At 38.5% G+C, this 72,089-nt stretch overlaps 2 protein-coding genes across 4 annotated transcripts; one reads left to right on the forward strand and one right to left on the reverse strand.

Moving 5' to 3' along the window:
• Positions 1-12,997: 12,997 nt before the first annotated feature.
• On the reverse strand, positions 12,998-48,020 carry LOC149837762 (transmembrane 9 superfamily member 1). 3 transcript variants are annotated; one of them, XM_090006201.1, is made up of 12 exons: positions 47,665-48,020; positions 27,811-28,003; positions 27,557-27,661; positions 27,299-27,316; positions 27,106-27,200; positions 26,867-27,019; positions 25,381-25,515; positions 24,992-25,158; positions 15,131-15,225; positions 13,914-14,287; positions 13,551-13,824; positions 12,998-13,471 (listed from the first exon to the last, which is right to left on the reverse strand). In XM_090006201.1, exons 1-12 carry the CDS (start codon positions 47,761-47,763, stop codon positions 13,404-13,406), a joined length of 1,776 nt encoding a protein of 591 aa, XP_089862327.1. In that variant the 5' UTR covers positions 47,764-48,020; the 3' UTR covers positions 12,998-13,403. The 3 variants fall into 3 exon arrangements, with proteins under 3 accessions (XP_089862327.1, XP_089862329.1, XP_089862328.1); XM_090006203.1 differs by lacking the exon at positions 47,665-48,020 and adding an exon at positions 28,490-28,629; XM_090006202.1 differs by lacking the exon at positions 27,299-27,316.
• A 16,093-nt stretch (positions 48,021-64,113) lies between these two features.
• On the forward strand, positions 64,114-64,842 carry LOC149837763 (uncharacterized). The gene is made up of 2 exons (XM_090008118.1): positions 64,114-64,198; positions 64,403-64,842. Exons 1-2 carry the CDS (start codon positions 64,114-64,116, stop codon positions 64,840-64,842), a joined length of 525 nt encoding a protein of 174 aa, XP_089864244.1.
• The last annotated feature ends 7,247 nt before the right edge of the window (positions 64,843-72,089 follow it).

The following is a 72,089-nucleotide window of genomic DNA, read 5'->3' on the forward strand; positions in this document are numbered from 1 at the left end:
AGGTAATAAATATAAACCCTACATGGTTTGGATATTAGAGAAAATCCTAAGTGATGATAATTGAAAATGTTTCTCTTAAAAAGAAAATTTTTATTTTTATTTAAGTAAATTTATTTAAATAATGTGAATTAACAAAAGTAGAATATGAAAATATACATATTAATATGCTTAGTAAGTAAGAATTAGTTTATACTTAATGTCTTTACATTTTTAGATGATGTGTGGTTATATAAAACAAAAACGATTTTTATTAGAATTTTATGGTTATCTAATTATAGTTTAATAAAATAGATTTTTGTTATAAATTAAACTCATTTTATTAGTTTAGTAGGAGCCCATAGGTGGGCCGTCCCATCCTATGTGGCATCTTACTTCAAATTTTATTTTTGAAAATCTTTGTATGGTGATTTTCAAGTTTATTTAAAGCTTGAATAGTTAAAGTGGAGATCAAGGGCTTCAAATGACTTTCATTATAGTGATCAAGGGCTGGAATTAATTCCATCCCATTACCTAACTCAAAAGAGGTTATAAAACCCTCTCATAGCTCACGCCCCCCTCATTTGGGCTGGAAAAAAAATTGGAGCTTCTCTCTCCCCCAAAAACTCTCTTCTCTCTCTCCTCTCTTTCCCTTCTCTTTTTCCCTTTTTTTTAAGGTTTCTTTAGCTTCTTGAGTGCAAAATTTAGACCTCAAGGGGTGTATTGAGGTTATCCAAAGCCCTCACCTTGCTGAAAGGAGTTGATAGGATGGATCATGCAAAAAGATCCATCCAACCATCAAAAAACTTTTTCTTCAATAAAAGGTAGGGTTTCTATGCTTTTCTTGCAAGAACAGAGTTCTTGGCATAAATTTCTATGTTTTTTTATGAGTTTAGATCATGATCAAACCCTCCTAACTGTGGGTTTGACTCAGATCTAATGATCCATGGCAAAAACATGTTTTTCCTTAAAGAAAACTCTTTTTAAAATCGGGTTTTTCATAAAAATCGATTTCTCCAAAAATAGATTTATGAAAATAGTTAGTATTCGATTTATGCCATGATTTTTATGCAAATGATGGTTTGGGTTGTTAGAATATGTTATTGTAGACATACTGTAAAAATTTTAAGGCTTTCTATGGTCGAAATTTAGGGATATTGTGATTTGAGCAAAAAATTAGGTTTCTCGAAAAAGAATATGGTAAATTCATCAAGAAAATAAATTTTGTAGGCTGATTCATGCAAGATTTTATATTTTCTGATAGATTGTTATTTTTTTAACCATCTGTGAATTTTTTTTATTTTTCTGAATTTTATTTCATGTATTTGCTTAATTTCTTTCGATTTTTTCGAGATTCGGGTGACTCGGTTTGGCTCACCCGAATGCAAATCTCAGAAATTTCAGGTTTGTGACTTGACCTTCGTTCAGTAAAATGGTTGTTTCTCCCTTGTCTGGAAAAGTTTCTACAAACGGATTATTGTGTTGAAAAGCTAACACAATTTCTCATCTACTGTAGAAATTTGGGCTCGCTTTATGAACTGAGCACATCCCTGTGACAGCCGAAACAAATATTGATAGGTCTATAGTAAAACCTTTATAACTCCCTCATACGAAAAACTTTTTACAAACGGTTTGCGGCTATGGATAGCTAACAAAATTTCCTATATACTGTAAAAATTTCAGCTCTGTTTATGGAGCCAAAAAATTTATGTGAGCTCTGTACCAGTCGGGTAGAGTTAAGAAATCGATAAATTTAGGGCAAATTTATAGACCAAGGTTCAAAAGAAGCATAGTTTATATGTTTTTATGTGATTTCTTCATTGAATTAGTATGCAATATGTGAATAATTATGCAGGTTTGATCTTATGCAAATTTTATATGATTATGACAGGGATTGTTAATAAAAATCGACACAGTTAAGGTCAAGGGTCTAAGGGTCCAATGAATGCAAGTTTATGTTTTGATTTTGAAAATATGTGGGCTACATGCATGCTTACTTATAATGATGATATGATTGCTTTATTGATGAGGATGTTCATACACATGTTTCTTATTGTATTTGCCTTGTACATGTGTCATATGGTGTATAAAGTTCATATACATGTTTCTTATTGTATTTGCTCTGCACATGTGACATATGGTGTATAAAAATGAGTAAGATATTTTCACCTCGCATGTGCTCAAGTTTCTGTTACAAGTGTATTAAGAAAATCTTTTCAATGCTTTATAAAAATGCATCCACAATCATAAAGTAGTTAAGTTAATGTTGCATGAAAAGTAAGACTGAAATAAGTAATCATGTGACATTAAAACTCAAGATACTTGCTAGGAGAGTAGCAAGTGATACACAACTTTGTGGGGCAAGTCTGTTACGAGCACGGAAGGTTGCTCTTCCCCTCCCACGATTTTAGGAGGAAAACCTTTGCATTAGACTGCAGCGTAGAGGTTATAGTACTCATGAGAAAAAAAATTGATGCATCAGGTTGAAAGGTGTTGGGAATCTCTCTCGTATTAACGTCCCTCACCCCGTCTTAGTGAATGAACCTGGCCAGGCTAAAGTCACCCCTGTATGTAAAACACGTCATGTGTCATGGTCCTGATCTGAGAATGTTTGTCTGCGTCGTATCAGCAAGGCTAAGAAGTGATAACTTAAATGGTGTGTGCATTAATTTGGCATCGCATGCATCATCTAATTAAGAAAATATAATTAAAGATAAGAAAATATGCATGCATTGAAGGGCTTCTGCATATGGTAAGTCATGCATATTATCTGTTCATGCATTTTGTATTTTGAATGTATGGATTAATGTTTTCTGTTAAATGTGAAAATTCTAAACATTCATGATTAGTTGTATGATTGTTTAAGTTAAATTAAATGTTAAACCATGAAATCTCTATTGTAATCTTTGTCTTGTAATTTTGTCTTACAAGTTTAGAATATTTCACTCTAGTGAGACATGTTTTGTCTGACTCTATATGGTTTAATATTTTTCAAGTGAAGAGTAGGTACTTGCGTGCGAAGGCAGAAGGTTGCGATGGGGACTGAGCCTACCTTTCCTCTGCTTCATGGATTCTGAACTCTGATTTTATTTTAATTCAATTTAAGGACAAATATGATTAATTTTGGATACTGTGGAACTTTAATTTTATTTCATGCATGGTTAATTAGTTGTTAAATTTTAAATTCCATAATTATATGTATTGCAAGTGTTCATATGTAGTAGCATGTCAAGTTTTGTACCCAATGTGTTTTTCCGCCGTTAACTGCTGAAAGATTTAAATGTATTTCAAAAAACAAATCCAACATTTTTTCGGGTTATAAAAATTGGGGTGTTACAAACATGGTATCAAAGCATAAAGAAAGTATGGCTCAAAGCTTGTCTAACCGACCACCATCGTTGTAAATATGCTTCCATTTTTATTTGTTTTGATGGTTTGTTGTGAAAATTGTATGTCTGTAACTATTTCTGTTGATAAATGCAGCAAGAATTAGAACGTAGATCTGATAGGGTCACATGAATAAGAATTTGTGATTTATGCTAAATTTATAGGCAATCTGAATCCATGTGTGTGTTTGTAGATGCCGGACAACAGCCTTCAGGTTGGACTGCTCAGAGGGACTTCATTTTTTAAGCCCTCGCGAATCTGACGGCCTATTGTCAAAACCATGCCGGCAACGGGGGTAATGGTAATGGTGCAGGCCATCAGCATGATGGTCAGATAGCGGCACCAGCGGTCGCAACCAATGGAGTGTCATACAAGCGCTTCATGGAGTTGAGCCCTCTTGCTTTCACTGGTAAGGAGGATCCGGATGCGGCGGAGGAATTTGTCCGTGCCATAGGAGAGTTTTTTGAGATTCTCGAGGTTTCCGCTGAGAGGCAGGTTTCTTTTGCCACCTACCGACTCCAGGGTGACGCCAAGAGCTGGTGGGAGACAACCCGCAAAGTATGCTACACGCCTGAAGAACGGCGCGCCCTCACATGGGAGGAGTTTACAGTGGTGTTTCTGGATACCTACTTTCCCTAGTACACACGTGATCGCAAGATGCAAGAGTTTTTGGATCTTCGACAGAGGTCTATGAAGGTGGCAGAGTACACTACATGCTTCCGACACTTAGAGAAATATTGCTCGCATACTTATACCACTGACGAGGCGCGGGCTAAGAAGTATGTGCATGGGTTACGTGATGGTCTGAGGACGAGAGTGCTGACCAACCATCCTCAAAACCTCAACCAAGCCATCAAGATGGCCACAGTACTACAGGTGGGAAAAATTAGAACCTACTTTTTGGTTTTTCCAAAAACAATCTCGATAGATCGTAACGATGTCTTTGTGATGCAGAATGACTGGGAGTCTTCTAAGAAGACTCGGCCTAGTCGTTTTGACAAGTCGAAAAGCAGTGGGAATAAAGCCCCTCGACCTATTGCAGAGAGTCATAAGGCGCCACCTGCAAAGAAGGCCAAGGGACAACAGGGCGGCACACAAGTGCCACAGTCTTATGCAGTATGTAAGCACTGCAACAAAAGGCATCCTGGAGTCTGCTACAGAGTCTCAGGTGCATGTCTCAGATGTGGAAAACAGGGCTACTTCATCAAAGACTGCCCTATGAGGCCAGCTCAGGAGGGAGCTGCCTCTGTTCTTAGAGGACCACAGCAGCCTCAGCAGCAGTGACCCCAGCAGTCCCAGGTGCAAGGACAGAAGAAAGCTATTGGATGCGTGTATGCGACTTCTGCAGAGGAGTTGCAAAAAGATGCCAACGTCATTGAAGGTATAATCCCTATTGCAAAGTTTGATGCTAAAGTTCTTTTTGACACTGGTGCTACGCATTTCTTCGTATTTGTACGTTTTGCGAATTTGATTGGTGTCACGTCGACTTTTTGGGGATATATTCTGGAAGTTATCACACCTTCGAGTGGTAGTTCTATCGCTCGTACCTATTTATCCAGAGTAGAGGTTATGATTGCAGGGCAGAACCTCCCTACCAATCTTATCCTTTTGGATATGGTCGGTTATGATGTGATTCTTGGCATAGAATTGATGTATGAGCATTATGCTTGTATGCTTTGTCATGAGCGACGCATTCAATTTACCCACTCTGATCAGTCTGTACTTGAGTACAAGGCATGTAAAAAGGAGAGCAAAGGATGACTCATTTTAGCACTAAAGGCACATCGTTGTGTAGAAAAGGGGTGTGAGGCATTTTTGGCTAGTGTGTCTCTGTTAAACCCCAGCACTACACCACTGGAGGACTTGGACGTAGTTCGAGAGTTTTCAGACGTCTTCCCAGATGACCTGCCAGGCATACTGCCTACTAGAGAGGTGGATTTTGTGATAGAGTTGGTGCCTGGAATGGCCCCGATATCCAAAGCACCCTACTGTATGGCCCCAGCAGAGTTAGAGGAGCTAAAGAAGCAGCTGCAAGAATTGATAGACAAAGGCTTTATTCGCCCCAGTGTTTCGCCTTGGGGTGCTCTAATGTTGTTTGTCAAAAAGAAGGATGGGTCAATGCGTATGTGCATTAACTACAGGATGTTGAATCAGGTAACAATCAAAAACAAATATCTTCTTCCCATGATCGATGATTTGTTTGATCAACCTCGAGAGGCCAAGGTCTTCTCCAAGATTGATCTTCGATCAGGGTACCATCAACTGAAGATCAAAGAATCTGACGTGCAGAAGACAGCATTCAGGATGTGGTACGGCCATTACGAGTTTTTGGTGATGCACTTTGGGTTAACCAATGCCCCTGCGGCATTTATGGACCTGATGAATCGGATCTTTCGGCCTTACCTAGACCTTTTCGTGATCGTATTTATAGACGATATCCTAATTTACTCTGAGAGCGAGGAAGATCATAGGGAGCATATGAGGATTGTCCTCGAGACACTTCGACAACATCAACTATATGTTAAGTTCTCGAAGTGCGAGTTTTGGCTGAATCAAGTTATGATCTTGGGTCACGTAATCTCTAAAGATGGGGTGTTAGTCGACCCTACCAAGGTGGAAGCAGTCATGGATTGGAGACAGACTAAGAGCGTATCAGATATACGTAGTTTTTTCAGGCTTGCAGGCTATTTTCATCGTTTTATCCAGGATTTTTTGAAAAGTGCTTCACCTATGACGAAGCTACTTTGCAAAGGAATTAAGTTTGTCTGGACTCAACAATGCGAAGAAAGCTTCCAGGAGCTGAAGAAGAGGCTTGCTACAGCCCCTATACTCACATTGTCTTCTGGGCAAGGAGGCTTTGTGATTTATAGTGATGCATCAGGTACTAGTTTGGGATGCGTTTTGATGCAGCACGGCAAGGTGATCGCCTATGCATCACGTCAGGTAAAAGTGCATGAGCGAAACTACCCCACTCACGACTTGGAGCTTGCTGCAGTAGTTTTTGCACTGAAGGTATGGTGGCATTATTTGTACGGTGAGCAGTTTAAGGTCTTCTCGGATCATAAGAGCCTCAAATATATCTTATCACAGAAGGATTTGAACATGAGGCAGAGACGATGTTAGAATTTATGAAAGATTATGATTTCTCCATTTCTTATCATCCAGGCAAAGTCAATGTAGTGGTTGATGCTTTGAGTAGAAAGGCTGGAAGCCTTGCAAGTTTTATCAGCAGTGAGTGGAGATTACTCGAAGACCTGATAGACTGGAAGCCTTTTGAAGCAGAATTGGGTCAGATTCAGATCACTAGCACAACAGTACGGACAAAACTCATGGACCGAATCATCGCCCAGCAGAAGGATGACCCTGAATTCAATAAGATGATTGCAGTGTGCAAGCAAGATCAGTCAACATTGCACTTAGAGAAGGATGGAAGCATCTGGTATGGCCAGAGGCTCTGGGTGCCCGCAGAGCCCCAGTTGAGGAAAGAGTTATTGGATGAGGCACATCGTACCAGATTCACTATACATCCCGGGAGCACCAAGATGTATAAGGGTCTTCAGAGGAATTACCGGTGGCCCGGCATGAAGAGAGATGTCGCTGAGTATGTGTCAAGATGCTTAATCTGCCAACAGGTCAAGATAGAGCATCAGAGACCGGGAGTTATGATGCAGTCGATTAAGATTCTGCAGTGAAAGTGGGAAGACATTACCATGGACTTTGTGGTAGGTCTACCCAAGACACACCAGCAGTATGACACCATTTGGGTGATTGTGGATCGCCTTACAAAGTTGGCACACTTCTTGCCGACCAGGGTGAATCAAACCTTAGAGAGTTTGGTAGATTTATATGTCGACGAGATTGTCAGATTACATGAGGTACCTGTTTCGATTATCTCAGTCAGGGATCCTAGATTCACGTCAAAGTTTTGGGGACAACTTCAGAGAGCTTTAGGGACAAAGCTTAAGTTTAGTACAGCTTTTCACCCCCAGACGGATGGTTAGTCAGAGAGGACTATTCAGACACTCGAGGATATGTTGCGAGTGTGTGCATTGGAGTGGAAAGGTGATTGGAGTAAGCACCTGAAGCTAGTTGAGTTCGCCTATAATAATAGTTATCATTCGAGTATCGGCATGGCCTCATATGAGGCATTGTACGGGCGGCCCTGTAGGTCCCCTACTTGTTAGAGCAAGATAGGTGATCAAGTTGTCGAATCTTCTATAGTTTTGCAGCATTATACGGATCAAGTAGAGTTGATTCGTAAGAGGCTTTTGACAGCGCAGAGCCGTCAGAAGAGTTATGCAGATCCAAAGAGGCGAGAGGTTTCTTTTGAGGTTGGTAATCATGTGTTTGTCAAGGTATCGCCAACGAAGAGCATTTTTCAGTTCGGCAAGAAAGGAAAATTGAGTACAAGGTATGTAGGACTGTTCCTCATCCTCGAGAGGATAGGAGGCACCGCGTATAGATTGGCACTTCCCCTTCAGTTTTCCAACATCCACGATGTTTTTCACGTGTCGATGTTGAGGAAATATGTGCCGGATCCCACACATGTTATTCAGTATGACGAAGTCGAGGTTCAGAGAGATCTCACATTTGAAGAACGCCCAGTAGAGATACTTAATCGTCGAGAAAAAGTGTTGCGACATAAGATTATTCCACTTGTTAAAGTATGATGGCAGCACCACAGACTTGAGGAGTGTTTTTGGGATCCCGAGGCCGATATGAGAGCTAAATATCCACACTTGTTTGGTAGTGTAAGGTTAACCAAATTTCGAGGATGAAATTTTCTTAAGGGATTGGATGTAATATCCAAAAAATTCTAAGTTCTTTTTCTATAGCATTGTGAAATTTCTTGAATTCTGTGCCAATATAAAATTCTTAGTTCTTTAAAAATGAATATTTGAGTATATTTGTAAGGATTAAGGGGTTTAATATGTTAAAAAAAGGTAATAAATATAAACCCTATACGGTTTGGATATTAGAGAAAATCCTAAGTGATGATAATTGAAAATGTTTCTCTTAAAAAGAAAATTTTGATTTTTTTTTAACTAAATTTATTTAAATAATGTGAATTAACAAAAGTAGATTATGAAAATATACATATTAATATGCTTAGTAAGTTAGAATTAGTTTATACTTAATGTCTTTACATTTTTACATGATGTGTGATTATATAAAACAAAAATGATTTTTATTGGAATTTGATGGTTATCTAATTATAGTTTAATAAAATAGATTTTTGTTATAAATTAAACTCATTTTATTAGTTTAGTATGAGCCCATAGGTGGGCCGTCCCATCCTATGTGGCATCTTACTTCAAATTTTATTTTTGAAAATCTTTGTATGGTGATTTTCAAGTTTATTTAAAGCTTGAATAGTCAAAGTGGAGATCAAGGGCTCCAAATGACTTTCATTATAGTGATCAAGGGCTGGAATTAATTCCAGCCCATTACCTAACTCAAGAAAGGTTATAAAACCCTCTCATAGCTCACGCCCCCCTCATTTGGGCTGGAAAAAAATTTGGAGCTTCTCTCTCCCCCAAAAACTCTCTTCTCTCTCTCCTCTCTGTCCCTTCTCTTTTTCCCTTTTCTTTAAGGTTTTTTTAGCTTCTTGAGTGCAAAATCCAGACCTCAAGGGGTGTATTGAGGTTATCCAAGGCCCTCACCTTTCTGGAACAAGGAGCTGATCGGACGGATCGTGCAAAAAGATCCATCCAACCATCAAAAAATGTTTTCTTCAACAAAAGGTAGGGTTTCTATGTTTTTCTTGCAAGAACGGAGTTCTTGGCATGGATTTCTATGTTTTTCATGAGTTTAGATCATGATCAAACCCTTCTAATTGTGGGTTTGACTCATATCTAATGATCCATGGCAAAAACATGTTTTCCCTTAAAGAGAACTCTTTTTAAAATTGGGTTTTTCATAAAAATCAATTTCTCCAAAAATAGATTTATGAAAATAGTTAGTATTCGATTTATGCCATGATTTTTATGCAAATGATGGTTTGGGTTGATAGAATATGTTATTGTAGACATACTGTAAAAATTTTAAGGCTTTCTATGGTCGAAATTTAGGGATATTGTGATTTGAGCAAAAAATTAGGTTTCTCGAAAAAGAATATGGTAATTTCATCAAGAAAATAAATTTTGTAGGCTGATTCATGCAAGATTTTATATTTTCTGATAGATTGTTATTTTTTTAACCCTCTGTGAATTTTTTGGTTTTTTCTGAATTTTATTTCATGTATTTGCTTAATTTCTTTCAATTTTTTCGAGATTCGGTTGACTTTTGGCTCACCCGAATGCAAATCTCAGAAATTCCAGGTTTCCGACTTGACCTTCGTTCAGTAAAATGGTTGTTTCTCCCTTGTCCAGAGGAGTTTTAATAAACGGATTATTGTGTTGGAAATCTAACACAATTTATCATCTACTATAGAAATTTGGGCTTGATTTATGAATCGAGCACATCCCTGTGACAGTCGAAACAAAAACTAATAGGTCTGTAGTTTAACATTCATAACTCCCTCATACGGAGGAATGTTTACGAACGGTTTACGACTATAGATAGCTAACAAAATTTCCTATACACTGTAAAAATTTCAGCTCTGTTCATGGAGCCAAAAAATTTCTGTGAGCTTTGTATCAGTCGGGCAGAGTTAAGAAATCGATAAATTTAGGGCAAATTTATAGACCAAGGTTCAAAAGATGCATAGTTTATATGTTTTTATGTGATTTCTTCATTGAATTAGTATGCAATATATGAATAATTATGCAGGTTTGATCTTATGCAAATTTTATATGATTATGACAGGGATTGTTAATAAAAATCGACACAGTTAAGGTCAAGGGTCTAAGGATCCAATGAATGAAAGTTTATGTTTTCATTTTGAAAATATGTGGGCTACATGCATGCTTACTTATAATGATGATATGATTAATTTATTGATGAGGATGTTCATACACATGTTTCTTATTGTATTTGCCTTGTACATGTGTCATATGGTGTATAAAGTTCATATACATGTTTCTTATTGTATTTGCTCTGCACATGTGCCATATGGTGTATAAAAATGAGTAAAATATTCTCACCTCGCATGTGCTCAAGTTTCTGTTACAAGTGTATTAAGCAAATATTTTCAATGTTTTATAAAAATGCATCCACAATCATAAAGTAGTTAAGTTAATGTTACATGAAAAGTAAGACTGAAATAAGTAATCATGTGACATTAAAACTCAAGGTACTTGTTGAGAGAGTAGCAAGTGATACACAACTTCGTGGGACAAGTCTGTTACGAGCACGGAAGGTTGCTCCTCCCCTTTCACGATTTTAGGAGGAAAACCTTTGCATTAGACTGCAGCGTAGAGGTTATAGTACTCATGAGAAAAAAAACTGATGCATCAGGTTGAAAGGTGTTGGGAATCTCTCTCGTATTAACGTCCCTCACCCCGTCTTAGTGAATGAACCTGGTCAGGCTAAAGTCACCCATGTATGTAAAACACGTCATGTGTCATGGTCCTGATCTGAGAATGTATGCCTGCGTCGTATCAGCAAGGCTAAGAAGTGATAACTTAAATGGTGTGTGCATTAATTTGGCATCGCATGCATCATCTAATTAAGAAAATATAATTAAAGATAAGAAAATATGCATGCATTGAAGGGCTTCTGCATATGGTAAGTCATGCATATTATTTGTTCATGCATTTTGTATTTTGAATGAATGGATTAATGTTTTCTGTTAAATGTGAAAATTCTAAACATGCATGATTAGTTGTATGATTGTTTAAGTTAAATTAAATGGTAAACCATGAAATCTCTATTGAAATCTTTGTCTTGTAATTTTGTCTTACAAGTTTAGCATATTTCACTCTACTGAGACATGTTTTGTCTGACCCTATATGGTTTAATATTTTTCAGGTGAAGAGTAGGTACTTACGTGCGAAGGCGGAAGGTTGCGATGGGGACTGAGCCTACCTTTCCTCTGCTTCATGGATTCTGAACTCTGATTTTATTTTAATTCAATTTAAGGACAAATATGATTAATTTTGGATATTTAGAAACTTTAATTTTATTTCATGCATTGTTAATTAGTTGTTAAATTTTACATTTCATAATTATATGTGTTGCAAGTGTTCATATGTAGTAGCATGCCAAGTTTTGTACCCAATGTGTTTTTCCGCTGTTAACTGCTAAAAGATTTAAATGTATTTCAAAAAAAAAAATCCACCATTTTTTCAGGTTACAAAACTTGGGGTGTTACACTATGTGGCAGAGGGATTCGAACCTGGGCCTTCAGCTTTGCACAGGACCCCACTTATCACATGGTATACCACCTCGGTGGTCACCCCACCCATTCTCTTAATGGAAGGAGGCAAGCAAGACGTGGCATCCAGTGCTTGGGGCCGAATGCATCATAAGTGTTTGGCCCCCATTTGGCCCCCGGTCACTGGATCTGCTCACGAACTGAAACCTCTATACTTTGCCTCTTGAAGTTTTCTTCTCCAGTACCTATCCGCACAAAGCTCATCACAAACAATAATGGGCCCATTTGTTGCAAGCCCCCACTCAAAGGAAACTACTTTTTCCTTAAAAAGATGCGCTTCATCGTGAGAGGAGGTGTGGACCCATTTTGACTGGAAAGATGTTTTTATTTGCATCTATTGGCATTGTTTCAACCCCCTCAGAAAAGACACTTTTTATATTTAAGGCCTCTTTCATAAGAAAAAGGCATGAAACAAACACATCATGTTTGCAGAGCCTGTGAACTGCTTTCACCCGGTAAAGTAGACCATTTTTTGCTCCCATTCCTCTCATTCAGACGCCATACGTGTTGGGCCAATGAAAAAGCTTCCCATTACTAACCTCAAATTGGCAGACCTCCAATTGATGAAACCCAATGAATGATTTATAAGTCGAAACCTACACCCAGCTTCGATCTTGTGGGAAGGAATGTCTCTGGTGACTTTCACAAGTTGCCCCCGACGAAAGAGCAGGGACCTTCTTGGCTCTTTTATCCACTTTTTACAGAACTGTGTTCGATGATCCTGCCCTACCAAAATACACCCTAGGAGATATAAACTTGAAAGAGAAGTCAATCCTTTGTAGGGGTGAAGGGTAAGGATGCCTTTCAAAATGATGGTTTTCCCTATTGTTTTAGGAGTGAATCGCCCGTTTAAGTTGCAGAGATCAGTGCAATGCAAAGTTCCAATGGAACCGAAATGCAGGATCAACAACCCAGTTGGTATGAATAGAACCCTCATTCCGCCTCGTTGACTGATGAATTATTGGATAATGAAGAGAACCCTCGCACTGATCCAGCGCCTGAGATATTGGCATAGTTTTTATACATGTATTACCAGAGCTTTGCTTTCACATTCTCTAATCAAAGAAAAAAGAAAATCGATTTTAATCCGATTCAATAATAGTTACCGACCACCAGTGCTTCCTCAAAGCACAAAACACCATCATAAGGAACAACAAATTGTGATGTGCGAATTGGAGAACCAGGCAAACATAATCAACCATGTAGCTTATTAGATTGCATCTTCTTGCACAGAAAATTTGGAAAAAAAAAAGCAAATGAGTAACAGAAACTGACCTCCATTGGCTAACCAATTCAAGTAATCAAGAGATTCAAACAAATCAAACATCTCTGATGGGATATATGGATTCAAAACTAAAAACGTGTGCAAATACATATATAAATTGCATAATCTAAAGCCACTGCTGTCATAGGGTTTCACTAACCTATATAAAGGCAAAATGAGGTCACTTGCTTTCATTGAAATCATATCCCTACAGTAAATAAGAAAAGAGGTTAACTTACAGCAGCGGAAATTTCATGCCCCCTGAAACCCTGCCCTAATTGACAGAAAAGTTCAGAGACGAAAAAGAAAAAAGGAAAAAAATACATCCTCAAAATCTGGTGATTTCCGAAGCAATGCCATATCTTGAGGTGCAAATAGATAGCACATGCGTAATGTCCGCACATAAGCTTGCCTCGGTTACTCCAGCAATCACAAACTGATTCTTCATTTCAGTGATAACTAGTCACACTTGATGTTTCTATAGATCCTCCTCACAAACAAAGTTGATCCGAGATAGCCAACAGCCCCTGACATTAACCCTAAAATTTCAGAAGGCTGACCCAGTCTCTGAGGAAATGAAACAGAAATGGCAAAAGAAAAACTCACCGCAAAGGATTCCCAAACCAATACAGAACATGAGAGTGTAACCAAAGTAGAAGCTGGTCTGGAAGAAGCCTGACATCTTAGTTTTCACATAATAGTAATATACAGAGTACAGGTATACATAGACAGCTGTAGATGCTGCAGAGAAGAACGAAGTCCATTGCCAATGATAATTTTCAGCATTCAACAAGAAATATGTGCCCACAATTGTGACACAGACCGTCACAATGATAAGGATCAGGAACACCAGCAACATGAAACCATAGACATAGTACACCTGCATAGCAAGTAAAAGTTACATCCAACAGAAGATGCAAACTGGAAGCCATACACAAAAAAGTTAAGCCCAATGAAAACAATTTATACCTTGTAATTCCAGAAGGATGTGAAAACAAAATACATCTCAATGAATATGCTTCCGAAGGGAAGCAAACCACCCATGAGTGAGACAACAGAAGGTGTCAGATACCATTTCTTTTCGGGAATAGGACGAGGAATGGTCTTGACACGGCAGGGATTATTTGGGGCACCACTCCAGTTCCTTCCAACAACAGTGCCAAGAAGTGCGAGAGGAAATGAGATGAAGGCCCAGATTATAAACACAACCACCATAGTTCCAAAGGGGATAGCAGCCAAAGATCCATAAAATATAGCAATGGTATTAAGGATGAAGCCAATGCCAAAGCACATAAATGGGAAGAGAGATGCTGTGAGGATCATCCCTTTGATCCAACTTTTACCTGGCAAGATTTTTAAGGTGAAATATAAAAACAAAGATACTATATAAAAGATCAGGTTTAAACAAATGCGTGAACAATGTATGCAAGGGGGGGGGGGATGTGGTACAGTACACACTCTTGTTGGAAATGATCTAGCCACCAAATGGTTTATCTAACCGTACAAATGTGTTTAGCATGATTTATTTACTATGTTAGAAGGGTTTATCATGTCTAAGACATCATAAGACCCTATTTTAGAGAGTCAAAATCAACAGCTCACAATTCATGAAAATAAGGGTGGTCTAGAAATGGTATAAAACACCATATTTCAGTCGACACATAGAAATAGTAAATAGAACATGTTAAACATGATCCAAAGGTCATATTTTGCATTTGAAGCTTAGATCTATGTAAATCAAGTGTGTACCACCATATATGTGTGTGTGTGCTTGGGCGTGCAGGTCACCTTAAAAGCCAAGGGAAAACCCTTCTCCAATGTATATTAGTAGGTAAAATGTCTCAAGACATTTAGCATGCATGCTCAGCATGAAATTTATTATTTATTATATTACATTTAGTTTTTGTCTTATATTACTAAAATTTTTAATCATAGCAGAATTATTGCTCAAGAATTTGCTTTAAAGATAATATTCATGTCTTATTGCTTTAATTAAGAATTTTGAATGTTGATATAATCATATGCACATTATATGTGTGCACGTGTATTGCACGACCATGACCCTGTGTCCCAGTTTTACAACACTCTTGTGTCGTACAAGTGTGCCTGTGTAGTGTCCTATACCCATCTCCATGTATTGTGACATCGCAAGTAAAATAAAGAAGCTCATTAAGGAAAGGACATACCACCATTCCGTGAATAAAGCCCTCCACTGAAATAACCAGAAATGAAGGAGGTCAGAGCATAACAAACAATGAATGTGGTGACAATAGTGCCTCTCCTGCAACATAGGACAGGAAAAACTGATGTTAGAGATGACAATTAAGAAAGAAAAACTGATGTTAGAGATGACAATTAAGAACAAGGATGTGCAAAACCTAATCAGTACAAGTTGAAGTGCTCTTCTGAACATCGGTTTTTTAGAATTTTAAACATAGGAAATCTGTACAAGAAACAGCAACCAAATTTTCAAATAAAACTGCACAAAAAACAGCAACCAAATCTTCAATCAAAGATGCGAACCATCGTCGCCAGTGAGGAAACAGGCAACAGAAGAAGGCACAAGAAATGAGGGTTTTCAGAACTGGCAAAGAAAATCATACAGAAGACAAGTGGTGCAGATGGAGGTGTACTGAAATTAAAATAGCATCTGTTACAAATATGTAGAACAAAAGGAAAAGAAATGACAAAAGAAATTCTACCGTAAGACTTACGGGGAAACCTATGTAACACGGACTCTTCTAACAGGGCACCGTACCCGCATTGCACCTGCACCCAGACAAGTGCGACACTTGGACACAGCTTCCTTTGTGTTAGGTGAAGTCAACCACATTAAGGTTCATTTCTATCCAAAAGTAGATTCAGTTAACCATAATCAAGTCCATTTTTATCTATATTATATATATATAAATGCACACACATACACGTAGTGTTAACTTAAAACTGTTAAAAATTATATATATACCCTCCCCGCACCCCACACACAAGTTTTTTTAAGTGCCGCATCCGCACCTACGTGACATGGGGGGAAACTAACTTCCATAAAATAGGGACATGAGGGAAAACAAAATACACACCTGCCCTAAACTTGATACCAGACTATGAATTATTCCCTCCTTTTCTCAATATTTGAAATGACCACCACCATAAGATTAACATAGATTCCTTTTTGTAAAGAACATGACCGGTCGGGATGTAATGTGAGGAAAAGGAAGGAAAAAATGAAAAAGAGTAGGTAAATGGGATGATTTGAAGACTCTAATCAAGGGGAGCTTAAATAACTCATAATTCTTTTTTTGTTCTTTATTTCTTGTAATTCCCATCTGGAGGCAAAACTTGTGCTTTATAAACCCAAATTTTGCCCTAGAACCAGGTCTTTTGGAATTTAGGTTTGCCAGAAACCTGTTTCAAAGGGTATATGAAAGACAGTTTTTCTGAAAAACCAGTTCTTCTCAACTCAGTTTTGAGTGTCAACCAAAAGGGCCATCATGGATTTTCTCTGCTCCTACTTAGCACTATGTCTCAGTATGATCCCATAGACTCCTACCTGATTTCTAGCTAGTACCATACATAAGGCAAAAATGTGAAAAGTTTTCAAAACACTCAAGATTATAGGCAAAAGGAGTCATCCCTCAAGTCGCTCAATATGAGATGTACACATGCAAATGTCATATCTTACCTGCATGCATGAGTGTCTTTTAACTCTTTTCATTTAGGTGCTTTTGAGTTAAATGACATGCATGCACACATCATATTCTTAGATTACGATCGAGATTAACACCACGAGGGCACCACTCCCCTGGCCACTTTGGGCACCTCGGCTTTCTTAGGGGTGTTACTTTATTCAACCATTTTTTTTTCATTTTAACTCCTTGGGGACACTGAGATACTTGCACCAGAGTCCGGGATCCTTCGTCAAGGCATCCCTCTCCCTAGGACTTAGAGTAATGGACACCTCGTCCCTCTCCCTGTGATCAATGTAGTGCACTACTAAACATACGGTCGCAGCTCAATCTCCGCCTCGAGTATCGGAGTCCCTTATTCCCTAAGCCCCATGATGGGGGACGGGTCCACATTTGACCCAACAACGGGACTAACTCAACCGCCCACTATGAAAAAACCGCCAAACAACTCCCACGGGGTCGGTGCAAACTCGTTCCTATTACGAGTAACATCACCTCATTTTTTAGAGGGTGATAAAAAGGAAAGTTAGTCTTGTCATTGGCCTTAAGTCAAAATAAATTAGCAACAAGAGATAAATGGATGAATAAAATACTTATCAATTTAAAGGAATGATAAGAATTGTAGGATAAAAAACTAGTCTTTACTGAAAATACAGAAAGAGATATCAAACTCCAAAAGTTGTAGAAACAAGCAATTTTTCAATCTGGTATTCAAAATATTGTTATATGTCACAAGGTAGTTCCCAGATTCATGTTATTGATAAGGCAAAGATAAGTGTAATAACTAAATTAGAAAGAAAGAATGGCAACATCTTATAAAAGGGAATAGGTTAATAAGCAAAGGAGGTTATTATTAAGACTGTATCATAAACTGGATCGGGTTTTCCAGTGTGGGTTGGGTTCTCTAATGTAACCTGCAACTTTATGTCTGGGTATGGATCCAAATATTTGGTCCAACCCAGTTACTGTTTTGTATATGTATATATAAACATAAAGTAGGGCACGACTTCAATAGTGAAGTCTCCCTTTGCTGCCGCAGCTCTCTCTCTCTCTCTCTCTCTCTCTCTCTCTCTCTCTCTCTCTCTCTCTCTCACGTTCCAGCAAGATCGAGTGGGCCATTCTTACATGGTATCAGAGCAGGCTTCTGCACGGTGAATAGACTCCGAAGGGCGTGTCTAGCAAGATCGACACTGCAGGTGTTGTTCCGTCTAGGACTATCCAGCGAGATCAACGTCCCAGGTGCTGCTTCTTCCAGGTTCTTCTATCTGCCTTCTTTTCTATTATCGTGCCCTATTTATGTCTGCATCCTCTTCCATTTCTGTCTTCATCCAGCTTTTCTCCTCTCTGTTTAGTCATCGTTTTTTTGTTTTCTTCCAAACTATCGGTTCAGATCTGATCATAGATTTGTTCGATCTGATCGATAGATTTGACCCTGCGTGACTGCTGCCCTCTTTACCTACCTTTTCTTCCTTTTGTTTATCACGTCTGATTTGGATCAGACTGTCGAACCCAAAGGCTATCTGAAATCCGAATCTGCCCAGACGTGGGTTCTGATATCAGATTTGGTATTAAGCTGAAAACAGCCATCAACTGTTTAGGTTAATATATTGTGCTTTGGTTGTTGCATCTGTTTCATTCAAGTCTGAAATCAAGATCAGATCTAATCCAAAGATCAGATCTGTTTTCTTAGTTGCTGATGTTTCTTCGTCTGTCACGGTTAGATCTAAGTTCACTTCAGATATGAAGCGAATCAGATTTTAATTTCTTCCCGATCCAAATTCACTCCTTTATTCTTGATTTTTGGTCATTCCTTCAAGATCTAAAATACCTATTCCTTTATTCTTTATTCTTGATTTAATCTGGTCTGAATTTATTTCAGATATAAAGTCATTCCTTAAGTGTTTGTCAGCAGTCAGCTACTTTACAGTTCAGTTTTCATGGATTCTACTACCCTGCCATCTAGTTTTCTAGGTCAACTTATCTCAGACAAACTCAGTAACAATAACTATTTAACCTGGAAGAGGCAGATACTGCCTTTCATTAAGAGCCTCGATCTCTATGGACACCTAGATGGAACGATCTCTGCACCACAGGAATTTATTGTGCATGAAATTGTGAACGATAAGGAAGAGGCTTCTAACAAGTTGATTCGAAATATTGAATTCATCACTTGGAGAAAACGAGATCAAGTTGTTGTAGCCTACATTACCTCTACTCTTTCGCAAGAGGTTCTTGTAGGTATTCCAGATGAGTGCTCAGCAATGGAGTTGTGGGAACAACTTGCGAAGACCTATTCTCAAATCTCAGAGGCAAGAATTATGCATTTGAAGAGGGAGTTTCAACTCCTAAAGAAAGAAAGCATGACTATTACAGAGTATATGAACAAGGTGAAGATCATCACAGATCAATTGGCTATGGTGGGTTGTGTGATTTCTGATAAGGATAAAGTTCAACAAGCGCTAAACGGGCTTGGATCAGATTATCATATGTTGGTAACATCTCTCTTGTGTCTTCCTTCACTTCCTAACTTTTAGGATCTTCGGGCAAAATTACTACAATATGAAATTTCCATTAAAGGAGAAGATGTAGGCAACAATTCAGGAAGCCAAGAAGTATTGTTTACAGGGACAAATTCAGGGAGAGGACGTGGCCACTTTCGAGGAGGCCATGGACAGATAAGAAATAATCAAGGGGGGCGTGGATTGTTGCCCACGCCTAGCATGCCGTCAGGTAGTTTTTCGGGAAATCACAATTTCAAAAATGTTCCAACATGCTATTTATGCAACAAAAAGGGATATATCAAGGCAAATTGTTGGCACAACCCGCAAAACAAAGGGAAAATGAATGTCACATGGTCGTCAAGCAAGGGAAAAGCTGGAGGAACTCAATGGGATGAAGACAATGTCAAGAGTCTTTTAATATCAGCTTTGTCAGGATTGAATTTCAAACAGGGTGATCAGGAAACTTGGTATATTGATTCTGGAGCTGCAGCCCACGTGACAGGTGATATTGGTAAGATTTTGAAACTCATTCCTTATCATGGAAATGCAAGTATTAAAACTGGAGATGGAGCTCTCCATCCAATAACTTACACTGGAAACGTGAATATTCCTCTTTCCGATGGTTCTCTAAAATTGTCCAATGTTTTTCATTCCCCTAATATTGTCAAAAATATCATTTCCGTTTCTAAATTGGTTGATGACATTCATTCTTGCGTCGAATTTACTCCTTCTGTCTGTATCAAGGATCCACTCACGAAGAAGACGCTCGTTGAGGGAGAGCGAAAGGGAAATATGTATATCCTCAAAGAGACTTCTTCACCTCTTCGTAGAGCTGGATCAAAATCGTCAATTGGTCAACCATTCAAATTGGATTCATCTAAGGATTATTTGAGTTTGTCTTCGTATAATAAGCCAAATATTTGGCATTGTCGTTTGGGTCATTATAATAATTCTTCTCTTGAGAAACTAGTGTCAAGCGGTCTTATTTCAAGATCAAGTCTGTATAATAAGGTTGATGGTTTTCTTTGTTCTAGTTGTCAGTTGTGTAAGAGTCATGTACTTCCCTTCAATTCAATAAATGAAAGAGCTTCTTTTCCTTTTGAACTTATTCATTCTGATGTTTGGGGACCTGCTCCACAACCCTCTTTGTCTGGCAGTCGCTACTATGTCACATTCAATGATAGTTATTCCAGATATACTTGGATTTATTTTATGAAATACAAGTCTGAGGTATTCAAATTCTTTTGTTTATTTCATGCTCTTGTTGTCAATCAATTCTCGACAAGTATTCAACAATTTCAGTGTGACGGAGGGGGAGAGTATCTATCAAAGGAATTTACTGAATTTCTTCAAAACAATGGGATAAGGCGTAGAATATCTTGCCCACACACACCACAACAAAATGGGGTTGCGAAAAGAAAACATCGTCATATTGTTGAAAGTGCCCTAAGTATGTTGCATGACACTCATATTCCTTTAAGTCTTTGGACAGAAGCTTTCCACTCTGCGGTTTATGTAATAAATCGTTTACCGATGAAAATGTTGAATAATTTGACTCCTTATTTCGTGTTGTTTGGTACCCAGCCTCAATACAGTCAACTACGAGTGTTTGGATATGTATGCTATGTTCACATTGACAGTTCCCAACGTAACAAATTTCAGGATAAAGCTTGTAGATGCAGGTTTGTTGGGTATGCTGAAGAGTATAAAGGATATCGATGCTATGATCCAGACACTCGACGCATTAAAATCTCACGAAACGTTGTCTTTGATGAGAGCAATGTTCAAATCTTGAACAAAGAAGCAAGGGTTACTAAGGAGGAAGAAAGCTATCAGCCGTGGCTAGCGAATGAATTATTTGATCAGCTAGAGATGGATAACTCTGCTCCATGTCACACAGTGATAGATGAGTGTGAGCCCATGGAAACCAATGCAGAACCTAGTGGGAACGTGTTGACAGTTGCTCAGGGATCTACTGTGCCTCCCATCGCAGAAGAAACCCTGACATCTGGTACTGCTCGTCCAGATGGCAGAAGATTCAAAGGAGCAGTGTATGTCAGGAGAAGGGACACACCCCACATAACTGAGCATGTCAGACGTTCGGAAAGGATCAGACACCCTATTGAAAGATGGGTAAGCTATGAGATTTTTTCCACAGAAATGCAGTTATTTGTTGCACAGGTTGAAAAACAAGAAGAACCCATCGATTTCACCCAAGCCTCCTTGTCATCAAAATGGGTAGATGCTATGAATGAAGAAATGGGAGCCTTGCATGAATATAGGACCTGAGAAATAGTTCCTAGGCCTCCGGATAAGAATGTTGTAGGGTCTAAGTGGGTATATAAAATCAAGTACAAACCTGACGGATCCATTGAAAGATATAAGGCAAGACTAGTCGCTAAAGGCTTCACACAAGCATATGGAGAAGACTATGACGAGACCTTTAGTCCAGTTGTAAACCATTCGACTTGTGTTATCCTTGGCGGTTCAGCATGGATGGTCTCTAAGTCAACTTGATGTTAAAAATGCATTCTTACATGGCGATCTAAAGGAGGAAGTTTACATAGAGCAACCTCTTGGTTATGCAAAAAACAATCCTGAGACACATGTTTGCAGGTTGCGACGAGCTATTTATGAACTAAAACAAGCATCTCGGTCATGGTTTGACAGTTTCTCCATTGAAGTACAACGATATGGATTCGTCCGTTCTCAACTTGATCATTCATTGTTCATTTTTCGAGAACACCAGGTCAACACCTTACTTCTCATATATGTAGATGACATTATTATTACAGGAAGTTCTTGCAAACATATAGAGGCTACAAAGATCATATTGAATCAGAAGTTCAAGATGAAGGACCTGGGTGTCCTATGATATTTCTTGGGGGTTGAAGTGGATCGACAAAATACTAGCCTCTTGTTGACCCAACACAAGTACGCTCTGGATCTTCTGGAGAAGTCAGGAATGAAGAACTGCAAGCCATTAAATACTCCTAGCGTGTTAAACCATAAACTCAGTTCTTAAGATGGGGAGATCTATGAGGACCCGAAATATTATCGTCGCTTAGTTGGGATGCTTCAATATCTTACTTTTACGAGGCCGGATATTGTATATGCAGTGAATCAAGTCTCTCATTTCATGCACGATCCACGTACAGAACACATGAATGCAGTTAAAAGAATTCTTTGGTACTTGAAGGGTACGTTTGGAGATGGGCTTGTTTATCGTCAATCAAAGGCAAAAGGAGAACATAGACCACTAGAAGTGTATGCAGATGCAGATTGGGCAGGAGATCCAAACGATAGAAAGTCAATCTCTGGGTATTGTGTGTATGTTGATGAAAACATAATAGCATGGAGTAGCCGGAAGCAACGTGTTGTTGCACGTTCAAGTACAAAAGCTGAGTACCGATCCATGGCCTCTGCCACTGCCGAAGTTACATGGTTAAGACATTTATTAACAGAGATAGGAGAAAAAGTAAAGGTTGTGAATCTGTTTTGCGATAATCAAAGTGCCATTCAAATTGCTTTCAATCCTATCCACCATGGTCGAACGAAACACATAGAGATCGATCAACATTTTGTCTGACAGAAGGTAGAGGATAAAGAAGTTATTCCAGTCTATGTACCAACAGAAGATCAAGTTGTTGATCTACTTACCAAAGGACTTACGAGTGCGCGGTTTTGGTATCTCAAAGGCAAGTTGTCCATGGTACAGGACCATGCACAACTTGAGGGAGGGTATTAAGACTGTATCATAAACTGGATCGGGTTTTCCAGTGTGGGTTGGGTTCTTTAATGTAACCTGTAACTTTATGTTTGGGTATGGATCCAAATATTTGGTCCAACCCAGTTACTGTTTTGTATATGTATATATAAACATAAAGTAGGGCACGACTTCAATAGTGAAGTCCCCCTTTGCTGCCGCAGCTCTCTCTCTCTCTCTCTCTCTCTCTCTCTCTCTCTCTCTCTCTCTCTCTCTCTCTCTCTCTCTCTCTCTCTCTCTCTCTCTCTCTCTCTCCAGCAAGATCGAGTGGGCCATTCTTACAGTTATTTAGATAGTTAATCCATGTCTTAGATGTAGTCTCTTACTCTTGTATCATGAAAAGGATGGTCAAAATGTTAACATACATGGAGTATGGACCAAGGTTGTCAGACTAGGAAGCAGAAGTGATAAGCAACGCATTTTAAAATTTATAGGACGCGAGAAGCATGGAATCGATTTGAATTGAAATGAAACGATAAGGGAATTGAATGGGAAGCAATACAGGGATCAAATAGCAAGTGAATAAAAACTAAAATAAAAATTATTATTTTTAAATTTCATGATTTTTTAGTCTAAATATTAAACTTTTGTTAAATCTAAAAAATATGGTTAAGAGGCATGAAAGGACGCACATACAAAACATGAAAAGAAACGTGAGAGAAGCATATGAGAATCATATAAGGAAGCATGGATGAAGCGTATGAGAAGCATAGGAGAAACGTGGGAGAATTCTCCCAATATTCCCATCAAGTTTTGGAAGCGAGAAGTATCGCGCTTCCAAAATGAGTTTCTGGGATGTGTGTGTATCACTTGTATGAACCTCAACAATATTTTGGTGCTTCTAACATTACCGAAAAGTTATTTTTGTATATCCATGTTAGACAGATATGGCTAGACGCAGTCAAACATGTAGCTAACATAATTTTACCATGTCATAAGTGTGTCATGTTGTGTCTTACACCATGATAGGTGCATGTGATGTTGACAAAATAGGGGGTGATCCAGGACACTGATAAGCTATCAAACCAGCAGATATAAACTGCTGATGAAAAAGGAAAAAACTCACATAATTATATTTATGTATGATGCTCCAAGTAATTTAGCATTTGTTAATAACTATTTTAATGCAATAAATAACAAAAATACAGTTGCAAATTATTAAGAAAAGGGGAAAATATTTCATGTTTGTGTATGCTTATTAGCATCCATGTGTGGATTTAAATTCAACCATTTTTAATGCCACTACAAGTTCTGTGATTCCATGGTGGTACCTTTGACTGATTGGAAAAGGTATAAAGAGAGCAATCACTTTTTTCCCAGTTGTACTTTTTGTCCCAGTGAAGCATTACAATTTGTAGATTGAAAATGATAACCCAGTTGTGCAAACTAACACAAGAGAACTATGTTATGAAAGCAATTACAAGCCTGGGAAATCAAGACAAATATGTCGCCCACATCCCTCACAGGAAAGGAACCATGCTTCGGTACCCAAAAAATATTAGTAGAAAAAGAGAAAAAAAAATCAATTAAAAACAACAAATATGAGCTCCTACCAGACAGGCAAGAAAAGTGAGTGGCACCTATGCAAGAAAGGTGGACAAAATTTGTCACATTAACCCACTTGGTTTGAACCCCAGAAAAAGAAAGAGCAATCATGGGTCTTGCCTTACGCAAGTTGCCTACACACATTTTTCTCACTTTTGATACCATATCATGGCAATAATATGGAACTTTAGAATTTGTCAGAACTAATATAATGAGTCATTATTTAATATTCCACTAAAATTATAATCAGAAATCATGGCAAATTGCACACCAGTCCATTTGTAAAGATTTCCTGATGACAGTGATATACGCAGCCCTACACACCCCAAAGTTTCATAACCTAGGTTTGATGCATCTTTGCAACAGAACATTCACTAAGTTATGTTTCCCCATCACAAGAGAAACAGCAAAAAAGAAAAGAGAAAGAAGAGTAGGAGTAAGCACAAAAATAACAAGACCTCCAGATCATGGAGACATAACATTACAAGAATGCCAGAATAAAGACAACAAGTAATGGATGAACAAGGATTCAAGAATTTAGTTTTAGCATACCCTATGTATAACATTCCAATGATAGCTAACAAGATGACAAGAAGAACCAGCATTGCAAGCTGTGCACCAGTACCAACAAGTGCTGACAGCAAAACCAAATTGCGTGGAGGTCTAAAAACATCACCATGCACCAGCTTCCATCCAGATTCTTCACTTACATCCCTTTCCTGAAATTTCAACATAAATGAATAGGGTTCTTCATTTGAGGGTTACGTAATCAGGACCTCCATTTGTAAGAGTTTGTGAAAATATTGACAAATGACAAAAGGAACAAATCACCACAGAAGTTTAAAAAAAAATAGTACAAACAAATAGCACAAATCATCTTAGAATTAAATAAAAAAAGAGTAAAGAAACAAATAACAATTAAAGAAAAGATGAGGATTTACCAATGTCTCTAGATCATCATCTTCTCTGGCATACTTTGCATAGTCGTTTCTCAGAGTTCGCATCAGTATCATTGAGACTAAACCAGTGAGGAAGATGACCATCATGAAAGAATTGAAAATGGAGAACCAATGAATCTGGAGAAAAGAAAGGACAAACTTGCTATATGAGTTTTACTTGTTTGCTGAAGATTTTAATAATTTAAGCAATGAATTTCTAGAAATTTGTTTAGAAGATGGAATGCTTCACTTGTACTCTATGTCACAGGGATTCGGCTAGCAGGGTGCCGCACCCGCGTCGACACGACTCGACGCGGGTGCGGGTGCGGGTGGGGCACTGGGTGCGGTCAACCCAACCCTGGGTGCGGTGCGGATCATTTTTGTCCATTTTTTTGGGTTTTTTTTTTAATTTTGCCCTATGAAATGGGATGCAGAATTTAAAAAAAAAATTGCCCAGGCCCAGGCCCAAGCCCAGGATAATGATCATTCCATCGTCCTCATATGTCTTTGGACTTACGTGACGTGGTCAATGTGACCTTTCATTTTCAAAGAAACGTTTTTTGTTCGACGCTTGGGAGACTGACAGGCGTAACGCGGCAACTAGTCACTGGTTGTATGTATGAGAAGTCCCTCCTTTTTGTTTTTGCTTTTGCTTTTGGACGACGCTTCCAGCTTTTTGAAACGAAAAAGCCATAAAGTGCCAGGCTGTCACGGGCTCCGAGCCTTTCATTTCAGTTCAACAGTCTCCAACCACACTCAAAATAGCTCTTTGTTTTATCCTGGCAGACTCACTCGACTCAACTATAGTCTATAACTGGTTCTTTTGGGCGACTCTTGAGTCTGACTTGCTTTTAATAAGTTAGTCGAACCTACATAGTGCGTATTCAAGGCGGGGTGACTGTTGACCCGCTCAGAAGTCACCAAGGTTACGTGGGGTGGGTATTTGCCTTTTTAACAGGGCTTGGATTTTGAGCACCAGAGTTGGCCACTTCAACTCCCCATGCGAGTCCCACAAACACCATCCTCATAAGGGCAGGAACTTGTGACATGCACATTCCCAAGTTGGTCGATCCATGACCAAACCATTGTGCGCTGTCTAGCTAAATCGTCGATGCGAAGGACTTGGTTCATCGATGACTCGGTCAACAGCCATTCTTCAAGGAATGCTTGTGTTTTTGTTGCCCACGGGACCCGCGCTGGGGGGAACCCCCAGACCCCCCTTATATATATATATATTTACATTTTTCCCCTGCCGCACCTCCGCACCCAGGTTTTTTGGAAGTGCCGAATCCCCGCACCCGCACCCATGTGACATAGCTTGTACTTAATTAAAAACAACAGCAACAAGAGGCAAGTTCAAAGGGTGACATAGTAAGAAACATGGAATGCAAGGTTGCATATAAGCTCCAAAAACTTTTCAATACTTAGAGCTCCACATGGTCGCTCATAAGATTTATAATAATAATAAACATTAATTCACTTCATTCACCTGGTGCTCAAAGAAAGGATAATCCAGGTAAACATCAAAACGGCGTGCAAAGGTTACATTTGTTTGAACCCATTTAACTGAATATGTAAGTTCCAGTGTCTTTCCAACTTCCAGGGACTTATGACTATCTTGTGTAAGATTCACATGAATAATCTGCAAAAGGATGAATTATATTTCAACTTATTTCAGATAAAGAACAAACGGGAAAAGAACGACGAGGGAAGACTGTATATACAAACCTGATTGTCGTTGTACTTAACCAAAATACTTTTGTGAGTAGCAAGCATATGTCTGTTGTCACTGGTTCTATCAGAATGTAGTTCACCAACAAAGCCTGACCAACAATACCATTAACATAAAGGGCAAGAGAAAAATGAATTCATTCAAGAATGTAAAGGAACCAAGATATCAATTAACAGAGAAAGAGCATACCCCATAAAGGCAAGTCATCTGCACCTCATTATCAACACATAGCAGCATCCAAAACAAATAAATAAATAAATATTAATGATGCACATCATAAAAAAAAATTAAACAATTGAGTAATACGTAAGTAAAATATGTAGAAAACTTTAAACACTACTATCCAACCATGGAATCAAAGTTAGCTTGACAATCTGCATGCATAATTTGACTAAAAAGAGCATGAATATTGAATCAAACAAGAAAAGCACACAGTCTGTAGCATACCCATGAAGAATTCAAACCAATAACTATTCTCAATTGCTTCTTTAAATTGCTTCACCTTTGCAGCATCTAGCTCAAGTTCACAAATTGGTGCACGGTCAACATTCTCTGGAAAAAAGCAGGTCAAGAACTGTTACAAGGCTTCACGTAGACTCAGTACCCTGACTTATTTTTCTAATAGATCCTGCTATCAATTTTTTGCAAAAATTCTTTTTAAAGAACAATAAAATGGCAACAGAAAAGTTATATCAGCATACTTTTAAACTTTATGTCGATCTGGCTGTCAATGAGTTCATTCCCACCAAGCACCTCACCAAGGCCACCCCACTTGTGAGCAGCATTACCAGCTGACTGGCAAAATGGTAGACTGTAGTAGTTATACGTTTCTTGAGGATTATTATAAGGTCCAACCTTGTTTACCCAAAGTGTCACAGGATCGTCATCTTGATACTGTAACCAAATGAATGCAACCACAGTTAATAGAACATAGTCTAACTACCTATTTCCTGAAAAGTAACATGGAACATCCAGAGAGCAAGAACAAGCAATCGTACTAATAATCACAAGATCTATGGAAAAGAAACCAACATACTGGCAAAACTATTATTTACAATGGACCAACAAAACACTGTGTGCATGTGTGCAAGTTTTTGGCTGAAAAGTCAGAGAGGCTCTGCACATTTTTGGCTGAAAATCAGACACCTTAAAGGTCTGGGCAGCATTTGCCAAAGTTCTAGACCACATTGGACTGCAACAATAGACAACTACTTGAACAAGTTCAAATCCTATATTTTTCTTCCTCTGTTCAAACCTTAATAATTAGCACACAACAGCAAGAAACTAGAGATCACATCACAAACACCATCAGTGCATGTAAATAATTGTGAGTACATATGATGAAACAGTTCCATATTGTCAATGAAAACAAAACAGTACCATATTATTGTCAAACAAATTTAGCCAAGTTATGAAAATGATCCTGGTAGCCAAAAAAGCAACCGATACACGTCCAAAGCAACAAGAACTGTCAAAGTAACATAATTATGTTACACAGACGCTTCACTTTGCCCTGTGTGTCCCTGTCAATACAACACCAACACACAAGCAGACATGTCACCGCACTCAATGATATGGTCAAAACTGTTGGGCAGTCATTGTCATGGACATCGGACATAGATATTCAGTAATTACAAGAATGCAACCCAACTCTTTACAAATTACAGCATTTCACACACATAGGAAAGAATGAATATTTCCAGTGCTTATAAGGACACAATTTGGGGGAAAGAATGTATTTTCAGCTCGCACAGATGCTACACTTTGCCCCATGAGTCCTTGTCAACATAACACCAACAGAAGAGATGACATGCCACAGGACTCATGGATATGGTCAAAACTGTTCCACAGTCATAATCATGGATATTTCACATAGGTTTTCAGAAATTACAATAATGTAACCCAACTCTTTACAAATTACAGCATTTCAAACAAAAACAAGCACTTCTCACATGGAAAAGAATTGAGTATTTCTAGTGTTTATAAGGACACATACTTTTCCAGTGTTTATGAGGACACATTTCACATACAAACACATCCACGTCTGGATCAAGGTGACCATGCATAATTTATGCATATTAGATTCACGATTTTATGCATGATTCATCGCAGAAATGGATTAAACACCCAGACTTATCAACATTTTCCAGGGCACTGGTTTATTTTCAAAAAGAAGAAAAAAATCGCACAACTGGAGTGCATCTGCATGTTTTGGAGTATTTTAATTCTTTTAGGAGTTTTCATTTTTTAAAACACTTTTTTGAAAAAAGGTAGTTTTTAGAATTGTCAAAAACTTAGATAGAGTTTTAGTAAAATACATTTTAACCTAAGATTAGCATTATAAATAATAATTTTTCAGAAGGGATCGGCGTCCTCCCTTGGAAAAAAATGTTAGCCTCCTTCTCTCCCTCTTCTCTTCTCTTCTCTTCTCTTTCCTTCTCTTTTCTCCCTCTATGGCCGGTTCCTCTCCCGTCTCTTTGTTTCCTCCTTGATTTCATCTTGCTTTTGATCCCATCTATCATTTGTGCCTCTTACCTCGTCTTCGGAGCGTGCGTTTCAACTATGGGAACGACTACTCCTTATTTCAACCCCTCCATCGAAAGGGGCTGCAAGGTAATTCTTCGTGCGCGCGAAGGGACCATTATCGTGAGGGTAGTGCCCTTGCGAAGGAAAAGAAGCTAGATCGTGAAAGAAAAGGGCCCTGCAGATTTTTCCTTTCTTTATTTTTATTTTTTTGAGCCACAGGCCATTTGATTAAGTTGGGTTGTAGTAAGTCTTTTTTTTTAGCCCTTCGTAGAGGGTAGTACATTCTAGTTACTTTTCATTTAAGGCAATAAAGATTGTTTTGTTTAGGGTACAAAAGTCTTTTTAAACACATTCCCTGTGTTTGACCCGGACTTCACCGCTAGTATGAACCCGAAATTTACGATTTGATGCACGGTTTGCATAAACGATTTTTATTGAAAAATATCTTTTAAAATACTTTTACAAAAAGTTGCATCAAATTTTTTGCGTCGTTACCAGAGAACGGTGATTTAAAAACTGAGTACCCACTTTATTGCCTTTTTCGCGTTTATTTAGGATTGCTAGTTTGTTTTTGTCGATTATTTAGGATTGTTTAGTTTAATTTCCTATTGATATTTAGGGCTGTTTAGTTTGCTTTTGTTGATTTATTAGGATTGCCATAGAGCCTGTTTATTTTTATTGCACAACCCACCTATTAAGGGACCCTCTTAGGTAACTATGCATGTGGTTTACTTTGAAGCTCTATATCTGCATTGAGTTGTGGTTGTTTATTTTTTGCTTTCAATTATCTTATTTTTGCCTGCTTTCGTGGTGTGGTTTGATCACAATTGCGTGCTAGGATAGTTAGAAAACCAATCCTTAGGACGGTTGCTACACCGATCGCTACCCCAGGTGTATGCAAGAGTGACGCTCGCTTGACCTCGAGCTCATCGAACCAGTAGAGAACCCAGAGTCCATCATTAGGCGGGCCCCATGGTTGAGGATCAACAAATTATCCGTTCCCTGAAGGAGTATTTTATTCCTAATGAATATACTTTCACCTCCTGCATCGCGAGACCTGATGTAAGAGCGTATCAGTTCAAAATTAAGGCCAGTGTCATACAAATGTTACCATATTTCTACAGCCTTAGCAATGAGGATCCCTCCTGCCATCTCGACGAGTTTCTAGAGATATGCTCTAGAGTGCGTATCAATAATTTTAGAGATGACGTGTTGAGATTAACTCTTTTCCCGTTCTCCCTCATAGATAAAGCCAAACACTAGCTGAAGTCTTTGGATATGGTTCAAATTATCACTTAAGACCAAATGCATAAAGAATTTCTGAAGAAATATTTTCCAATTGGTAAGATGAATCAATTTCATAATGCTATCACCAGTTTTACGCAAATTGAGGGAGCACAGTTCCATAAAACTTGAGAGAGGATGAAAGATTTTCTCCGAAAGTGTCCCCACCACCAGGTGCCCCGTTGGCAACTGGTACAGTATTTCTATGACGGGCTGACTGAGAAGAATCGTCAGATGGTTGATGCAGCCTGTGGAGGCACTTTCCTGCTTAAAATTGAGGATGAAGCATGGGTCATGTTCGAGACCCTGAACGAAAATTTTATACATCACGCTTCAACTTCTCGAACTGAAAGGGCAACACCAAACCTTGTTGAAGCGAAGAAGGTCGGCATGTTTGAGATAGGGACACACCTTGAGTTGCAAAACAAGGTTGACCTATTGACCCAGAAATTGGATCAACGGTTGTTGAATCCCTCACAAGCCATGCAGGTGTGAGCGATGTGTGCTAGCCCAGCAGACCATGTCCTCGATTGTCCTGCGGCACCGCAATACCCTAAATTTGTGCAAGAGCAAATTGAGGTGGCGCAAGGTTTCACCAAGCCCTCGTCCAACCCATTTTCCAACACCTATAACCCGGGTTGGCGAAACCATCTCAACTTCTCGTAGAGAACCCTCTGTCCCTTCCCAAAACAAACCTAGACCAGGCGGCTACCAATCGAACTTTCAGAGACTTAGTTTTCCTCAAGCCCAACCCTCATTTAGTTAGTCTCAGTCCTAGGAGCCCACATCTAGCCATCTCTTTGAGGACAAAATGCTTCAGTCTTTTGCAGATATCAAGGCAAACCTGAATTCTCATACCCTGTCCATTGCAAAGTTGGAAACATAGTGTTAAAATATGTATCTCAATCTTGTAATCCAATATATATTTTATATACATATAAAAGGTACTATATATACATATATTATATATATGTATATGTATTTACTTTATATATATATATAATATGTATTTTCTCATTTATTAGCCATAGGGGTAGTTTAGGTATTTCCTATTTTTGGCGAATATTCACATTACGAATATGTATGTAAATTTTACATTTTTTATTCCTTGTATTTTTTTTTTGTCTTTTTGTTTTGTTTTGTTTTTACCAAACCTTGGGGCCCCAACCATATAGCTGGTGGGCCCTTCCAAAGGTCACAATTGTGATCGTTGGAGGGGCTCCAACAGCTATATGTTGGCCCCCCCAAGGCCATCATATGTGTATATAGAGGGGCTTTCCCCCTTTGTAAATGCATGGCTTTGGGTCAAAGCCCAATAGTGATTTCGATGAGATTTTAATGTTCATTTGTATGCCTTTGAGCATTTGAGTGTTTTTGTATTGTGCTTTTGTGCACAAGTGTTCTACGTGTTCTTGTTGTGCTTATGTGCACGTGTTTGTCATCAAGAATATTGTGATCTTGACTCTACTATCTTATTGAAGATACTTTCACACATAGATGGGACAGCTTGCCGAGAAGCTAGGCAGGCGAAGCGAGGGGACATTACCTAGCCAGTCTATTGTCAACCCTAGGGATAAGGAGCCGATGCATGGCCTGCATATGACAGATACACATAAAGAGCAGGCTCAAGCGATTACTACCCTTAGGAACGGGAAGGAGTTCTATGAAACTAGGGAGATTACAGAAGACAGTGAGAGACAGATAGATGAGCAGTCAATCCCTATATAGACACCTTAGAAAGGGGAGAGGGCCCCTCCACCTAGGCCTTCTAGATCGTACATACCTAAGGCCCCCTTTCCTGAAGCTTTAGAAAAAACGAAGTCGTTTAGCAAGCAAGGGGTGAAGATGCACGAGATGCTTGAGATTTTCAACCACATTTAGATTAACCTACCCTTGCTGGATGCCATACAGCAAGTAGCTGTATATGCAAAGTTCTTGAAGGAGCTTTGTACGCAGAAACGGAAGTTAAGGTCCAATGTCTCGAAGAAGATTTATCTGACTGAGCAGGTAAGTGCAGTGTTGCAACACCAAACTCCTCCTAAGCTCAAGGACCCAGGGGCTCCGATTATCTCATGCATCATAAGAGACATAACTGTCGAGCGTGCCTTGCTCGAACTTGGGGCAAGTGTTAACATCTTGTCGGGTTTTTTCTATGACACATTCGGGCTAAAGGAGATGAAGCTGACACCGATGACCTTGCAACTAGCAAACAGATCGATCAAGGTCCCGCGAGGGATTCTTGAGGACGTTCTAATCAAGGTGGAGGATTTCTAATTTCCTATTGACTTCATCATTTTGAATATGGAGGGAGTTGATAAAGTGTGGCAAATGCCCATTATCTTAGGTTGACCCTACTTAGTTACTGTCAATGCGTGCATTAACTGTCGCACAAGAGTGATGGATGTATCATTCGGCAATAGAAAGATGCAGTTGAACATTTTCAATGCAGCGATGGGCACTACGGGCGAGGATGCTTGCTTCCAGGTCAACTTAATTCAAGACCTGGTGGAAGCAAAGCCGGTATGGACATTGAGTGATCCACCTCAGAAGGAGGAGGATGAGTCACTCGAGGGAGATAGTTTTGGATTGATTGATAGTGTTAGGAGAGTTGCAGTGGACATGGCATTTTGAGTCCCTCCCAGATTTGGCGGAGAAACCCTCCAAACCTTCGATTGAGAACCCGCCGGAACTTGAGCTAAAGCCTCCACCAGTTTCACTCAAGGACGCTTTCTTAGGAAAGGATCAAACTTTATAGATTATCATTTCAGCAGACCTGACGAGCACTCAACAGTGCCAGCTTCTCCAAGTTTTGCATGAGCATAAAGAGGTGATCGGTTGGTTTGTGGCAAATCTCAAGGGGATAGACCCCTCATTTTGTATCATCATGAAAGAGGGTGTTAAACCCCCAAGAGAAATGCAAAAGAGGCTGAATCCCCACACGAAGGAGGTGGTAAAAAAGGAGGTAGTCAAGTAGTTGGATGCAGGGATCATCTATCCTATATAGTCAGTGGGTGAGGCCAACCCAGGTTGTCCCCAAAAAATTTGGGCTCACCGTTACTATTAATGAGAGAGGAGAGAGAGTCCCCACGAGAACTACCACAGGGTGGCGAGTCTGCATCGATTATCAAAAATTGAACGCAACACAGAAGGGGGCCACTTCCCATTGGCATTCATTGACCAGATTTTAGAGAGACTCGCGGGTCAGCATTACTTTTGTTTCCGAAATGGCTATTCAAGATATAATCAAGTGGTCGTTTGCCCCGAAGACCAAGAGAAAACTACATTCACCAGTCTTTATGGTACCTTCGCATTCAAGAGAATGTTGTTTGGGCTTTGTAATGCCCCGACAACATTTCAGAGATGTATGATGGCTACATTCTCCCATATGGTGGATGACGTCCTTGAGATCTTCATAGGCGATTTTTCGGTTTATGGCTCTTTGTTTGATGATTGTCTCTAGAAGTTAGCGAGAGTGCTTAAACAATACATAGAGACAAATCTAGTACGCAGCTGCGAAAAGAGTCATTTCATGGTTAAATAGGGGATTGTTCTAGGACACATTGTGTCTGAGAAAGGGATCGAGGTCGACAAAGCCAAAGTGGAGTCCATAGCGAAACTCTCTCCACCGACCTCAATGCGGCAAGTGCATTCATTTTTAGGGCACGCAGGTTTCTATAGGCGGTTCATCAAAGATTTTAGCAAGATCTCAAGACCGCTCTGTAAAATGATCAGCCATTTCATTTTGATGATGCATGTCGGAAGGCATTTTTATCTCTAAAGAAGGCCCTGACCACAACCCCTATTCTTCGATCTCCCAATTGGTCAGTGCTCTTCGAAATCATGTGTGACGCGTCCGATTATGCAGTTGGAATCATTCTTGGCCAGAAGATCGAACGAAAATCTCATGTTATTTATTACGCTAGCAAGACCCTCTCAGGTGTGCAAATGAATTATACTACTACTGAGAAGGAATTGTTGGTTGTAGTTTTCGCATTAGAAAAATTTTGTTCTTACTTGTTGAGCTCCAAGGTTATTGTTTACTAGGATCATGCCGCCCTGCAGTAGTTGATGAGTAAAAAGGATATCAAACCACGTCTCATCTGTTGGATCCTTCTGCTACAAGAATTTGATCTCAAGATTCGAGACAAGAGTGGATGCAAGAATCTTGTAGCAGATCATCTGTCCAGACTAGCAGTGGAGCCATCCACTGATCAAGGACAGATTGACGATTTGTTTCTGGATGAGCAGCTTTTACATGTTAAGTGTTTGCCCTGGTTCACGAATATCGTTAATTGGTGACTGGAATGTTCCCTATGCATTGGAACAAGAATGAGAGAGAATGTTTTATGGCATAGGTGAAATATAATTTCTGGGAGGATCCAGAATTGTTCAAGCTATGTCCGAACCATATGATTAGAAGGTGCATTCCCGAGGAGGAGTTCGAGTCCGTCTTAGCTTTTTGTCATTCCTTACCCTGTGGAGGCCACTTTTCCAGTCGAAAGACCGTCGTAAAGGTCCTCGAATCTAGACTTTGGTGGCCGACATTACACAGAGATTAACATGAGTTTTGCAGAAGATGCATGTGTTGTCAGCAAACAGAGAATATTTCTAAGTGTAATATGATGCCCCTGCTCCCCATTCTTGTCGTGGAGACTTTTTATATTTGGGGCATCGATTTTATGAGTCCCTTCCTGCCTTCCTTCGAAAATGTTTATATCTTGGTGGTGGTAGATTATCTATCCAAGTGGATTGAGGCCTTGGCCACCCGAACCAATTACCATAAAGAGGTGCTTAAGTTCATTAAGCACAACATCGTTAGCAGGTTCGGCGTTCCAAGAGCTATTATTAGCGATGGAGGCAAACATTTCAAGAATGCACATGTTGCTTCCTTGCTTAGGAAGTATTTGGTGCATCATCGAATTGTGACGCCATACCATCCGCAAACTAGTGGCCAGGTCGAGGTCTCCAGCAGGAAGATCAAACGAATTCTCGAAAAGACAGTTAGGCCAGACCGAAAGTTTTGGTCTCAGCGCTTGAACAATGCATTGTGGGCATACAGAACTGCTTTTAAGACTCTAATTGGCATGTCCCCTTACCGGTTGGTATTCGGGAAACCATATCATCTCCCTATTGAATTGGAACACAGGGCCTATTGAGCGATCAAGAAATTTAATTTTGATATGGCCCAATATAGCGCAAAGCGAAAGCTGCAATTGAGTGAACTTGAGGAGTTGTGAAACGATGCGTATGAGAGCGCCAAATCTACAAAGCCCGAATTAAGCATTTTCATGACAAGCATATTTTGAGAAAACAGTTCGAGCCCGGTCAAAAGGTTTGGCTTTTCAATTCACGACTCCAATTATTTACAGGAAAACTGAATTAGAGATGGGATGGTTCGTTCATAGTCCATAAAGTATTTCTGCATGGTGTTCTTGATATTTTGGACCCACGGCCAGGTAGGAACTTCAAGGTCAATGGACAATGGATGAAGCCCTGCATTTCAAATGTAATCACCACTCAGAACATCGAGGTCATTGACCTCATGGATGTGTGAGGCAGTGTGCAGTGTATATATGTTGTACCACTAGCTTTTAGTTTTAGTTACTTCGTAGTTTTTCAGTCTTTTGCATATTTATTTATTTCCAGTTCATATGTATGGAAGACAGCTCATGTAAGCACTTTATTTTTGTAAAGTTATTATGAGTTGCAGGTAGTGATACAGGTTGGAATCTCTTCAGCATGCAGCAGTAGATGAGGTTCCATGGTGCATATCAGGTGACATCTATCCCTTCCCTTACGAGTCTTTTGTTTCTTAGTGTGCATTCATTTAGTTGCATCTAAGCATGAGAGAGTGCCACTGAGGATAGTGTCATTCAAGCATAGGAGAGTGTGCAGTTTGCACACCCCCAAATTCTTTTTTGTCTATGTATCTACACTAATGAAAACTCATAAAAATTAGGTTTTTAAGGAATGAGTTTTAATCTTATATGAATGTTTTGCATAATCTAACGTTTTAGAGAATTTTTAAGCCCCACGAAAAAAAAATTCTAACACTCGTCTAGAAAAACGTGGTCATTTATGTGGACTTCAAAGAAATGATGGTAGATGCATGTTAGAGTTTATTTTGAACCACGAGTATAAATATGCACAACTTTATTTTTGGAAAACTAAGCAATGAACAACATAAAAAATAAGAGCTTAAAAAGATAAAAAGAGCATATTTTAGTTTCTTAACGTCTTCGTTATTCCCTAGTAGTCGGGCTCAGACATAAGTTGAAGCGTTTGATTCCCATGTTGAAAAGGACAATGAAGGAAATCACTTCTTTGTTTAAGTCAATATATGAGCAAGTAGAGTCTGATGAATGTTTACACCTGGTGCCCTAAAGTCATCTGGTTTGAAAGCCACCGGCCTGAAAGCAACTTTATAGAGAGCCTAAGACATGTTGACATTGCACATGACAAGAAGAAAGCTATACGTAAAAGTATAAAAAACAGAAAGTCTCATGACTCAAGCAATTAAGTCTGAAAGATACTTTGTATCTGGTGCTCTAAGGTCATCTAGTCTGGGAGTCACTGACCCAAAGCTCGTTACATGGGTCATGAAAACCTGAAAATTTGATATAGTGCTCAACTAAAAGAAGAAAAAGTGTGGAAAATTGAAAATTGAAAAAGCAAAAGAAAGAAAATCAAGGGCATAAAGACAAAGTTCACTGCTTAGAAATAATTATGAAAACTTGTGCAGAAAACATATAAGTGAGGACAAATAAGCAATGGCGCGAGTGTACTTGCTTTTCTAAGAATAAAGTATAAATGATTGCAGATTTTGAGAAAAGTAAAGGAAAAAGTCTTTCTAATGTGGTGGCATGTAAAGGATCTACACATGTTGTGAAAGTGTAATGGCATGAAATATTTGTTTAGACAAACTTCTTAACTGTCTAATGTTAGAAAGTGACTTGAAATACATTGGGTTCAATAATGAACCCATATCTATGCACGTGAAGTGCAAATATACCCATTAAAGGGAAACAACATAAGCACATAATGTGCTAACACATAAAACCCATAAAAAGGGAAAAATATGACATAAAGTCATAAGTTGCATATCATTGAAGAATAATGGAGAAGGGGTAAAAACCCCATTACAATGGAGCATAAGCTCCCTCAAGAAGTAAGAAATACAAAGGGGAGAGCCCCTATTTATAACAACAAAAAAGAGCCTTGGAGGGGCTCCACTCATAGACGTTGGAGCCCCTCCAACGGTCACAAATGTGACCGTTGGAAGGGGCCCAACGTCTATTTGAGTGGGCCCCCCAAGGTACCTTTTGGTACTTGAGAAAAAAGAAATAAAAAATAAAAGAAAAAGAAAAATAAAATAAATTACAATCACATTCATAAAGTGAATGTGCGTAAAACAGAGGAAAAGACTAAAATACCCCTACGGCTAAACAAAAGGAAAATATATATTTTATATATATAAATAGGAGGATACATATACATATATACCATATATATATATATGTATCATCTTTTATATATATAAAATATATCTAATTACAACAATTGATGGGTACATTTTAACACCCCCCCTCAAGCTTTGCAGGGAAACGAAAAGATTGAAAAAAGGGCAAAACTCCACGAGGCTTCGGCGACTCCAAGAGGCTTCGGCAAGGATGCAATGAAACTTGAAATAGCCTTCCTCCAATTGTCTTCAAATGATGAACCCATTTCCCGAACCATCCAGGGTACTTCCCTTTGTTCTATCTCCAAGATCCTGAGAAAAGAAAACAACAAAGAACAAGTAAACAATATCTTTGCACTTTACTCAAAAAGGAACATTCCTAACAAGGTGCAAAATTTATGCATAATATGATAGTTACTTTAGTATGAAACGAAAAATTTAGAAAACTAAAGTTTCTAAATCATACATTATGTTAAAACAAAATGAGCGGAAGCAAATTATGCAAAAATTACAAGAATGCATAATGCATTCATAAGGTCCACCATTGGACAAATATAACCCCCATAATGGGGAATAACAAAATGATCCACTAAGGGATACCACAAGAAGCCTACGAAGAGGCATAACATACATATGCTTTATTGAATGAGAGCCCAAAAAAGGCCATAAAGAGCATATGCATATACGAATCATAATATGAATTGATACTCAAAGAACTAAAACATGCTTCAAACATGTAGTGAAGATCCAAAAAAGAGAAACAAAGTCTCCAAGCATACTTTAGGCAAAATAAACCCAAGAGTTCACAAGGTTTTTTAAAAACATTTATGAAAGTCACACTTAATAAAAAAAAACATTTTACATATAAGGGTGGCAAAAACCATAAGCACTTAATATATAGATTAAATGCTAAGAAATCAACTTGATATGCATATCAAAAAGATGATTTACTTGAAAAACACAAGTCATGAATGGAATTTTGCAAATTTCAATAATAGTTTATTCATTACAAACAACTTCCTCATTAGTCCTCCAAAACCCATAAATCAAGTGTATAAGCTACTAGATCAAGAATATAAAACCATTAAAGGCAAAAGACACACACAAAGGTGTGTAAACGAACCTCTTGTCTACATATAATAATACTTGAAATAAGTGCATCTACGACAAGAGCAAGAGAATACATTCAAACATGGACTAAAAAGTATCTCTTGTCTACGTAAAAATGCACTTAAAACCAAGTATGTTCAGCTACTAGAACAAGAGTAATAAGCCAACCATGGGCTAAAACATAATATATCTCTTGTCTACATAAGATGGCACTTGAAATGAGTGAAATAAGCCAACCATGGGCATACATCTAAGCGACTAGAACAAGAACACAAACGCCAACATGGACTAAGATCACACACGATGTTGTGAATCAACGTGTCTTGTCTACATATAAGATCACTCAAGACAAGTGTGTTCAGCTACTAGACCAAGAGAGCAAAAGCCAACAAAGGGCTAAAAACACACGAAGGTGTAATAAAATTCTTGTCTACATATGATGACACTTAGATAATGGGCATAAAAGGAAAGGACTTTTGAGGCAATAAAGCTTGTAATGACAACATATAAATAAAACCTCGAATGAAACAATATTCTTTTTAAAAAAGAATACTCATAACAATAACATTTTGGAATAAATGCATGTAAAAAGTATCTTCAACAAGATACTACAATCGATAAAATAATATTCTTGAGAACAAATGTGTGAACATACACACACCAAGAACACTTGTGAAAAAACACAACACATGTGCACAACAAGCACAACATACGAAATCACAAATGTGCAAGTGCACTAATAAGATTCTTAAACAAATAAAAGGTTGGGCTATAATCCCAAAACACCTTGATTTTAAATATATCTTAAAACATTTAAGGTTTCAAACACCATATGTCCATTACATTTACATAGAGGCATCCATAATATCAATGGCCACAAGAGAAAAAATGAGTGACACACTCATAATTAGAGATCAAATAACAAATCATTTTAGAGTCTCAAGGTGCCCATAACTCACCTCAACAACCATCTATAATATGGAAGGTGGACAATCTAAAATGATACAACACGAGGTGCCCATAACTCACCTCGACAAACATCTCTAATATAACAAAAATAAGGCCAAATAAATGATGCATTAAATAACATGTGATGGACAAATATAAGTGCCACAAAAGGGCAGTAACCACATAAGGAATCATTTTCCAAATAAAAGTTTTTACCAAGAGGACCGATTAACAAATTGAATCAAAGGTCCAATATAATCCATCAAAACAATTTTGCATAAACACGAATTATGCTTAATCTTCAAAAGAAGTCTTGTACCAAAAAAGACTTATTAAGCAACAAACACAACAACATAAAGAATTCATCAAGACAATGAAGCTTTTAATCAAAGAAATCATAAGAACCGTAATGGTTCACAAAGAAGGCTTTAACACAATACTCAAGGAAAGAATATTCAAAAAACACTTGAAAATTTATAGATTTGGAATTAAATCCCATACAACAATTTTAAAATATTCTTTGATTGTGATGAGATATGCGGACACATACAAAGTGCTATAAGCACTTACAATGATTTAACAAGAACTCAATATCTAAATTCATTATATTTTTCACAAAAGAAATGTGCATAAAGGCTCCATAATGCAAAAAATGTCTACGAAGAGACAATACACATGTAAGCACACAAGGCTTTATAAAAGATGTGCACGAAGGCACTCATACAATACTTGAACAAATACACACCAAGGTGTAAACAAACATGCACTAAGGCATGTATATCATAAAAAAGAGGGAATGCATACAAGCGCAAAATATTTGAGAAGCAAATGTGCACAAAATACAAAAATACACAAAAGTGAGCAAGTATGCACTTTATAAAAAGAGCAATGCTTGAAATTCTCAAATTTTAATTATGTAATTACATGCTTGATAAGTGCAATTGAGGACAAAGAAAACCATATTATGGCCAATGTAGGCATCTTTAAAGATATTATTAAGAGGTTTCGAAACCTTATGAAAAATACAAACCAACAAGTTTATAAGGATGAAAAATGAAATCATTTATACCAAAAAAGGATGTAATAGATGAACTATGCACTCTATGTGGGAAATTCCTTTTAAAACAATCTTTCCTAATGGTTTATCATAGATAATTTTTCAAAAAAGAAACATTGAAAAACTTTTTAGGAGTTCTTATAAGTCATCATTAACAAGAACTACTTTAGGATTCAACAAAGATTTTAGATGTGAGAGATTCTCATATAATGATTATATCAATTTTTTCAAAAATGCACTAAAATCCATAATCAAGAGGGGAACTCGAATCAAATTAGGGTTCATATGAGAGTTAAAAAATTTTAAGCAAAGATCATTATTTTAGCAAGAAATCATATATATAATTTTTAAAAGTTAACTTATAGGTCAATCATGAAATATTTATATAAGAACTATAAATCTCACATAATTGAAGGTAATTTTTAAAAACATAAATTACTATTATATGCGATGAGTAGTTCGAAAAACACGAATTTTATATTTGGACAACAAACGATTTCACCAAATTTAAAAGGAGATATTTTCAAAATATATGAGCACACGAAATGTGAAAAGAAATAATTCAACTATCATGACCATTAAATGAACAAACTATATGCAAGAAACATATTTTCAAATGCATAATACTTTTAAGAAAAGGGATACATACCGAATAACTTCAAAAGCATAATACTTTAGGAAGAGCAATGAATACTTCACCATTTCTTGAGCGACACGCTTTCCGTTGCACCAAAGGACAAACCCATCGTGACCTCGCTCTGATACCATGTTAGAAAGTGACTTGAAATACATTGGGTTCAATAATGAACCCATATCTATGCACGTGAAGTGCAAATATACCCATTAAAGGGAAACAACATAAGCACATAATGTGCTAACACATAAAACCCATAAAAAGGGAAAAATATGACATAAAATCATAAGTTGCATATCATTGAAGAATAATGGAGAAGGGGTAAAAACCCCATTACAATGGAGCATAAGCTCCCTCAAGAAGTAAGAAATACAAAGGGGAGAGCCCCTATTTATAACAACAAAAAAGAGCCTTGGAGGGGCTCCACTCATAGACGTTGGAGCCCCTCCAACGGTCACAAATGTGACCGTTGGAAGGGGCCCAACGTCTATTTGAGTGGGCCCCCCAAGGTACCTTTTGGTACTTGAGAAAAAAGAAATAAAAAATAAAAGAAAAAGAAAAATAAAATAAATTACAATCACATTCATAAAGTGAATGTGCGTAAAACAGAGGAAAAGACTAAAATACCCCTACGGCTAAACAAAAGGAAAATATATATTTTATATATATAAATAGGAGGATACATATACATATATACCATATATATATATATATATATATATATGTATCATCTTTTATATATATAAAATATATCTAATTACAACAATTGATGGGTACATTTTAACATCTAATGCTTCTTGAATTTGAATCTTGATGTATACATGACAGAGATGTTTGTGGGTAGCATCACTACAAACCCTCACGAGACCTTACTAGTCCACTGGGGTAACACAGGGGTTTAAAGAGCTTGTTGCATACGCTAAATGCAATCGTGATTCTTACGAAAGTAAGTTAGGTTTTGATGATTCCTACGAAAGTAAGTTAGGTTTTGATTTAGATATTTTTTTTCTCTGTTAAAGGTTAGTTTGCTCGAGGACTAACAAACGATAAGCATGGGGGAATTTGATCATGCATAATTTATGCATATTAGATTCACGATTTTATGCATGATTCATCGCAGAAATGGATTAAACACCCAGACTTATCAACATTTTCCAAGGCACTGGTTTATTTTCAAAAAGAAGAAAAAAATCGCACAACTGGAGTGTATTTGTGTTTTGGAGTATTTTATTTCTTTTAGAAGTTTTCATTTTTGAAAACATGTTTTTGAAAAAAGGTAGTTTTTAGAATTGTCAAAAACTTAGATAGAGTTTTAGTAAAATATGTTTTAACCTAAGATTAGCATTGGGTCGGCGTCCTCCCTTGGAAAAAAAATGTCAGCCTCCTTCTCTCCCTCTTCTCTTCTCTTCTCTTCTCTTCTCTTTCCTTCTCTTTTCTCCCTCTATTGCCGGTTCCTCTCCCAACTCTTTGTTTACTCCTTGATTTCATTTTGCTTCTGATCCCGTCTATCACCAGCACCTCTTACCTCATCTTCAGAGCGTGTGTTTCAACGGCAGAAATGACCACTTCTTCTCAACTCCTCCATCGAAAGGGGCTGCAAGGTAATTCTTCGTGTGCGCGAAGGGATCATTATTGTGAGTGTAGTGGCCCTGCGAAAGAAAAGAAGCTATATCGCAAAAGAAAAGGCCCTGCAGATTTTTCCTTTATTTTTATTTTTTTGGGTCATAGGTCATTTGATTAAGTTGGGTTGTAATAAGTCTTTTTATTTTTTGAGCCCTCCGCAGAAAGTAGCACATTCTAGTTACTTTTCATTTAAGACAATAAAGATTGTTTTGTGTGGGATACAAAAGTCTTTTTAAGCATGTTCCTCGTGTTCGACCCGGACTTCACCACTAGTGTAAACCAGAAATTTAAGATTTGATGCATGGTTTGCATAAACTATTTTTATTAAAAAATACCTTTTAAAATACTTTCACGAAAAGATGCATCACAAGGCACAACAATTTATTGAAATCAACACAAAATAAGAGCACGTAGATGATGAAAATAACATAGAATTTTGACAATCATTATACATCATGCATAATTTTTGGAGGTTTAAACATCATCAAAAGAAGCCACAAACATATGGTTCCAACAGACAATTTTAATCAATAGCCAAAGTCAATGATGCTCCATCCATCTAAGACCATCACCAACCTTTCCATTCACATATCAAAACACCCTTTCTATTACTACACACGGTAGCTTCCTTTGCCCTTTCCTACAAGAATGCCTCAAAGTGAATTTGATGGTCCAATGGATTTCTTCAAGTACACAGGTTTTTTATGGCATGAAGCAAACCTGCAACATGGGCCTAGCTTATAATGTGCTAACAAATCCCTTCAACTAACATTGCTCAATTTTCTATCCACTACATTCATATCTTGTGCATCAATCTTGTCCTCCAACTTCAATAACATGATCCACCATAGCTTGTGTTGTGCATGTATCAGTCTTGTCCTCCAACTTCATTAATATATTCCATCAATGAAGGTGGATCACTTTCCAATTTCTGCAGGCTTCCAATTTCTTTGCTCCTTATTCAGATACACCATGACTTTCTTGTTGTTCACATTCAATGAACTGTACTTTATCTCACTTTGAAAAAATGTCTTGGAATTTTCTTTTAATGATCTTTACAGCATGAACATTGCCAATTGTGCACACCAACTCTGTACCTTCCTCCGCCGATGAGCATTTCCTTCTAACTTTAGCGGCATGATCATCTGTATGACGTGGGCATTGTCCCAATACATGCTAACGTGTGTGCTTAGCGGCTACGCCACTTAGCATCATAATGTCATCTAACAATAGTTCATCTCAAGTTGCATCAACCAATTGCAGCCACAAGATTGCAATCATCTGAATCGAATAATGCATGTTTCGTGCAGCATTACCAATCCATTTTTTCTGTTTATCATCAATCATGGATGTCACTTCATATATAGTTAGTCCAGATAACTATTGGATGAATCCATAAGTAACAAAGACCTTAGTCCCAATAAAAATCTACAAAAATACTTCGTGAAGATACTTCCACATCTTTTATGCCCAGTCCTTAAGGCATGTTAAACTTTACTCAGACAAGAATAAGCACTGGTTTCCACTACAAGGCTCCTTTAAGTCTATGTTGAACACTCTGTTGCTAGATATTCCACCAACCAATCTAAGCCTTTAGAGTGGTTGAAACTTGAATCGGCTGATACATGAGAATCTGATGTACAATGAGGAATATCTAGACGCTTATTATACTTTTTTTTTAATAAACCTATTCTTGAAATGTGTTTAAAGCACAATCGACAACATCAGTGATCAGTCTCACCAAGGCAGTTTGTCAGAATATTGGAGTATTTTCTGTAAATCTTGGGAGAATTTTAAAACAAAAGAATATGAAAAATATACAAAAAACAGGAAAGAATTGATATTGGATTTTTAATTCTTGAAACATAGAAAATGTAAGGAATAATATAAAAAAGCATATTCAAGTTATAAGAGAGCTATGATAAACTAAAAATTATTATGATTAATAACATTGCATCATTTTTAGAAGTTCCAGTATTTTGATAATATTGTGGCTTTCCCTTTTAAACCATTTATCCATCATGTCACTGTAATATCGCCTTGTTTTCAAGATATTTGTGATAGTTGCCACTAATTTTTGAAGTCTTAATCTGTACTTTCATATTTCTGAAAAAGGTGGTTTCCGTTGATATATGGTTTGGAATGTTAGCTATGACATGTGTGTCTGTGACCCAGCATTCCGAGGGTACCGGTTCCCCTTATAGTTCAAATGATACTACACCAGAATACCAGAATGCCCGAGTGCTTGTGGACCTATGACCCACAATACATGACCGTAGCAATTACAGGAACATGCGTCAATTACATAGTACAATTAACCCTTAGCATTTTCAACCTTTACCATATCAAACATCTAGATGGATTACAGTTTCCTTCCAATTTCCTACATTTCCTGTCTCAAACATGTGTCTCAAAATATCCACTTCAACAATGATGACAATGATGATTATAGCATTAGAGTGATCATTTTAACTACATAGAATCATGGAATAGTTTTACATTTTTAATGAAACAAAAATCTCTTTTGAGAGGAAGCAAAGAAGTCATTTGTAGTGGAAAGATTCATATGCATGAACGTTATGATAATCGTGCTCTCAATTGATATAACCAACCCTAATTATTGGAATGAAGGAACATAAAAGATTAGTATATCATCTTATAGAACGTTTACACGTAACCAGAGATCTCACCATCAAGGTTGGTGAATTTTTCCAAAAGATGCCTTAGTTTTCATATAGTTGATAGAATGATGCCACAAAATTGTGAAAAACAGGCAAAATGTTACAAAAGCATAAATCAGTAGGCATGACCACAGATATCATATCAACAACCTTAGACGAGTCTTCCAAAAATGCTCTAAATGTCAGAAAAAATATGCCAAATTTTCAAAAAGCTTTTTGAAAAAAGAAAATTTGGGGATGTGGACTGTCATACATTGTTACCAACTCCACAACCAAAGTATTGCTGAAAATGTCGGGAGATCTTAAAATCTAGAAGACACTTGTAAAATAAGTGTGAAACATTCCCGACTTGAAATTACATAATTAATGACATGCCAAGTTCCTAAAGCCCCTAACCTGGATAGAGTTGATAAAGTTATAGTTTTGATGTAATAACGGAACCCCAATCCCACTCTTAGATGATTACCAAAAGGGCAGAATTATGATATATTGAAACTCAAAGAAGCCAACGGCCAATCTAGCATAACACCAAGCGTTACAAATGAAAACTTATTTCCATGTCTTCAAGAAATCGACCGGGTATCGTCCTTCTAGCATGACCAAAATTCTACACTACATTCTATCGAAAAAAAAAATCTCCCAACGAAACACGTGAATGTTTGGGATTCCACGTCGGCTCAAGAGTTCAATCAACCCGCACCAACCAGAATGATCATAATCATATACACAGACTCTTTGGAGAATTCCACCAAATATGATACCTTTATAGAACTTTAATCCTGCAATATCAGCGGAAATTTTTCTACTCTACATCCGGTTCAGAAACGAAAACGATCCATCTGATTACAGTCCAGAAAGACATTCCACACTAGTTTCCGCTTCCGATCACAAAGAGATTCCGGAAACCGGACCGCTTGAAGCTCAATCGTTACAACCACAACAAAAAACAGCCTAGATCCAAACCTTAAACCACAAGAAATCAATACACGTACAAATCCGCCCTAAGGAGCATAAGTCAAAGCACACGATTCTGGAAAAAAAAGAACAGAGATAATCAAATGCTTAAGAAAACCAAATGATCAATTTAAGTTGAATATCACATAGAACCAGCGGTCTGGCTGGATATGAAGCAAAATCGAAAGAGATACACAGAGGGAAAATTCCAAAGGCCGAGATCCAGATCTCGGCGAGAAAGTCGAAACGGAAACCCTAGAATTCGAAGAAAGCGCGTACCTTGTGATCGGACTCGGAAGCGGAAGAGGGAGCGGAGAAGCCGAGGAGGATGTGAAAAAAAAGCACCGATAGTGACCGGAATCGGATCGTCGGATGCATCCTCGCCACGAGAAGATCGCTCGCCCCTCCGAAAGAGAAAGAGAGAAGCCCACCTCTCCCACACACTCCCTTCTCTTGCTCTGCTAGATAACCCACAAAGGAGGAGAGTCGGGAGACACAGAGAGAGAGAGAGAGATCTTCGACAACTCGCCTTTTATACCTCTCTCTCTCGCTATGAACACAGATCCAGACTCCAAGAGATCGGACGAGACGACCTCGTCGCCCGTTGCTCAGAGCGTTTCTCCTTTCCTTCGCCCTTGGGTGAAATTACGACGACGTCCCAGATCTGTACGGTATAAGCCGAAGGGAGATCCTGCCATTTTGAGGGTAGTTTCGTTCAAATGTTTGAACCCACTCTAGGTCTTCGGTCTTCCGCGAGGAGAGCAAAGTTCTGATGGTCATGGGTGAGGTTGGGCTGCCAACATCAAGTGGGTCTGGCTGGCTCCTCTATGCCCTAAACTGCAGTATCTCTTAAACGATCCTGGATAGTATTATGCATTTTTTTCCGATAATCTAAAAGGGAACAAACATCTTTGACCGCACATTGGCTGGTCTTCGGTTGGTAAAAAACCTCGAGGTCTTTAATACACTCAACTTCAACCATGTAGCAAGGGACACCACTCGAGGGTTTCGAACTTGTGAAGTCCAGTTAACTTGGTGGCATTCACTAGTTGCCCCTACCAGATAGAGCCCTTGTGGGTGCATAATATTATATATTAATAAGAATGCTGAGTAGTTCTTAAACAGTTTTATCAAACTACTTCAATGGCACAAGTTTGCGTGTATGCTCATAAGCATGTTCAATATCGCTTACTTATTAGAAAATATGTATTATATTTGGCTATTTCATGTTCGGATGCATGTTAGAGCAATCTAAAATCAGCTCAACATTGTATCAAAACTTGGTGAAATAGAAATCAAGGTTTTTCATCGAATCATTTTATTCAAAGCATAGTTTTTAGTGAATAAGCAATGATGAATGCATCTCCAATTTAGAATTAATCAACAAACATGTGCAACTATATTTTTTAAAAGTGTTTAAGACAATTTAGAACATAAATTCTTTTGGAGCTACTGAATACGCTTATTATTATCTCTTAAATAATCATACAGACTCTTAAATAAGCTAGATTATGCATTTTTCATGTTTGCATGTTTTTATAACAATAAAAAAAATAAACTCATATTGCATTAGAACTAAATGAAACAAAAAAATCCTTTTTTCATTAAGTTGATTTGATGCAAAGCATGGTTCTTAATAGTGTTTACAATGTTTAGGACATAAAATTATATATGGAATACTAATTCTCACCGATATCAGTGTGACAAAAGTGAGGTATATTTTGAAAATATCACAAAAAAAATGCAATGTTTTACTCATCAGTCTATACAACTAAAGTGTACAATATCTTGACAATATTGCCAGTCATTTAAACAAAAGTCTACGTTTTCATTTGGCACAAAGCTAATTTAATTTTTTATATTATTCACATTTATTTTGTATAAACATTTGTCAATAAAAGACGAAGAAAAAAGCAATTAGACATCACGATATCTTAACTATCACAAATTGCAGATTGTAACATGAGATTTTTTTTGTGCAGGGCGCTGCATGCATGCTTAGCATGCAGCTCCTCTCCTAATGACCATTCATCTCAACATTTCTAGAGATGGATACCACACCCATGTTCCACAGAAAGGTCCAGATCCAGGTGGTCGTTGTGACCTTGGAATCAGATCCTACTGTATTAAACGATCGTTGGATATGGGTCAGCCAGGTTGGTTGGAGATGGTTGAGATCATCATCTACAAGTGAATATATTTCTTGGATCTTAAGAAAGAAAAAAAAAGAGAAGGAAAAAGTAGAGCTTACACCATTTGTTGGTTGCCCCAAATGGTGAATTAGCTTGAACGCCAATCAAACACCCAAACACCAACAAATCTAACCCTACTCAAAATGTCTTATTTGATTACCAAGGTGATCAACGCACATGCAAGGACTTCAATATATGCAAGCTTGCATATCTCACTTACAATTCTTTACATGGAACAATGTTTCTTGAGAGGATGCTTTTTTTTTTGAAAGGCAAGCTGGGGTTAGGCACACCCCTACTGGTTATACAACTACACCATTCGGTTTTGAACCTTCAACGTCCCAACACAAGGTGATGTGCACTAGCTGCTCCTACCAGACAAGCGGACCCCCTGTTGGTTATGGTGTATTTGATAGCCTCGAATCACAGATTCGATGATCTGATGTGGTGGGGTTGTTTGCTAATGTGACACAGTGCACACTCCAGATCCAAGGTTCTCAAATGGCGTATATTTTTTTTATCACTCGAAGAAGCTACACCCGAAATGAAGATTTGGTCACGCTCGCTCAGCCTGCCATACCTACGGCCGTCACACCGGTGGTATAGAACTCCAAGGCTGGCTAGGATACCCCCACCCCCCCTGGGCAAGACTAGGGAAATTTGATACACCCAAACTTTCAAACTTTTGGCTTGTGCATGAATTAGACTGAAGAGTTTGGGGTATTTGAAAATTTTCCTTTAAACATTTGTCACTCTAACCGGCGGGCTATATGTCGGGGCTTAAGTAATCTGCACATTGTCAAGTGTGTTTGATCCAATTATGGATTGAAACTGGTCTCCTGAGCATATGACCAAATGTGTGCAGAAGGGTTAGAGACAACTACAAGTCCAATCCTAGTTGTCATCTGAATCTGAATCAAAACAGATGCAACTCCATATCCAAATGCAAATTAGATCTAATACAACCTAGCTGAGTCTTAATTCAAAAATTGATGGAACGGTATAAAAACAAGATCACATGGAATCTCACTCATCTATCACTCGTCACAAAAGCATCTCATCTTCTTAATATCAACACTCTAATCATGAAATCATTAGTAGTTGTTGTGTCTTTTTCTTCCGTCTTTTTCCTTTTTCTTTTACCTCAAACACAACACCGGACATTTTTGCTCGATATTTTTTCATTTCTCAACAGTGTCATCAGCATGAGACGAACATTGATGCAGGAACGAAGAAGAAGACCTGGGTTCATAAAGATTCATTTGGATCTATTTCAATATTTTTGGATATTCTTATCATTTGGATCATTTTTCATATTTAGATTATTTTGTAATGGATATTGGATCTTTATGCTTAATTCATATCTTAATTAAGATCGATTTTATATTTTTAGGAGTTTATCAAATTAAATAGTTTACTTGGATTGAGATGTGGTTACATCCATAAAATGATGAGAGCCCTATGTAGAATGGACACTTGAGAGTTAAGAGTTCATTTAAGATTGAATTTAAGACTCATAGTTATTTCAATTTCTTGTTTATTTTACTATAATTTCCAGCAACTTTCTTAAATTTCTTGTATTTTCCTACTTTTCTAGGTTCTCGAGCATAAGAGTAGCATAGCGTAGTTTTCTCATAAAATGAGCCCTCTGGATTTACATCAATTTGGGTTAGGAGCCAAAATCTTGATCGTATTTAAGATGTCGAAAAACGAAAGCAAAGACAACATGAAAACAATCTCGATTGAAAGCTGAGATCCACCTTAAAAAATGATGTCATTGAGGGCGATGCTTTACTGACTGATGTCTCTCGTTGATCGCTCAGAATGTACATCAGCAACAAGAGGGTCAAGATGCAATGAATCGTTGATCAGATGCATTGGAACGACATAGCATCGGTTTCATGTGGGGATTCAAGAAGCGACCAATGGAAGAAGGGATCGATGATGGGACGTCATTGATCATTGGTCTGGAGTTGATATTCAACCAAGAAGAGAGCCCAATAAACAGTGACAATGTGTCATCGAGCACACCATTGCTAGGTTTGTCGCCCGTTGTTTTACAAAATAACAGGGGAGGAGGGTCTCCCCTACCCTCATGTCGCTCGTACCACCATTGCATCCCTCTCGTGTCTCTGTCATCGCCGACCAACCCGATACCTCATTGTCGAAGGTCATAGGCTGGTGGGGACCAACCCCACTGTCGACAATGGTCGATGAGGGGCCTGGGTTCATTGCCCCACCCACCACGCATTGGGTGAGGGGGGTCATGGTGGGATTCCCCACCGTTAGCAAGCCATCATCGGATGGGTTTCAGCAGGATGGGGTCGGCTGGTGGGGGCAACTCCCATTGGCAGCAAGCCCTCCTGCGTCTCATCACCCTTCTTCGGCTTCGACTTTTCTTGCCCCATCTTCATCGTGTTCCCTCCACCCAGCCACTGTCGGGGTGCAGGCCGGACGAAATGGCATCAAAAAGTGCTCAGTGACCTCCCCAAACTAGTGGCATGCTCGGCATGTCGCCTGTGGTCCTTTGGGCGCCCGTCTATCCGCACCTTCTACCTTGCTCTCTCTTCATTCTCCTTCTTGCCCGATCATCACTGACATCGAGAAACATGCCTGGAACCGCCCATCAGGGCTTTTCGCCCTACCGCGGATGAGGAACTCCCACTTTATGAGATGGGCGGGAGAACTGGTTCACGTATGAATTGGTTCCTCCTTGTTTCATCCGATTTTGGGTATCCTAAACCGAACCACACCCATTAGAACCCAGTTCAGGCCTATCCTCAAGCTTTTAGGCCTAGTTTCAAGAGAGGGTGGTGTATGTTCACCCCCGATGACTCACTGAATCCCACGTCTGTGTTCGGGGCTTTGAATGAGCACCACGTATACAAGCACATGGGGCTCGTATTCCCGTGTATGTTGACATAACTTTGCATCGGACTCTGTTGTTGTTGCAAAGACTTAAGTACCCTTTCTTGCTATTTTTCTCATAAAGTGATGGTTTGAGAAAATGACAAAAATGTCTTTCATTCAAAAAAGAAAAAACAAACAGTTCAAAAAAAGGACAAGCATGTCCTCCATCCAGAAAGTTGAGGATGATGTTGACTCTTCAAAGTCTTATTCTTCTTCTTTCTCTGTTCAAAAAAAGGACAAACATGTTCTTTATCCAGAAAGTCGAGGATGATGTCGACTCTTCAAAGTCTTCTTCTTCTTTCTCTGTTCAAAAAAACGACAAACATGTCCTTCATCCAGAAAGTCGAGGATGATGTTGACTCTTCAAAGTCTTCTTCTTTTTTCTCCGTAAAACACTGTAAAACCCTCTCTCTCTCTAGAGAAGAAATCAATGGAGGCAAAGAGTTCTTCCTGGAGAAGGCCATGAACATCAACCCTCTCACTTTCTCTCCCTTCTCTCTCTACTTCTGTGCACATCCAACAGACGATCCTACATTGCTTCATCGTCATCTTCTTCTTCTTCCTTCTTCGTAAAACATTGTAAAACCCTCTCTCTCTCTAGAGAAGAAATCAAGGGAGGTAAAGAGTTCCCCCTGGAGAAGGCCATGAACACCAACTCTCTCACTCTCTCTCCCTTCTCTCTCTACTTATGTGCCTGATTTAGAGTTTTTGCCCTTACAGAAGGGGGGTCCCCCCCCCCCCCGACGCGGATCCCGCTGCGCGGTCAGCGGGCGGGGGGGCACCCCTGGCGGGGGCTCGGGGGCAGCGCCCTCCAGACCAAATTTTTTTTTGGCCTTCCAACAACGATTTGTATTTTTATCTGGCTTTCCTACAGCAATTTGTAGTATTTTCGGGTCTCCAACGAAACACTATAGTGATTTGCTAAAGATACTACAAATAGCTATAGCGATTTGCGGAAGACACTACAAATCGCAAATCGCTATAGCGATTTGTAGTGTCTTCCGCAAATCGCTATAGTGATTTGTAGATTCTTCCGCAAATCGCTATAACAATTTGTAGTGTCTTCCGCAAATCACTATAGCGATTTGTAGTGTTATTCAGTAAGCAAATCGTTGTAAATCGCTACCCGAATTAGGACCAACTTGTCAGGGTCATATCTCCCTAACCGGAGGTCATATTCCAAATCCGTAAAAAGTGGTGTCTTTGTTATTGAGTCTAATTTATTTCTGTAAATTTTTAGCGATTTCTATTGTCATTTAATTCCTCATTTTAACTAAAAACCAGACCCTATTATTTTGTGTTATTTGAGTTGCACAACACCATTCTCGCTTGACATCTACATCTTGATTGTGGCATGCTCCTTGTTGGATTTTCCATTGATTTCTTCAAACCTTGCTTGGAACAAAAATATGTCTTTCTCACCACGATACCCTGTGCATTTTTTGACCACGACACCCGGGACCCGTGCCGGGGGAGCCCCCGGACCCCTCTCCTGTAAGGGCAAAAACTCTAAATCAGGCTCCACAACGAATCAAATTGAACGATGCTACCCACGCTGGAAGGAGCCCCCAAACCCTCCTCCTATAAGGGCAAAAACTCTAAATCAAGCCCCACAATGAATCAAGTTGAACGATGTTATCCACGTTGGGAGGAGCCTCCAAACCCTCCTCCTATAAGGGCAAAAACTCTGAATCAGACTCCACAACTCATCAAGTTGAATGGTGCTACTCACGCTGGGAGGAGCCCTCAAACCCCCCTTTCTGTAAGGGTAAAAACTCTGAATCAGACTCCACAACTCTTCAAGTTGAATGATGTTACCCACGTTGAGAGAAGCCCCCAGACCCCTCTTTTGTAAGGGCAAAAACTCTGAATCAGACTCCACAACGAATCAAGTTGAATGATGCTACCCACGCTGGGAGGAGCCCCCAAACCCCCCTCCTGTAAGGGTTAAAACTTTGAATCAGGATCTACAACTCATTTAGTTGAATGATGCTACCCACGCTGGGAGGAGCCCCCAAATCCTCCTCCTGTAAGGGTAAAAACTCTGAATCAGGCTCCACAATAGTCAATGTGCAGGTTAGTCGGTGTTTGATGGAGCAATGTAAGTTCTTCTGTTGGATGTGCATAAAAGTAGAAAGAGAAGGGGGAGAGAGAGAGTGAGAGGGTTGATGTTCATGGCCTCCTCCAGGGGAGATTTCTTTCTCAGATAATCCTGCAGTGCACAGACTGAGTCTTAAATAATCATCTTTGGGGCACTTAAGTCTTTACAACCACTCCTTTTCAAGAATCGTCATTTTTGTTTGCACCAATGGAGGAGAGGGTACTTAAGTCTTTGCAATCGCATCAAACTCCAATGCTAATTAATGTTGACAAACATGGGGATACGAGACACACATGCTTACATACGTGGTGCTCTTTGGGACCCCCGAACATGAGATATAGCTAACTGCTCTGTTCGGGGGGGAACATATAACCTGCTTTGTAGTTTCAAGATCCCATATTCAAACTCTATGTGTCGGAACACATGTCTGGCCCAAATCGACCATTTTATAACCAGGTTTGGTTTTGAAACGCATCAACAACATCATTAGGAGCATGAGATGATAAAGTGAGGGATCCAGATCATTTGGACTTCTTCAGATTGAACCAAACCATCCTTAGAATTAGACCAATAGAAGGATTCAGAAGACTATGAATGGTTCAAAAAGAATATTTTGAGCTTTAAAACGCGTAGAAGGATAGTTTGGGTTACTTAGTTTATGGACCCGCTTTAATATCCAATCTCATATTGTGGATTCTTAACCCACAAAGTAGAACAAGATTAGAGGAAGCGTAAGCGAGATCAAGACTTGAGGGCAAGTCTTCACCAATTATGGGAGAATGATGCAGAAAGCGAAGCAGAAGACCCGGAATCCATTTGGATTCATTTCAATATTTTTTTGATTTTTTGATATTCTTATTGTTTAGATCATTTTTAGTACTTAGGTCATTTTGTAATGGATATTAGATCCTTATGCTTGATCCATATCTTAATTAAGACAAGTGTTATCTTTTTAGGAGTTTATCAAATTAGTAGTTTACTTGGATTGAGATTTGGGTGACCTCATCTATAAAAGGATGAAAGCCTTATGTAGAATGGATAGTTGAGAGTTCAAAGTTGATTTGAGATTGAATCTAGTATTCTAAGTTATTTTATTTTCTGTTTCTTTCTTGGAATTTTCAGTAGTTTTTTTGAATTTCTCGTATTTTCCTACTTTTCTAGATTCTCGAGCATAAGAATAGCCTAGCATAGTTTTCTTGTAATTCAGGCCCTCTCGATTTACATCAAAGTCTCTCTAGAATAGGCGCTAGGGGCTTGTCACATATGAGAATAATTAAATTGAAATACCATGCTATATTAGATGTTAAATGCCCATATCTTTATCCTAGAAAGTGAGATGTAGCCCAAAACTATACTTCTATGTCAGTGGCAATATAATCATATGTTTGTATCTTGCTCCCAGATTTTTTCAAGAAAATATATGTATCGTGGTTTCGAGGTTGCTCCGGCTACGCTTCACCAAAGTGCAATGAGTGGTGAACCTAATTTCAAAGCAAAGTTTTATATCAAGTGCTTCATGTAATATCCAATATGACATCTAGGAAATCTGTAAGAAACAACATACTCTAGCCTTGTCTGCCTACATAAGATAATAGTCAATTATGTTCTCTATCTAAAGTCATCCAAGTGTATAGATTTATGCTCCATATGCTCAAAAAACATGCTCATGACTCCTTGGATTCCTTACCAACGGCTACAAACGCTATCAGAAATATCTCACCACAAGGATCAATAAAAATCTTTTTTGTTTTCTTGATCTTTTATTTTTTTAAATTTCAGGATTTTTAAGCTCACAAAATTTTTTTCTTCGATTATTTTCAATGTTTTAGAGCTTCAAGTGATTTTAAAGTTAAATCTTCTCTAAATTCGGCTTGAATAGATTCTAAAATCTTTTTTATTTCAATATTCATAAATATATGTGTCTTACTATTTTGAGAATATATTCTGGTTTTTTGACCAAGTTTTATTAATTTTGTTTCAGTAAGCTTTACATATGTAAAACCCATGAAATTTATGGAATTCTTGTTGAGAAACTCTGTTTTGATGTCACATAATATGATACACTGTCGTATTTGATTTTATTTGATTTTATTTGATTTTATATGATATGATAATATGTCCTCTTAAAAAATGTTATATTATGACTGAATATGTTTTGCCATAAATCTAACGAGTATTTGATGCAAGGATATCTCACCCAAAAAGGATGGAGACTTCCTGTTCAAGTACAACTAGTGCAATCATACTCCTTAAAGAAAAATCTTGATGAGCCATGCATTCCTAAAGATCAACTGAAGAGATCGACTACCTCAAGATGAAGATTTTTTTCTTCTTTAGAGTCATATGTAACAGAACCTTCAGGAACATGCATATTGCATATTACAGACTCATTCATAAAAACTATATCATAAAAGTATACGATAGTTTCAAAAAGCTCCTTTTTGAAAACTAATAATTGTACCTTTTTACAGCCCTTTATGAAAAAGGTATTTTGACATGATTTTAAAATGTAATAATTGTACCTTACATCATATACAAGACAACATGAAAAGAAATGTAGGAAAAAGACAAAACATGAAATCGGCTACATAAAGAAAAACAAATATAATATGTTGTGAAAAGACTCTAGTTACCTTCTTTAAAGAAATGATTTTAAATATAGGAAAAAGACAAAACATGAAAATCGGCTACACAAAGAAAACAAATATAATAAAGGTTTTGAAAAGACTCCAGTTACCTTCTTTAAAGAAATGATTTTAAATATAGGAAAAAGACAAAACATGAAAATCGACTACACAAAGAAAACAAATATAATAAAGGTTTTGAAAAGACTCTAGTTACCTTTTTACAAACCCATAGAATGTCGACTTACTTGAAGTCATCATTCTCTTTGTATAGCATTAAATACCTCTTGTAAGAAATCCTTGTTAAATATCCTTCTTAAGAATGTCGACTTTCTTGTAGTCCTCATTCTCTCTGAAGAGTTTGAAAACCACAACATAAAGAAAACACTTGACATGACTATGTACAAATAAATATCTCAAAGCACTCATTGTACTTACACTCATTTAAAGTAAAGAAGTACTTATGTACCTCAAATCATTAATTAGAATAAAGACAAAATCACAATCCAACGTTCAATGTACTATTGTAAGAAATATACTTTTTACATAAAATATGTATTACCTAAAATATTACAACGACTAGTGTACCCTATATTTTACTTTTATGGAAAAAGACTTTTTTCGAATTTTTCTAAAGATGTTTTTGAAATGACATATCATTTCACATCTCAAGAAGGCTACGATTTCAAAATACAACGACTACTTTTTTATAAGCTATATAAACACACTCAAATAAACTATTCAACAAGGGAATGGAATGGACATGTGAGCTTACAACGAGAAAAATTCCTATTCGATATTTGAAAAGAGAGCCTTGAAAAAGAAAGAGAAAAAGAAAAGAAAGAAAAGAGAAAAAGTCAAGTCCAGCTCTTTGACAAAGAGTATTCTCTGAGTGACAAACAAAACATTCTGAGAATCCCTCATTCGTGCATTCATATCATTCTGAAGGTTCTATAGAAAGTATTGTAACTCTGTTATTCACTGTTTTCCTTCTTTGTTGAAAGAAGTAGACCTCTGTGAAAGAGGGTGTTGTCCTTCTCTGTTGAGAGAAGAAGACCTCTGTGGAAGAGGGTGTGCCCCTTCTCTATTGAGAGAAGAAGACCTCTGAGGAAGAGGGTGTTGTACTATTTATCTGGTGACTCGGATGTTATAGTGGAAAGCTCAAGTGGTTTGCTTGGGGACTGGATGTAGGTCTGGGTATTGACCGAACCAGTATAAATTCTGTGTTTTATGTGTTGTGCCTTATTGCCTGATTATTTTATTTTATCGATCTTTATCGAATTTCACTATTCACCCCCCTTCTAGTGGAATTTCAATTCTAAATGAATAAAAAAGAAGCATTTATGTGAAATAGTAAGATTTTATGCTACGCAATACAATTTTGATGACTTGAGGCTTCTAGAATGAAACCAGTAACAAACCCTCGAAAGTGGCATTTTAATCCGGTTCTTGGCAAGATCCGATAATCTGACCCGGTTCATGGGACCCAATGGTAAATTCAATGGTTTTGGGATAATAGTGTCAGATCCGAAACACAATTAAGGTAAGAGAGGGCAATTCTAGAACAAACAGGAGAAAAATCCACGTGAAAACGAAAGAAATTCATCAACGAGGAAAAACATCCCAATATGACATAAAAAGAATTTTCTTGGAAAAGTAAACACCAAGTGATGGTATGGTGTTGTGGTAGGATGCATGGTTATGTGGAGCCATAACCCAAGTTCAAAGCCCCGAAGCGCCCATGTAGAAGTGAAAAGCATTATTTTTTTTTATGAAATCCGGAACAAAACTGGAAAGGGTTAAATATAATTTAATCAGCACACTTTGTAATGAAAAACAATGTAGCACAAGTGGTGGGGTTCGTTGCCCCTTTGATGGAAAACTCTGGTTCAAAACCCCATGTGCACAAATTTTCTTTTTATACACAAAAGTTACAATTTTTACTTTAGTGAAAAAAAAATAAAGAAGAGGGTAAAAACGTGGGATCTTAACCAATCCTACTACTTAGGCCTTTCATTCCACTTTTTCACATTTGTAGTGGAATCCCACCAAATGGGATGAAGGGTACCCATAAAGTAACCTTGGAAATGACTTTGCTAAAGAGGTAAAGAGGGCAATCTTGGAAATTTCTAAACAACTACACAAAACATAGGCTGGAGGTTAGTTTTTTTTTTGAAAATCAGAATTTTCCCTAAGTAGGGAACGAAATTAAATGGGGTGAAAAAGGGGGAAAACGGCTGGACTTCTCTCTCTCTCTCTCTCTCACTCTCTTTCTCTCTTGGGTGATTAGACCTCCATTGTTGGTTGTGTGGTTCTCTATTGCTGCACGACTGGACCTCCTTTGGCGACGTGGTGTGCCGCTTCAACGAAGAAAAAAAGTGTGGTTGTTGCCATCACACGGGACTCCAAAGAGGTAAGGAGCGTTATCTTTGTATGTAGGGTTCGAGGTTCTGTAGCACAACCATGTTGGAGCACCATTGAATTCAAGCAAATAGCACCATCTACATGTGCAAGCGTTGGGGTTTCGGGGTCCGTTCATGTATGGATTCCACCTTTCATTTTTTTTGGTAATATCGAAAGTTAAGCCCTTGGCTATGTCATGGTGGATGCAAGGCCACCATGACGTTTCTTCAAGCAAACACATTGTTCAGTGTTGGACTGTGAACACCCCCCTACAATGTTCATGGTGGCAATACGAGGTGTGTTCCACCAAATAAATATATATATATATATATATATGAAAATGAGATCGTTGGATTTTTAAGTAGGTGTTTTGGCTTTGTTGACCTTGTCAAAGTGATGCTACTAAATCTGTCCTACCGTGCCATGGCCATAACTAAGTTAGGAAATATGTAGTGACTAGAGATTTATTTGCTACTTGTGATTTCCTGGTGTATTTTGAAATGAATAAACATGCTATCGCACATGCTAGTATTGCAATATGTAGCTTTTTCATGTAGTTATTTAGAGGCTGTATAGGAAGGACGCTAATTCAAATCTGGTCCAGAATAGGCATCATGCTATGTTGATCTGTTATCATTACTAAATCAGTTAATGTGTACAAGGCTGCTATTGGGTTCCAATTTTTTTAAATTGACATGTCTTGCAAAAAAAAAAAGATAATATACTGGAAACAAATGCTTATCACGTGTGAGAACATTGCAAAATTTGATACTTTAGATGTAGATGTAACATCACCTGTGGTGGGTGCCACTGTACTGGAAATCTAACTTGCTAGGGTGTTGTTGTTTGTTTAAAAAAAAAAACTGGAATGAGATCCATGCACCCGCAACACCTGTAGATGCTGAATGTTAACTTGAGCATAGAAATGAAGTATGCATCGGATGCATGGTTGTAATGTGCTTGGACTGAATACTAAAGCATCACAGATGACACTTAGCTTATATCAATGTATTTAGAATTTGGTAAGGTTGTAGCTGAACCTACAAAAATATCATGTTGACATCTATTCTAAAGTAGTGCATTGAGACCTTAGAAGGTTCAGTTTTTTTTTGTGTAGCTAGTCATGAGAAAACCCAGGTCAATTGTCAGTTTAAGCACACACCAATCACAAATAATCAAAATACTATTTTGGCAGGTAGGATTCACTGTGATTATTATATATGTGTTGGTTTCAAGCATGCAATGTTTTGCCATTAAACTCAAAAAAAAAATGTTTGGTTCTGTGTGGATTTTTTTTGCAGAACGCTGGATCCACTGGTTTTGATTCAGGAACCTATATTGAAAACTTGTTTGCGTGTTTGATGTTTTGACAATAATCGGTGGGATGGATCATAAATGACTCCCTGTATATACATGTGTGATGTTAGATTGGGTACTTTCTGTCCTAGGTGAGTGTATCCATTCATTGGATTAAGAATGTTGGTTTGTTGCTTGACTTGCTTTTGCATTGAGTCCAAGTTATTTAGACGGGGGTTTTCATGTTGAATTTCAAATTGAGGTGGTCGGGTATCATGGCTCATAATTCCTAAAACATTTGGTTGACTTGGCCTCTTTCATATTGTTTACTTTTGGTCTTGCCAACAACCCTACCATTACTGTCGAACTTCTGACTATAAAAAAAAATGTATGTCGAGGAACAACTAGAAGGGGTCGCAATTCACGAAATCTTCCATTTTGGGGTGATAGTTGGGACCACACACACGAGCATGTGTGGCAGGTTGGATCGATGGGTCTAGCTCCTCCCCAACCATGGGCGACGGGAATGTCACATGTTTCGGGTCCTATTACCCCATGGTTGCAACCACGAAGCCCTGTCGAGTGTGGACTCACTGCAACTGAGTGCAGGAAATAAGTCCAACCAGATCATGGCCATTCATATGTATAGATCAAGCCAATCATGCCACGTGAATGGCATGATTCATGGGTACGAACACGTACGCCATAACTCATAAAAAAATATGAAATTTTGGGCTCCGAGTCAAGCCATGTTTCGAGAAATACTATATGGATGGTGCTTATGACACCCGGGATCGAAATTGCATACAATGTATGCAAACCCAATGGTAGATTCGGGATTTTGGAAATCCCCTGTGGTGCGATGTCTTGCACAGGAAAAACAAACAAAGGCTAAAATGAATGCAAAATCATAAAATTGTGTGGTTCTGGGTATACCTAAGAGACGGTATATGTTATTGGACCCCTTGTGGTGCGATGGATTGCACATGATTATACAAGAAATGAGAAATGAAATATAAAACATAAAACCTTCGAGATTCTGGGTACACCTGAAAGACGGTGTATGTTACCGGATTCTTCGAGCTCTGGGTACACCTTGAAGATGGTGTATGTTACTGGACCCATGGTCTATCTTGGAGAGGGTAAGTGGTATAAGCTTCGTGGACATCCTTGTTTTCGTGAGAGCTAGGAGTCTCACCCAGTCCTCAGTCCACGAAGTTAGGGGACCAAGACTACCAGTGTGTACTAGGTGGTAGATCCTAGTCTTCTGCAGAAGTATCACAGGATGCATCCTAATTTCTTGTTCTAGCCACTGGGGAATTCTCTCTTGGTCACAGACTGTCCTCTTTAGATATCTATACGGCTAGTCATACGGGTTATTAAATAATAGACCTCCATATAGTCTCGGTCCGCTACGAGGTCTATGTCTGTGCTTACCCACAAGGTAAGAGTAAAATAAACATTAAATAATTTAAGTTGAATGAAAAACTTATCATTGAAAAATTATGAATTGTTGATATGATATTCATAAAACTTGTGGAATCTACAACTTATACTAATGTGAATGAATGTACCTTTAGTTCAGTTATCTTTTTCATTGTATCATGAATTAGAAAGCATAATTATTTTCTTAAAATGATGCAAATTTTCATGTTAGTTATATCTGTAGATGTTGTACATATTTGTACACAGGACACTGAGCACCACATATAAATATAATACTTCTTACGCAGACAGGGGAGTGTGACCCTTCTGCTTTAAATGCTTTTCTGGTAGCAACTAATTGGAGTATCGGGGTGTCGTTTTGGATAAAGCCGAGAGATCTCATTTATTCAATATTTTATGTTTGAACTCTGATTAGTAGATTTATATTTCTATTATGAGATGTAATTAATGACATTAATATTTTAATTAATGAATGGTATGCTTTTAGTACTTCTCTGTTTTACCCTGTAATGCACCCAACTATTGTTTACACACTTTCGCTATTTTAAAAAAAATTATCCAAAATTTTTACACTAAAAAGTTGGGGCATTACAGCTTTGGTATTAGAGCATGATTGAATAATTTGAGATCTTGGCTTTTCCAGCGACTGCGATGGCTCTGTAAGTATGTAGGAATGTTGTTTTTGTAATATAGAGATAAAAACCATATAAATATGTACGATCCTTTCACAAAATTATAGTTAAGTTTATAATGGATTTTAATTGCTCAAATAGATGGCTTGGGCAAACCGCTGCAACGACATTATGGAAACACTATATAACCTGGCCGAAGTAGTGGGTCAACAAGCTACGACAATGCGGCAGATGAGCAACAATCTACACCAGGTGGCCCATGAGAAGAGTACAAACGGTGGGACTATGTCCTACAAGAAATTCATGGACATGGATCCTCCTGCTTTCTCTAGAAGGACGGATTTGGAGGCCATTGGGAGCTGGATACGAGAGATCGAATGTATCTTTCGTGTACTGGAGGTGCCCAAGGAGCGTCGAGTGGACTTTGGGACTTATCGTTTTAAGAATCATGTCGAAAAGTGGTGGGAAACCACCAGGGCAGTAAAGTTCCAGGATGGCCCAATATCTTGGACGGAGTTCGTAGAGGTCTTCAACTCCGCCTATTTTCCCAAGCACGAGAGGGCAAAGAAGATGCAGAAGTTCTTGGATCTGCAATAGAGCAAAATGTCTCTAGCCGATTACATCACTAAGTTCCACAGTTTGGAACGATATTGTCTGAACGTGTATACATCGGACGAGGATCGGGCAATGAAGTTTGCTCGAGGCTTGAAGACGGGCCTGAGGAATCGTCTATACACTTGAGGGTCTAAGAACCTCAAGGAGGCTATTCAAGTAAAAGATCATTTCTCTTCGTGGTATAAGTTGCATAAAAGTTTATAAGGTACCGTTAACCATTAGATTGTAATGAATTGTTCTTGTTTGTCCCGGACACACAGGTGGCAACTCTCCTTGATGACGACTGGAAGGAAGGACAAAGGTCGCAGAAGAACAAAATCGGGGTTAAAAAACCTGAATTCAAGAAGAAGTTTGGTGGGAGGCGATTCCACCCTCTGAATAAGAAGCCGCGACACGAGAATGACACAAAACCCAGACCAGGACAGAATCAAAGGTGTCAGAAGTGCAATCGCTTTCACCCCGAACAACAATGTCCCTGTGAGACAGGAGGGTGTCTCTATTGTGGAAAAATGGGACATTATATCAAGGAGTGTCGGAAGAAGCAGGCTGATGATGCACAACGCGGCACTGGAGGACAGCAGCCTCAGCAGCACCGTGCGCCTCCAACATAGCCACAGGCGGCCCCACAGCGCGTAGCGAGACATGTGTATGCCACTACAACTGACCAACTGGAAAAGGGGGACCTTGTGCAAGATACCGTGATTGTTTCGGGCCAAACTGCCCTTGTTTTATTTGATTGTGGCGCTTCACATTCCTTTATATCTGTTAATTTTGCAAAACAACTTAGTAATCCCACAGAATCACTGAACTATGAATTAGTAGTATACAACCTCATAGGGCTCAATGAAATCTGTGTGAACTATATGCCAGAGGTAGAGATCATATTAGGGAATCACAACCTACCTGCTAATTTAGTATTACTCGATATGATCGAGTATGACATCATATTAGGCATGGACTGGTTGTTTGAACATTACGCCAGGATCCTCTGTAGAGAAGGAAAGGTTATTCTGTCTCGACCAAGTATGCTAGAGGTTGTATTTCGTCTGGCAAGACCAGGTATTCAAAAAAGGGTTGTTTCAACCCTCAAGGCCCAGAAGTATCTCCGTCGGGGAGACATGGCTTTCCTGGTTAGTATGATTGGAGGTGAAACAAAACTAACCCCACTTGAGGATTTGGAAATTGTCCGCGATTTTGTCGATGTATTTCTAGAGGAACTTCCTGGACTTCCCCCTTAGCGGGAAGTCGAGTTCGGGGTAGAACTGATGCTAGGTACGAAGCCAATATCAAGAGCACCCTATCGAATGACACCAACAGAGTTGGAAGAATTAAAGAAGCAGTTGCAGGAGCTGATGGAGCGTGGTTTTGTACGACCGAGCACATTTCCATGGGGAGCACCGGTTCTGTTCGTGAAAAAGGACAGGTCTATGAGACTATGCATAGACTATAAAATATTGAACCAAGCAACTGTAAAGAATAAATATCCTCTACCCTGTATTGAAGACCTATTTGATCAACTGAAAAGAGCAAAAGTCTTTTCTAAGATTGATTTGAGGTCAGGTTATCACTAGTTGAGAATAAAAGATGAAGATATCCCAAAATCAGCATTTCGAACCATATATGGCCATTTTGAGTTTGTGGTGATGCCATTTGGACTCACGAATGCCCTAGCGGCATTCATGGACCTGATGAATTAGGTATTCAGGCCATACTTAGACTCCATCATCATCTTCATCGATGACATACTGATATATTCAGAAAATGCGAAGGAACACAAAGAACATTTGAAAATAGTTTTGGAAACCCTCCGGACACATCAGTTATATGTCAAGTTCTCGAACTGCGAATTTTGGCTTGAGAAAGTCATGTTCCTTGAGCACGTGATCTCGAAGGATGGAGTTTCAGTAGATCTTGCCAAAGTTGAAGCTATGATGAATTGGTCACAACCAAAGAATGTCACTGAAATTCGAAGCTTCCTAGGGTTAGCTGGCTACTATAGGCGATTCATTCAAGACTTCTCCTGAATCGCAATGCCGATGACGAAACTCCTACAAAAAGGGGTAAAGTTTGAATGGAATGAGAAGAGTGAAGAAAGCTTTCAAACTCTTAAAGCTAAACTTACCACAGCTCCGGTGTTAGCCTTACCGTTTGGAAGCAGAGGATTTGTGGTGTACACAGACGCTTCTGGTACTGGACTGGGATGTGTACTAATGCAGCATGGCAAGGTCATTGCCTATGCATCCTGACAACTGAAGACTCATGAAAGAAATTACCCCACTCATGACCTGGAGTTGGCGGCCGTGGTTTTTGCTTTGAAGGTTTGGAGATATTACCTATATGGGGAGCAGTTCGAAGTCTTCACTGATCACAAGATCTTGAAGTACCTGTTTTCCCAGAAGAAACTCAATATGTGACAAAGAAGGTAGCTCGAGTTCATCAAGGACTACGAGTTTACAATATTGTACCACCCCGGGAAAGCAAATGTTGTTGCTGATGCCCTTAGTCGCAAGGCTGGGGGGAAATCTTTCTAGCCTGGTAAGTCTTGGATGGAAGATGATTTTTGAGTTCACAGAATGGAGACCTTTCTCCGACGATCAAGGCATACTTAGGCTGTCTAGCCTGGCGGTACGATCGAAACTACGAGAGTGGATCATTATTATGCAAAAAGAAGACTTGCAGTACGGAAAGATGGAGGCATTGGCGTTGCAAGAAGACACTACTTTCCAGCGCAAAGAGGATGAAAGTATATGGTTTAAGGATCGACTATGGGTGTCGAGCGATACAGAGACCAGAGAAGAGTTATTTGCAGAGGCACATAAGATCAAGTATACCATTCATCCGGGCAGTACCAAGATGTTTAAAGATCTACAATATAGGTACTGGTGGAATGGTATAAAGCGCGATGTTGCAAGATACGCCGCGAAGTGTTTGACGTGTCAACAAATTAAAATTGAGCATCAAAGGCCAGGAGGGACGATGCAACTGATGAAAATTCCTCAATAGAAATGAGCGCATATCACGATGGATTTCGTGATGGGGTTACCACGAACCCGAAAGAACCATGACTCTATTTAGGTAGTGGTTGACCGACTCACTAAGTCAGCACACTTCCTACCAATGAGGAAGGGTCAGTCATTGGAGAGCCAAGCCGACCTGTATATCCAAAAGATAGTACGACTACATGGGGTGCCAGTCTCGATCATTTCTGATAGAGACCCTCGGTTCACCTCACGACTGTGGGGGCAGTTACAAAAGGCATTAGGAACGAAGTTGAAATTCAGTACTGCCTTTCACCCACAGACCGACGGACACTCAAAAAGGACCATACAGACACTGGAGGACATGTTACATGCATGTATGCTAGATTGGAAAGGCGAATGGGACACCCAAGTGATACTAGCAGAGTTCACTTATAACAATAGCTACCACGCGAGCATCGGTATGGCGCCTTTTGAAACATTATATGGGCGACCTTGCAGATCTTTGGTACATTGGGATGAAGTTGGCGAAAGAGCAGTTGAGTCACCAATAGTACTTCAACATTATACTGAACAGATACAGAAGATGCGAGATTGACTTAGAGCAACACAGAGTCGACAGAAAAGCTATGTTGATCATCGACGCATAGAGCTTAGTTTCGAAGTGGGAGATGCAGTGTTTGTCAAGGTATCGCCAACCAAGAGCGTTTTCAGATTCGGAAAGAAGAGAAAGTTGAGTCCTAGATACGTCGTACCCTTCTCAATATTAGAGCGGATTGGCGAAACTGCTTTTCGAGTGGAGTTACCATCTCAACTTGCCAAGATTCATAATGTATTTCATGTATCGATGTTGAGGAAATACATTCAAGATCTGTCACACGTGATTCAGTTTGAGGACATCTGTGTGCAAGAGAGACCGATCGAAATCGTAGATCGCAGTGAGCGGGTGATGCAAAATAAGATCAACCCATTAGTCAAAGTGAGATGGAGACATCATGGCTTAGAGGAATGCACATGGGAACCAGAAGCAACAATGAAAGACAAGTATCCTCAATTGTTTGATTGATAGGTAGTACAAATTTCATAGACGATTTTTTTTAGAGGGAAAGGATGTAAAACCCGTGAAATTTATGGAATTCTAAATGAATAAAACAGAAGCATTTATGTGAAATAGTAAGATTTTATGCTACGCAATACAATTTTGATGACTTGAGGCTTCTAGAACGAAACCAGTAACAAACCCTTGAAAGTGGCATTTGGATCCGGATCTTGGCAAGATCCAATAATCTGACCCAGTTCACGGGACCCAATGCTAAATTCAATGGTTTTGGGATAATAGCGTGAGATCTGAAACATATTTAAGGTAAGAGAGGGCAAGTTTAGAACAAACAGGAGAAAAATCCACGTGAAAACGGAAGAAATCCATCAACGTGGAAAAACGTCCCAATATGACATAAAAAGAATTTTCTTGGAAAAGTAAACACCAAGTGATGGTGTGGTGTTATGGTAGGATGCACGGTTGTGTGGAGCCACAACCCAAGTTCAAAGCCCTGGAGCACCCATGTAGAAGTGAAAAGCTTTATTTTTTTATGAAATCCGGAACGAAACTGGAAAGGGTTAAATATAATTTAATCCACACACTTTGCAACGAAAAACAATGTAGCACAAGTGGTGGGGTTCGTTGCCCCTTTGGTGGAAAACCCTGTTTCAAAACCCCATGTGCACAAATTTTCTTTTTATACACAAAAGTTACAATTTTTACTTTAGTGGAAAAAAAAAATAAAGAAGAGGGTAAAAACGTGGGATCTTAACCAATCCTACTACTTAGGACTTTTCATTCCACTTTTCCACATTTGTAGTGGAATCCCACCAAATGGGATGAAGGGTACCCATAAAGCAACCTTGGAAATGACTTTGCTAAAGAGGTAAAGAGGGCAATCTTGGAAATTTCTAAATAACTACACAAAACGTGGGCTGGAGGTTAGTTTTTTTTTTTGAAAATCAGAATTTTCCCTAAGGAAGGAAGGAAATTAAATGGGGTGAAAAAGGGGAAAACGACTAGACTTCTCTCTCTCTCGCTCTCTCTCTTGGGTGATCAGACCTCCATTGTTGGTTGTGTGGTTCTCTATTGCTGCACGACTGGACCTCCTTTGGCGACGCGGTGTGCCGCTTCAACGAAGAAAAGAAGTGTGGTTGTTGCCATCGCGGGACTCCAAAGAGGTAAGGAGCGTTATCTTTGTATGTAGGGTTCGAGGTCCTGTAGCACAACCATGTTGCAGCACCATTGAATTCAAGCAAATAGCACCATCTACATGTGCAGGCGTTGGGGTTTCGGGGTCCATTCATGTATGGATTCCACCTTTCATTTTTTTTTGTAATATCGAAAGTTCAGCCCTTGGCTACGTCATGGTGGACGCAAGGCCACCATGACGTTTCTTCAAGCAAGCACATCGTCCAGTGCTGGACTGTGAACACCCCCCCTACAATGTTCATGGTGGCAATACGAGGTGTGTTCCACCAAATAATATATATATATATATATATATATATATATATATATATATATATATATATATATATATATATGAAAATGAGATCGTTGGATTTTTAAGTAGGTGTTTTCGCTTTGTTGACCTTGTCAAAGTGATGCTACTAAATCTGTCCTACCGTGCCATGGCCAAAACTAAGATAGGAAATATGTACTGACTAGAGATTTATTTGCTACTTGTGATTTCGTGGTGTATTTTGAAATGAATAAACATGCTATCACACATGCTAGTATTGCAATATGTAGCTTTTTCATGTAGTTATTTAGAGGTTGTATAGGAAGGACGTTAATTCAAATCTGGTCCAGAATAGGCATCATGCTATGTTGATCTGTTATCATTACTAAATCAGTTAATGTGTACAAGGCTGCGATTGGGTTCCAATTTTTTTAAATTGACATGTCTTGCAAATGAAAAAAAAAGATAATACACTAGAAACGAATGCTTATCACGTGTGAGAACATTGCAAAATTTGATACTTTAGATATAGATGTAACATCACCTGTGGTGTGTGCCACTGTACTGGAAATCTAACTTGCTAGGGTGTTGTTTGTTTAAAAAAAAAAAAAAAAACTGGAATGAGATCCATGCACCCGCAACACTTGTAGATGCTGAATGTTAACTTGAGCATAGAAATAAAGTATGCATCAGATGCATGGCTGTAATGTGCTTGGACTGAATACTAAAACATCACACATGACACTTAGCTTATATCAGTGTATTTAGAATTTGGTAAGGCTGTAGCTGAACCTACAAAAATATCATGTTGACATCTATTCTAAAGTAGTGCATTGAGAACTTAGAAGGTTCAGTTTTTTTGTGTGTAGCTAGTCATAAGAAAACCCAGGTTAATTGTCGGTTTAAGCAGACACCAATCACAAATAATCAAAAGACTATTTTGGCAGGTAGGATTCACTGTGATTATTATATATGTGTTGGTTTCAAGCATGCAATGTTTTGCCATTAAACTCAAAAAAAAAATGTTTGGTTCTGTGTGGATTTTATATGCAGAACGCTGGATCCACTGGTTTTGATTCAGGAACCTATATTAAAAACTTGTTTGCGTGTTTGATGTTTATCATAATTGGTGGGATGGATCATAAATGACTCTCTGTATATACATATGTGATGTTAGATTGGGTACTTTCTGTCCTAGGTGAGTGTAGCCATTCATTGGATTAAGAATGTTGGTTTGTTGCTTGACTTGCTTTTGCATTGAGTCCAAGTTATTTAAACGGGGGTTTTCATGTTGAATTTCAAATTGAGGTGGTTGGGTATCATGGCTCATAATTCCTAAAATATTTGGTTGACTTGGCCTCATTCATATTGTTTACTTTTGGTCTTGCCAACAACCCTACCATTACTGTCGAACTTTTGACTATAAAAAAAAATTGTATGTCGAGGAACAACTAGAAGGGGTCGCAATTCACGAAATCTCCCATTTTATGGTGATAGTTGGGACCACACACACGAGCATGTGTGGCAGGTTGGATCGATGGGTCTAGCTTCTCCCCAACCATGGGCGACGGGAATGTCACATGTTTCGGGTCCTATTACCCCATGGTGGCAACCACGAAGCCCTGTCGAGTGTGGACTCACTGCAACTGAGTGCAGGAAATAAGTCCCACCAGATCATGGTCATTCATATGTTTAGATCAAGCCAACCATGCCACGAGAATGGCATGATTCATGGGTATGAACACGTATGCCAGAGCTCATAAAACAAATATGAAATTTTGGGCTCCGAGTCGAGCCATGTTCCGAGAAATACTATATGGATGGTGCTTATGACACCCGGGCTCGAAATTGCATACAATGCATGCAAACCCAATGGTGGATTCAGGATTTTGGAAATCCCCTGTGGTGCGATGTCTTGCACAGGAAAAACAAACAAAGGCTAAAATAAATTGAAAATCATAAAATTGTGTGGTTCTGGGTATACCTAAGAGACGGTATATGTTATCGGACCCCTCGTGGTGCGATGGATCGTACATGGTTATACAAGAAATGAAATATAAAACATAAAACCTTCGAGATTCTGGGTACACCTGAAAGACGGTGTATGTTACCGGATTCTCCGGGCTCTGAGTACACCTGAAAGATGGTGTGTGTTACTGGACCCATGGTCTATCTTGGAGAGGGTAAGTGGTACAAGCTTCGTGGACATCCTTGTTTTCGTGAGAGCTAGGCGTCTCACCCGGTCCTCAGTCCACGAAGTTAGGGGACCAGGACTACCAGTGTGTCCTAGGTGGTAGATTCAAGTCTTCTGCAGAAGTGTCACAGGATGCATCCTAATTTCTTGTTCTAGCCATTGGGGAATTCTCTCTCGGTCACAGACTGTCCCCTTTAGATATTCGTACGGCTAGTCATACGAGTTATTAAATAATAGACCCCCGTATAGTCTCGGTCCGCTACGAGGTCTATGTCTGTGCTTACCCATAGGGTAAGAGTAAAATAAACATTAAATAATTTAAGTTGAATGAAAAACTTATCATTGAAAAATTATGAATTGTTGATATGATATTCATAAAACTTGTGGAATCTACAACTTATACTAATGTGAATGAATGTACCTTTAGTTCAATTATCTTTTGCATTGTATCATGAATTAGAAAGCATAATTATTTTCTTAAAATGATGCAAATTTTCATGCTAGTTATATCTGTAGATGTTACACATATTTGTACACAGGACACTGAGCACCACATATATAATGCTTCTTACGCAGATAGGGGAGTCTGACCCTTCTGCTTTAAATATTTTTCAGGTAGCAACTAATCGAAGCATCGGGGTGTCATTTTGGATAAAGCCAATAAATCTCATTTATTCAGTATTTTATGTTTGAACTCTGATTAGTAGATTTTCATTTCTGTTATGAAATGTAATTAATGACATTAATGCTTTAATTAATGAATGATATGCTTTTAGTACTTCTCTGTTTTATCCTGTAATGCACCCAAC

The sequence above is a fragment of the Nuphar pumila genome, chromosome 5, assembly GCF_984573655.1.
Source record: "Nuphar pumila chromosome 5, dmNupPumi1.hap1.1, whole genome shotgun sequence".
In the NCBI taxonomy this organism is placed as follows: domain Eukaryota; kingdom Viridiplantae; phylum Streptophyta; class Magnoliopsida; order Nymphaeales; family Nymphaeaceae; genus Nuphar; species Nuphar pumila.

Bases quoted from the DNA above. Each gene is read 5' to 3' on its own strand.
- LOC149837762 (XM_090006201.1), bottom strand. From the start codon at position 47,763: ATGCATCCGACGATCCGATTCCGGTCACTATCGGTGCTTTTTTTTCAC. The intron at 27,662-27,810 runs GTATGCTGATAT...GCTTTTTTCCAG, and splicing joins GATCGACATAAAGTTTAAAA to AGAATGTTGACCGTGCACCA. The intron at 13,472-13,550 runs GTGAGTTTTTCT...GGTTAATGTCAG, and splicing joins TGGTTTGGGAATCCTTTGCG to GGGCTGTTGGCTATCTCGGA.
- LOC149837763 (XM_090008118.1), top strand. From the start codon at position 64,114: ATGGGACATTATATCAAGGAGTGTCGGAAGAAGCAGGCTGATGATGCA. The intron at 64,199-64,402 runs GTGCGCCTCCAA...GTAATCCCACAG, and splicing joins ACAGCAGCCTCAGCAGCACC to AATCACTGAACTATGAATTA.